General features: G+C 37.3%; 1 long non-coding RNA gene across 1 annotated transcript; it reads right to left on the bottom strand.

Annotated features, from left to right (window-relative positions):
* Positions 1-12,594: 12,594 nt before the first annotated feature.
* LOC150059283 (uncharacterized) lies at positions 12,595-41,262 on the bottom strand. The gene is made up of 3 exons (XR_016536636.1): positions 40,878-41,262; positions 14,590-14,695; positions 12,595-12,755 (listed from the first exon to the last, which is right to left on the bottom strand). It is a non-coding gene; the product is annotated as an uncharacterized LOC150059283 (long non-coding RNA).
* Positions 41,263-72,089: the final 30,827 nt, after the last annotated feature.

Here is a 72,089-nt window from a genome sequence, read left to right as displayed (position 1 = left end):
CTATACTGTGATTTATGGAACAGTTTCCTGCCATTACCATAGGACTGCATCTGCATAAAAAGGCAGCTTGGTCAGAATTTAATTTTCTTAACATTTCTTCCCTTAACCATTAGGTTGGATTTTCTTTTCCATCTGAAAAGTGTGTCATTGAAAAAAAAAGGCTGTTATCATCTGACAACTTAGAAGTATGGAAATTTACAGAACATAATTTTTGGCTTCTATTTATTTACTCTGTGTGTGTGTGTGTGTGTGTGTGTGTGTGTGTAAGAATAGTTTGTTTCTTTTAACATATTACATAAATGTTTCTGAGTAGGCGTCTCCTACCCAAATTATAATACCTGACTGCTAGTTCTGCTACTAGAAACCATTTATTTGCAAGCTAGAGACTATCAACTAAGACTAATAGAGCTTCTGCAAAGGGTACTGGGTTGTTGATGACTGACCTCTTCAGAGTCTGGACTGGATATGTGTAGCACAAAGCACATGAGGCTATCACACTGAAGCAATTAGTATTTTGAATGTTCTCTTACTTACAATCATGGTAAAGAGTTATCTGATGTAATGGATTTGTAAAGTGGTCTGAAGCCTTGCTTTCAGGTAATTTCTTCATTTAATGATCATAACGAGATTAATACTATATTTTCTCTGAAATCCATTGTTTCTCTATTTGAACCTTCCCAGATTCCCCAAGAGGACTGACCTACTTACTTACCCTTTATCCACCCACCATAACACATCCATCTAGTGTTTCTAGGTCTCTCCTCATCTTTTTCTGTTTATTGAGACTACACATTACAGAATCAGATTTTGTTAACTGTTTTTGTATAAAGAAAGCCTGGTTGAATGAGTGAATTTATAACCAAAACAAGTGTAACATTTGGATTCTGAGTTAGATGTATTTCTTTTTCCTTTCATGGAAGAATTCCATTTTTCTTGGTTACAAAAGTAAAAGGTTCTATGGTAAATTCTGAAAGAAACATGTACCCTGAACATAAGAAAAAAGTTACATTAAAAATGTGAAGGAAGAAGGCATAAGTAGTTTGCTGTTGTTTTATTATGTTCCAAAGACAAACTCAACAAATCATGATAAACTATTAAAGAAAAACTTTAACAAATTAAAGAACAACCGAGTATTTTTTTCTTATTTTAAAATTGTTCCCTATCTCGGATGTAATTCCCCCTGTTTACTAGCTGTAGCTCTTAGTTAATTGTACCTGCTTTAAACCCAATCTCTATTTACTAAATACCTGTGGAGTATTCAGCACTATTATTTGTTCATGTATAAAAATTCACAGGGTACAACAATAGCTAGGTAATTAATATGTTTCAGAAAAACACACAATTTCTCTTTTTTTCCGATATCCACTAAGCTACTTATTGATTCAATGCAATTTATAGGCAACAATCCTTACTTTCTAAATCTCAACCATTCAATGAAGTTTAAGATCATTAAAATTCCTTATTGCATTGTAAATAGAAATTTCTTAAAGTGTTTCTAAGCTAATGATTTTATTTAAGTAAAGAGAAAATGTAAAGATTTCTTTAAAAATTGTCTAAATATGGGTAATTTCTAAATTTTAATTAAACTTACATAGGATAAAAATCAAAGCTCTTACATTAAGGAATAGATATTTAACCCTATTTATATATTACACAATTCATTATCAGTCAAAAAATTTAATTAAAATATCAAAGGTCTGTGAACTTTTATTGCTATTTTTTGGACACATTACTTGTGGAAGCTCAGATACCTCTGAATGTATTAGTATCTTGATTTGTGATGACTGATTGGATTTGCATTACATATATTTCTTTATATAAAGGAAATGAATATAGACACTTGATAGCTCAAGGTAGATAGAGAGGAAGGAGGGAAAAGAAATTTATTAGAAGTGTTTCCACAGTGTCGGTCAGCATACATTCTCATGTCTCCACCCCAAGAAGTCACAATTTATCAATCACAGAAAACCCACAGTACTGTTTTCCAGTATAATATTGGCTCTTAGAACTGGCCACCAAGATTGCCACTAGCTGTTTTTATTTCAACAACCATTTTCTAAGATTGTATTTCCTGTAAGAATTCTGCCCTCCCTTTATTTAACAAATATTTTGCGCAACATTTAAATTCTCAATTGTAAGGCACCATGGCAAATTTTTATAGAAAAGACACCAAAAATGACCAACATCGATTGGACTCTATCATGTTTTATAGGACTGAAACTGAATAAATCATAGAAACCATTGGCTCAGCTAGAAATCTAATTCTTGAGGATACTGTTGATGACAAAAACCAAGTGGTTGATAGGAATGCCAAATGAAAGATACTACAGAGGTGGTTTGCTAATAGACTACCTTGGTTTTATCCTAAGGTCCAGAAATGTTGAGTGATTGGCTCCTAGCCAGAGTTGAGAGCCTTTCATCCCTGCTGCACTTGTGTGATAGGAATCCCTAGCCCCCGTGGAACCACTGGCAATCTTTTTTTTTCAGTATCCTCTCTATCTTGGGATTGCCATCTTTTAATCTCTATAACCATGAGCCCTTCTCATTTCCCTTCAACAACCACTTTCTGGAGAAAGTTGTTCCTTGATTTTAAAACTATTAAAATGGAAATGGAATTTTCAATCACAAGTTTTCTAAAGGAGATGTTCTGCATTCATATATTCACCCCACCCTTACTTCCCAACTCCCACCTAGAAAGCACCAATTCCCTAATATTCCATTTTGGAAGGTTAAGTTCTTCTCCCCTGCAAATATATTTCAGTGAACACGTTTGTATATACTTGCATGCAGCCTAATACGTGTTTACCTGTGCACGTGTAAATTAGTTCTAGCTTCCAGACGTGAGTGACAACACGTTTCTCTGTCCCTCTATGCCTGACTTAATTCACTTTGACATAGTTCTTTTTTTCCAAGTCCATCCATTTTTTTCTTGCAAATTATGTAATATAATTCTTCCTACAAGATGAATGGAATGCCATTGAGTTCTAAACAGCACATTTCCTCAATCCATTTGTCCATTGACAGGCATCTGGGCTGTTTCCATATCTTGGCTGCTCTGAATGGAGTAGCAAAGAGCATAGGTGTGCATGTGGCCTTCTTGTATCCTAATTTATAACCTTTTGGATAAATTCCCAAGAGTGGTATTGCTGGATAATACAGTAGATGAATGAAGACAAATAGGGAGAAGAAGAAGGTAGGAAATGCAGCCATGATTTTCCCTACATGCCATATGGAATTAGAAATCGAGGAGAAAGTCTACGTTGTGAGGGAAGGAGAATGTTGAAAGGGGTGAGATCAAACAAGATGCATTGCAGTTTTAAACTGATTTGTTAATTGGCAAGTCCTTTGTACAAATGCTTAAAAGAATCTATTATGGCGACCTTTGCCATCCGGGAGCCTGGACTTCAGATTTAAGGGACATGTGGCAGGGAAGAAAACAGGGGTCAGTTGCTAATGGAATCTGATATATGGGTAAGGAAAGAAGTGAGGCCCGATCATGACAGCCATATGCCACTGGGTTCAACATCACTTACAGAAAATTCCCTCACACATTGCTTCGTATGCCTCCAGACAAGTTTTAGGCTCAAATGCATGTCAGGCACCCCGCCAAGCCAGGACTTTCTCTTCTAGAAGATTACAAAATGGAGATTTATAAAATCAGAATCTTCAGGGTCTTTATTCGGAAGCTTTAAATTCATAAAGGAAATCTACATGTCTAGTGAAAAAGACCACTGGAGAAGTGGTTTTTTATTGAGAAGTAGAACAGGAAGACATTTAATACTCATGCCCAGAGTAAAAGACATTGGTAGGTTAGGGGAGGAAGAGAAATTTAAACCAACAACAAAGCACCAGACGAAGAAGCTGGTGATAGTGGCTCAGGATGCCGCTTGGTCACATAAAACCATCCTGCATCAATATACAAGAAAGACATTTTCTGTCACTTCCTGTTTTTTCCCTCAAAACTAGTAAGGATTCTGTGCCTGGCATGAGCTGTGATAAGGTTTGCACAGATAGATCTTATTTAATGAAAAGACGTCCATTCGCACTTTCATAACACTGGTGGCATCTTTATGCTATTCAATTGAATCCCAGCAAGATTACTCCTGCCCCAAATTGCTTTAGCTACAGTTATATTTATTGTATATTATCATATTCTAAATTACTTTTCCTGTTTCATCTTTCTTTGTCCTTAATCTTCAGGCACCTCGACTTAGCCAGTAGCAATTTCAGGAAGGATTTTCCATTTTGCATATGAGTATTAAATTGATATTCTTTTAGGGTATACTCTTCAGGAGATGCATTGATTCATTTACTTTTTCATCAGTCTCTCAACACCCGTCTCTTGTGAGCCTGAGCTGGGCAAGGCTATGTGCAGAGCCGAGGAATGAAGCAAAGGCAGACATGCATTCCTTGATAAATGAAAAGCCCTATGAAGTCTGTGATTTGACCTATCCTTTCAAGCAGTCAGAAAGGTGAAGGAAATTTCCAAATCATCAACAGTTTAATATGATACTACATCTTCATAACTGAAGATTTGTCTATTTGCTACCTATTTCAGGAAAGGACTATACATAGGTACTAGTGCATAGAACATTAAAAGAACATTCATCATTGTAGGGTTCCATCAATGTGGATCACCTCTTGGCTGAAAATTATTTACTAGGATTTACCACATTTACTGGGACAAATTTCTGATTACTTGCTTTCTGCGAAAATCCTGTGATTTCACCCTAACTTCTTCCCGAGACAGCTCCTCACTTGTTTCTGAGTTTAACATTTTCCTCACTATCCAATAAACTAATATGTCACTGGGCTTTTCTAATATTGTTGTACTTACTTAGATTCTAATATACACTCCTTGCCAGTACAATAATCTAGCATCCTGTAGATCTTTCTCCACCGAAATTGCTCTCAAGATTCTCTGACTTGTCTCAGAAGGACCAGATCTGTTTTAGTAGACTATTTACTTCGATGAGATTGCTGAACCCAATTTACATGCTATAACTTGTCAATGATATTTTTATTATTTATGATGTTCATCACTACATAATTAGATTGCAAGCTAATTAGTCATTGACTATTCTCTGCAACATTTTAGTATTTCTGTTATATACAAATATGTATAAGGGCAAATAAGAGGGTTTTTTTTTGGTTATATGCACTGCTTGGAAGTGAGGCAGGACAGCAGGCTGGTGGAGTTGATGGAGTCAGCCACACTGAGGTCAGCCTTTATTGACCAACCATGAAGATATACACAGGGAGAAGACTGCAGAAAGAATTTAACGGAGTATCCTGCCTCGACTATGTAGCTTTCAAGGGTTGAAATTTGATCATGCCATACTACCTGAATTCCAGGCAGTCTAGTTGTATGTCTAGATGAATATTTTATAAAAATTTAAACTGTCATTCTCTCTTACAGGATAGATTCAAATCCTAAACTATTCTTTTGTATTTTATAATCTAAATGTAGTGTGCTAGATCATACTGTTCTTAAAAAGAGATTGTCCAGAAACCTGTTATTTACTGAACTCATGGGTCAGAGTTTTATAAGACAGAGATGTGGATCTCATATTTGAATACTGTGAACAATACTTATGATCTCTGCTTGTTGCCTGTGTGCAACAAACACAACCAGCTCAATAGCAGAAATCCACATACAAGCACAGAGATAGGAGGAAAATATGTGGAGCCATCATCAAAGAAAGAAGACAAGAAAGAAGGAAAATAAACCCATAGACGACGCCAAATTATATCAAAAACGTTTTCCCTTTGTTTAAGACTAGGAATTTTCTGATTCCAGATTTCGCCTTTAAATATTTGATATATTTTAAGTAAATGTTGAAACATGGTATAATCTGTGTGTGTGTGTGTGTGTGTGTGTGTGTGTGTGTGTGTGTGTGTGTGTGTTTGTGTATGTCTTGGGACTTGAACTTGGCCTGGGCACTATCCCTGAGCTCTGCAGCTCAAGGCTACCGCCCTACCCTTGGGCCAACCCCACTTCCTGTTTTCTAGAAGTTAATTGGAGATAAGAGTCTCAGGTCCTTTTGTGCTCCATCTTCAGATGTCAGCCTCCTGAGTAGCTAGGATTGCAGGTGTGAGCCACTGTGCCAGCTCCAAATTCATTCTTTTTTTAAAAATATTTTTTATTGTAATTAATAAAAGGGTTATATGACATTTGCCAGATAGAAGGTGCATTAATTCACATACATTGATACCCTTTCACATGTCTTGGTCCCCATTACCTTCCCCCCACCCCCCATCTTGGTTTTCCCCCCTTCCCTATCCAATTTCAAATAACCGTGAAGTAAGCCAAACTCAAAGGAACTTAAGCTCAATGGTTTCCCTCATTTGTCATAATCAGTAGAAACCTTGGGCTCGACTAGCAGAGATTTGCAATAGAGCAAAATCTTGATACATAAGCCATATAGCATGAAGCTAATTGAAAGGACCTCCAGGATACTGAAACAAGAGCCATATAATGAATGATTGTTGTCCTTAATGTACTATGTTATCTCTCATCTCTTTCATTCTTTTAAATGTGGATAGTCTGTTTATTCACAGTATTCATGGCAGAGACTTTTGCTTCCTTATTGTGTATACTTGTTACTCTTTTCAATGATTAGTTGCTCATGGATGTGGGGATTTATTTCTGGGTTTATTTTTTCACAACAGTATCTTACTGATTTGATTACTATAGATTTAGATTATGGCTTACAATCAAGCAGTGTGAATTTTTCATATTTGCCTTATGGTACTTCTTGATTTTTACTTGATGGGTTAACTTCATAAAACAGAGTGTAAGGTTTAGTGATGATTTGTTTTCTAAAGTGATAATCTTCCTACTGGATATTCAAAGGGCATTTTATGTAGATAATGCAGTGGAGCTCTGGACAGATAGTTGAATCATCCATTACGTGTCAATTCTATTTCCTCTGTCTGCATCTCCTGTCTTTTCCGGATGCTTCCTTCCCTGAAGTTTTTCTGTTAAATGTTGCCTTATTTCAGTATTTTGTCAAAAGTCTTGTGGCATGAACTCCATAAACTAACATCAAATTTACTTTTAAAGTATATGTCAACATCTACACTTATTTTATCTCATGAATGTGTTTCTAAGTAGAGATGTGGTTCAAGTGTTTGATCGCTAGTCTGGAGTGAAAAAGCTAAGTTTCTCTCTCTAGTTGAAATCTTTCCATGGTAGCTAGCTAGGTTAAGTTTATGCATGGCTTGTGTGCCTATCTCCTGAAATAGTATATATTAGACCTTCAAGTGTTTGCTTAACTGAATAATTAAGAAAATCCTAAGTTCTTCCTTTATTTTTGACCTCAGAATCTTCATTCTGGCTAGGCTCCTGTCTACTCTTGAAAGTCGCTCTCAGTGCACTGCAATGTATAAAACCTTGCTTCTCAGAACAGTGTGAAGAAGTGATTGAAGGATGCATTTTATTGCCCTGTTATCCATGGATTATATTGCCAGCTGTCATTTACTGTCACTGGCTACAGGGCAATTATTTCATCTTTTTAATTCTCACTTTACATATTTATAAAACTGGAATAATTAAACAATATTATGCACAGTTGGCTCTTACATGAATAAATGCCATGGTACAGATAAAGCACTTAGTTGTTCAATAAGGGTTTAATTATGCTACTTTCATGATTTAAATGTTAATGCCTCATAATTCTTAGGAATATTTTGACTGCAAATCTGGGTAGTTGGTTCAAGCATGGTACACCCATAATGTACAATATTAATTTCCACTTGTCTTTCCTACTGCTGTAGAGTAGTTGCCCAGGAATTCTATGCCATTACAAAGAGGTAGAGAACATTTTTTTCCAGAGAAAATATGCAGAATATGTTTTTACTTTTGGGATCATAGATGTCTATGGACTGTAAATAGAAGATGCTCTATCTCATAAATTCTGAGTTTAATAATCATTTCCTCTTGATGTAATAGATGTTATATGGTGCTCATAAGTTTAACTTGGATGTATAAAGTGAATCTCAGCATCTTATTGCTGCTGAAGTTTCAGGCCATAAGCTGGCTATGGGGGGAGAGGGGAAAGAAAAGCAGATGGTATAGATTTTGAGTTTGCATCTTTGGTTTACTTTTTACTGGAAAGTGGTTAACAGTCTTGTAGACCCAACTCTAAGTCATGTATTTCTCTGGGTACTCACTCTGACACTAGGCTAGTGAAATTTCCTCCAAGACTGTGTTTTAATCAAATTGAACTAGTCATTATGACAATTATTCTCCATGGAAGGCACTCTTCAAAATGTTTTGCACACATTTTCCCGTTTAAACCATGCTGAGATGTCTGTAGAAGGGCTTATGTCATCATCTTCAGTTTTTCATACATGATGGTATCGAATTAAAGATGAAGACGCCGAGCTGGATAAGATGGCACAGCTGCAGTCGATGGTGGAAGCAGCACACATACCCAGGCCATCTGTCTCTGGAGTCTGTGTTCTCAGTCACTATGATAAGCTTCTTCCAAAATGGATCGATCTTGAGAGGATACTTTAATCCCTGAGCCTCTGATTAAATGTCTGTTCTATGAACTCAGTTAAGTGTTTTGTGAGGCCACTGTAAGGCCATAAGACGGAAGGCTTAGGTCAATAGAGACCTTCACATACTGGTTTCCTTCCCCTGTCATTGCTCTGAAAGTAAGGTGGTAGTCTTAGAACTAGAGAAAACTATACGAGAAGCATTTGATTCCAGGCAATGTCAAAGCCAGAGTGACATAGTGCTATCGGATACAATCAAAGAAAATCACTTCGGCACTTGTGAGTTATTCACTTACAAAAGAAACCTTCCTTTTAAAGGTCGATCCTGCCATGCTGTTTGGGGTTGGGGAACAGGAAGCTGAATGCTATCCCCGCATGGAGATCAAGGCTGTGTGGCTTCAAAGTCTAGCTTTGTACAACCTGGAAGTCTTGTTTTGAAAAGAAGTCCTCCTTTCCTCTTGCTGCACTGGAGTCCAGATCATCCCATGCTAAGGGCATGTATGACTATAACTGTGATACACAGCATGGTAGTCTGCTGCCAGGATCTTACGCATCGCCTAGCCTTCCACCTGTGTGTCTTCATCCATGGGCTCATCGCTGCTCTCAAGAAGGGAAAAGACTTGGGGCTTGAAGGCCCTCCCTCACTCAGAAGGCACTATGCCTGCCTGCAATGCTGTATGCAGAAATACGAAAACAAAATGCATGTGGATACCTATAACAACTTTCTAAATGAAAAAAGAGAATAAAGATGCTTAATTAAAATAAATGATTTGGAATTCATAGAACCATTGCCGACTATCAGGAGCTTATGTTTGTTCATAACTCAACGCTTTATCAGGCTCAACCTATTGTTGTGTAATGTCTGAATGAAATAATATCTGTTTAAGACATAGTATGGCCTCATTTCCAGTAAAGATATTCTCAAAATCACATGCATACTGAATTTTTGATTACTGCAGTAAGACTTCTGAGACAATACATAACATTGTATATGAAAGATTCTGATTTCTACAATTTTGTCAACTAATCAACACAAACAATTTTCATGTGTAGGGCCAGAAGTTTGGCCTAGTGGTAGAGTGCTTGCTTAGCATGCATGAAGATACAGGCTCGATTCCTTGGTACCACATACAGAGAAAAAAACCAGAAGTGGTAGTGTGGCTTGAGAAAGCACAAGAAGAGTGCTCAGATCCTGAGTTCAAGCCCAGGACTGGCAAAAAATGTATGTATACTTTTGTTTATAGACCTTTAGCATTTCTGGTTAATTCGTTAATATAGAACATAGTCAACAACACTATAGCTCACACAGGAGTGGCCTCATCTGAAACACATACTTAGTCCGTAGGCATAGCTTAGCCCTCTTTCTCTTAGAAATATCAGACAATGTTATAGAGCACTGTGTCTGGGATCTACCTTACAAGTAAACAATTTTTTCTGGTCAGTCTTGGGGCTTGAAATCTGGTCCTGGATGCTGTCCCTGAGCTCTTCAGCTCAAGGCCCATGCTCTACCACTTGAGTACAGTGCCACTTCCAAAAGTTTTTTTTAAATATTAAAAAATTAAAAATATATTAAAAGCAGGAGACTGATTAGAGCATAAATGTCCTGTTTTCTGTTGTAAAAATTGAAACAAGAAGATAGAAATTTGTTCACCTTCAGTGTTGAAACAGACACTTGAATGTCTCAATTGTTTCCTGTCTGGCAAATCCACAATTTTAGTTGTGGATAAATGTGACAGTGTATGCATGTTCACAAACATCGCGTCCACAAAGAAGAACCAAGTTATCTGCATTCAGATTTTCAGACGATTCATAACTACAGCATGGCCTACCTTACCATAACTCTAAATGTCAGCAACACAAAGAAATCAGCTGCAAATCAATGATCACACAAGTATGTGGTCCTAGCACCACGCAGATTCAACTTTGGCCTTTACCTACCCTCCAACTTGCTCACAGAAAAATCAGATTTCAAAGAAGTGCAAATATTTGTCCTACCAGGCACTAGTTTGTCTAAGCAAATATTAACTATTCAAGATGTGAGGTTTCATTGTGATGTTCTGTACATACAATACACTATGAGATATCTCCTATATTACTTGTTTCATACCCATTTGAAAACATTTTTAAAGTTATAATTTTTATGTAGGGCTAATTACTAACTTTTTCTCTGTACATACAATATACATTGATCTTCTGAATGATAGGGATCTATAATTACTCTTAGGGTGTAGACACCCTCCTTTCTCAAGAGCAAGTTCTTTGTAAAACAAAATCAGGTGGCTCTAAATGCTTAGGCTCATTTCTGGATTCTACGTTATGTTCCATTAGTGTGTGTGTGTGTGTGTGTGTGTGTGTGTGTGTGTGTGTGTGTGTGTGTGTGGCTTCTTTTCCCGTGTTGTTTCTCTTCCTATAATTTGACATCAGATATTGTGATAGAGGTAGCATTGTGATTTATGCTCAAAGTATTTATGATTCTTGTGTATGTGCTGTGTGTATGTGTGAGTGTGTGTACATGCGTGCTTTTATACAAATGTGTCTAATTTTCAGTTTCTGGAGAAAACCCTTGACTGGACAGGCATTTCTCTATTCCAGAGATGGCTTTCAATGTTAGAGTCATTTTCATAACATTAGTTCTGACAATCCATGGATATGAGATAGAAGAGTTCTTTCAGTTTCTTCTTGAATGCCTTATCGAACAGGATATAACTCTTTCTGTCTAGATTTAAGTTATCCTGAATGAAATTGTTCTCATTTCTTCCTCTATATGTTTTCTTTATTGGAATAAAGAAATGTCAGTGGTTTTTTATGGTGATTTTGTATTTTGTTACTTTACTGATTTTTTTCCTTTCTTTCTTCCTTTTTTGTTGTTGTTAGTTGTAGGACTTGAACTCTGGGCTTGGGCGTTGTCTCTGAGATTTCCAGCTCAAGGCTAACTGCCCTACCCCTTGAACCACAACACCACTTCTGGTTTTCTAGTAATTAATTAAAGTGGAACTTTAGTACCCAAGCGGGCTTTGAACCTTGATCATCAGATCTCAGCCTCCCTAGTAGCCAGGATTAGAGGCATGAGACAATGCGCCAGGCTACTTTGCTGGAGTTTTAAATCAGATCTAGTTGATTAGTTGACTCTTGGAAGTTTATTTTAAATATGTTATATTATCTGCAACTAAATATAATTTCTTGTATTTCTTTCCCCATGGTTTATTTTTCTTGCTTTATTGCTATAAATAAGAATCCAAGAACTATATAAAAGTGGTGAGAGGGAAATCTCTTGCTGATACCCTCATTTTAGAAGAAAAGACTTCAGTTTTCCCAGTTAGTACAATGTTGGTTATGAGTTTGTCTCTGTCTCTAAATATGTTGATGTATGTCTTCTTACTTATAGTTTCTTTGGGGCTTTAATGAGGAAGAGATATGGATTTTGTCTAAGACTTTTCCTGTATTTATTGAACTGGACAATTATAACATGTAACAATTATAGCATGGCATTGTTACTCACTTTCAGTGAATTAGGGAATCATATATTTGAGATTGTTGTGTCCCAGGTTTGTCTCTGGGAGAGTAAAAGCCTATAGCATTGTATGTAAATGTTTTTATAAGTTCTTCACAAAATAGGCTCTTCAGTATCTTCCAAAGGAAAACTCCACACATATTTATATACCCAGAGACACAGATACCTTTTGAGAAATCATCCCTATCAGACAGATGAAGGATCTGAGAAACAGAAAGACTTGCCTATCTGTGGTCACAAATTACCAGTAAAATGGAGAGCTGCATCTGCAATTTATGAATCTTTGGCCACTGAGAATTTCTGTGACACAGCTACCTCTGTATCATTTTTGATCATCTCTGCATTTACCTTCTAGGTGATAAGACAATGCATTTTGATCAAGAAAATTCTATAAAGCACCATCAGGATATGATATTCTTGGAGGTAAACCTTCAACTGTGGACCAGAGCATGGGAAAGGAAAATCATGTACACATCCTAAGCTTATGCCATATGAAATGTATTTTATTTACTGCTTAATACAAGTTGTTTTAAATAATTTAGAAATCAAGTCTATGGCATACACTTAATTAGTCCCAATTTGCATGTGGGAATACACATTTGGCAACAGTCTAAATGACATCGCTACTTCTCCTTAAAGCAAGCTGTGGAATCTGATTCTCAGCTGAGTCTGTGCAGACAGTCTGCAGGCTGCAAGGCAGAATCAATATGCATTTCAGTTTTCTGGGAGTGGTGGAACCCTGTAGAGAAGAGAAAAGCAGAAGTTTCTTCATAGCTTGCTGATTTTTCTACCTGTTTCCCTTTCCTTCTTGATTTTTTTCCCTTCAACAAACTTCCCTTCTCACGTCTACCCCTTCCCCTGCATTCTGCAGACACATCCACATCTGAAGTAAGATAAAGAAATAACCTGGGAAAGCCTGCCTTGCACTTTAGCTACTGATGTGTGATCTTCATTGCCTTTGATCTACATTCCCACAGGAAGAGGGCATGTGAGCCTTGGGGATCTTCCAGTCTCCACAACATGTCACCAGGCTAAGGCACTAATGTCATATGTTTTGTTTTCTCAAATGCCCCAAAAGCTCTAATGCCAATGTGCAAAGATGATTTTGGGGAGCATGAGGGCCCGTGTGCAAGACTTATTTCAGGATTGGGGGCTTGGGGTTACTGGCAATATTTGCTTTAGCTTTTTGATTTATGGTGTCTTCTTCCCGCTTAGCTTCATTTACTCTACACTTTTTGATGCTACTGAGAATGCTGACATTTGGCCTTCGTTTCATTTTTTGTGACATTCCATCTCTGTGTCCCTCTCTCTCGCTATAAACTTTTGTAGTCCTACCCACATTAGTAGGTCCCTTCAATTTTAGAGTTTCCATGATACTGATGAGAGGTTTCATGCCATTTGAGTAGGTTTGCAATAGGTTCTAGTTTACTGAGGACCAAGGTAGTGCATAGTTCTTGTCCTGGTGGGATTATTGATGGTGACTCACATTTCTTTTTTTTCATATATTTTTATTGTAATTAATAGAAGGCTTACATTATATTTACCACATAGAAGGTGCATTACTTCACAAACATTGATGCCCTTTCTCATGTCTTGGTCTCCATTTCCCTCCCTCCACTCTCACCCCTCATCTTTTTTCCCCCCTTCCCTATCCAATTTCAAATAACCAAATACTCATATATACAATATATTAGGTGAAATACTGTAACAATATGAGATAACCAAGGGACAGCAAAAGAGATGAGAGATAACAGTACATTAAAGACAACAATCACTCATTATATGGCTTTTGTTTCTACACTAGAACAAAACCTAGATACATAAGGCCATATAGTATGATGCTAAATGGAAGGACCTCCATTATATAGAAACAAAAGTGACTCACATTTCTATAAGCAAAAATACAGGGTGTGGACGGTAACCTGTAAAGCTTCCCTACTATTATGTGGCTCTGATTCTGGTCTGTGTCCTTCACTAGATGCTGATTTCCCAGCAGGTCCAGCATGCATTCCACTCTGGCCCAGCTGCTGACATACTGAGTCAGTAAACATCAGAATGAATGGAAACCAACAGAGCCCAAATTCACCTAGGTTTTAAGTCCATGTCTCACGCTCTTTACAAAATGATGACACACTGAATATGAGTAACACATACTGAGCTTGTACTGTCTCTTTAATTCCTTTCAGCAATGAGGGGATTCTGAGATGCTTTTTTTTAACGTAAATAATTTCTCTCTCCTCCACCCCTACTACAGCACCTTGTACACAGCTCATTACCTCCATGCTTTGAATACAGTTAAGTATTCACGACCCCATGTTAACATCCCTTAGTATCTAAACTCGCCTCAGAAGGAAAGGATGCTGCTTTAGTCATCTGTGCATATGAGTTCTTACCAGCAACCGTTTTGACTGGTGGAAGCATGTCCCTCTGTGCTTTTGTGGTGTCAGCCACTCATGTGTATTATCTAATTTTCAGCTTCCTAATAGATAGCAGTATGTATCTGCTATTGTACTATTTATACTATTATTATCTTCTGCCAAAAGGAATAAATAATATTAGAACTAATTTCATACCAAGGAAAACCGAAGTCCGAAATGGTCAATGACTAGGGTTGGGGATGTAGATCAATGGTGTAGCTCTCACTGGTTATTTCAGAGTCTCTGGATTCAATCTTCAGTGCTAAAAATAAAAAGTGAAATACATATCTTTTATGTGGTAGATTGAAAGTTTACTCTCACTCACTCCAGATCACATGGATAAAGCTTTTAAAATGATGCTTTATTTATTGAATCAAAATAGGTGTTCCTATCTTTATATGTCTTTCTACCTACTACTTTGTCTATCACCTGTAATGCATGCACACGTCAATGGATAGATAGATGTAGATGATTTAGATGGATGAATGATAGATTAGACAGACAGACAGACAGGCAGGCAGGCAGGCAGGCAGACAGGCAGACAGGCAGACAGATAGACAGATAAATCTCTTTGAGAAATCCATGCCTTGTTTCAGGTACCTTCTGGGGAAAATGTCAGCATTAATATAGAATGCAGACTTCCCCCCACCCCCTCCCCTGCCTCTTCTACACTAAGCTGAAATAACTGAAAGAGAGGCATCTGGAGAGAATTGGCAGTTATTGAATAGTGTGTGATTTCTTCACTGTTCTCTGTAGAGATGCTCATTATCCCTTGATCCAAACAAAAGGAGAGACTAATACTAAAATTCTACACAGCCTTCAGTCCTGTGGAAGGAATTTAATTCTTGGCTTATTTCGCAAAATCCACTGACACATCTTTCAATACTTTAAGCCAGTAACATTGGTGAAGAAATTGCTCACCATAGGTGTCTGGGCCTCATGGGAAGTAAGGTTCTCTATCCACTTATGAATTGTATTTTATGTCTTGTTCTGCTAATGAAGCTGCCTAACTGCAAAGAACTCTTGCTCACCATGTTGTTCAAACAAGAACTTGTTAATTTTTGGACACACAGAGAACACTTAACCGTTTGTAGTTTTGCTGCACTATTGCCACTGATTGTGATGTAATAGATGGAGTAAAGATTGCTTATATTTTTTCCTAAGAAAAGAAAATCTAATTTAAAGAAACTAAATGAAGCAATGTCAAGCTGATAAATAACCAAAGTGAGTGAGTGTCTATCTGACACTTTCTAATTCTTATTCTGGCTCCCATTCCATTTCTTGAATTGTCTCATGCTCATCTCCACAACTGAGGCCACATGATGTTCAAGGCTAGATGTATTACACTGAAAACCTTAGCCACAGAAGGTGTGGGTTGCACACAACAGTATCAGACACCAGTACACATAGGCAGGCCAGCAGCCAGGCATTTTAAACGGGTAGGAATGAAAAGCCAAAAATGTAATGTTTTTTGTAGACTCAGAACTTTCCCATAGTCAAACCAGAATTTGATAGGAAGTACTTTACCAAAGTAGAATTCAAGAGTCAAATGTAGTTAGTAAATTCAGGTTCTATATTGTGCGCCTGGAAATCCATAATTCAATTATCAGAAGAACCTTATGAACTCATTCAACTTAAAACTCAATTTAAATATGCTTCTTTTTGATACAAAACTTACTGGAAAATAAGCATTTCAGTGTGATTATGGATTCCATATCAATCTATGGTATTGCTTTAGTAAACAATCTGAGATGATTCTCATCAAGGAGTACATTAGTTCCTGAAGGACTCTTAGCCTAAGTGTTTATATTTACCCTTAAGTTATTCCAGTCTTACTTAAGTTCATACAGGTTGTTGTCTTCTCATTGTTACTCCTTTGTAATACGGATGGTGTGCATTGCAGAGTTATGTCACTGTTTACTCAATCATTTGTCCGCTTTATCACTTCTTGCTTATTTCCAATTTTAGATACGTATCAAAGAACAAAGGCTTCCATAAACACTGATGTACATGTTTCACTGCGAATATACATTTTAGTTTCTCAGGTCTGCAAAACCGTAGGTATGTTTGGGTATTTGCACATCGAAGATGCTGCCAGTTTCATGCTTTTTAATTCATGAGTAAAATTTTATTGTGAACAAAAACCACATTTTCTTGATCCATTTGTCCAATCTGGGCTGATTCTATATCCTGGCTATGGTGAGCAGAGATACACTAAATATATTTGTACTGGTGGCTTTACTGTCCCATTTGTAACCTTTTCTGAATAAAATATGCCCCCCAAATGAATTTGCCAGGTAATAGAGTACTTTAATGTTTGATTTTTGGAAAGCCTGCATACTGCTTCTTGCAGAGGTTGAACAAGTTTACATTCTTCTCAACTGTGTATTGGAATTCCAATATGCAAGCATATATGAATGCATTAACTGAAACATGGTAAATTTAACGGAGAACTCAAATAGTGTACTTTTTAAGATATGAACAAAGTTAAACAAAATTAACACCAGGAATCTGATATTTGAAAGGGGTAGGGTGGGGTCAAGGTGAAAAGGTAGATGAATACAGAGAAAAAGGAGAGAATGCAGTCAAGAAGAACTCAAAGTATATCCTACAAAGATATACTTCTAAGAAGAGTGAAGGAAAGAGTCGATGTGAGAGGGATGGGTGTGAATGTTGAAAAGGTGACATTGGTCAGAAGACATTGTATTGATAAACTGCTTTGTTAAATGAAGATCCTGTCAGACTCTGTTTACAACTACTCAAAGATATTTTTTTAAAGGAAAAACTAATTAAGTTAAACAACAGATACTGTCGAAATCTCCATAACAGCTAAACTCTCATGCTTCCAACAGTTATATATGAGGAATCCAGTTTCTCTGAGCTTTCTTCAATATTGGTGATGTGTTTATATTTTCAATTTAGCAACTATGATAGGTGAGTTTTGACATTTGATCTTGGTTCTCATTACTATGTCAAATAATGCTGAATAGTATATTTTTGCTACTCAGCCATTTCGATATCAATTCAGTGAAAAGCTTAGATAGATATATTTTGTCTATTAACTGCTTAGATATTTTACTTTGCTTTTTTAAATTAAACTTCTTTTATTAACACTGAATTTTTACATCGTATTTCAAATGTCACGTTCTACAAATAAATATTCAAGAAAAAAATCTCCATATGTTTTTGTAAAGTTAATTTTTGAAAGACAATGACATTTACTAGCTTATACTTCCTTATGAGACACGTAGCTCTAAAATGTTTTTCTATTCTTCCAAGTGCTGCTTGAATTTTCATCCACTTAGCAGCCATTTCCCTGTAATAAATTCTTACTCATGTACAGAGGGATAATAATTACATCAGTCAGGTAAAGAGTATACTTCTTTGTGAACAACGTCCCTCTTCCTTCCTTATCTCCCAGTTTTCACCTCCCATTCTCACCCACAAGTTGCCTAGTTCATTTTCAACATAGTCTCCAGTGAGTACCACTGCTGCAATTGTCCCTCCATCTGTGTCCCCTCTTTACCCTCCCAAAGACTAATCAACAAGCAAACAAAACAAAAAGGAAAGAAAATGAAAACCGCATTGAAGGGAAAATATCACTTGTTTCCATTTCCTGGAATTTATTTTGATGAATATTATTTTATGAAGCTGGGTGGATGGCCTAGTGGTAGAGAGCTCGCACCTAGCAGGCGGGCCCTGGGTTCAATACCCAGTACCACAGACAGAAAAAGCCTGAAGTGGAGCTGTGGCTTACTTGGCAGAGCATTAGCCTTGAGCAAAAGTGTCCAAGGACAGTGCCCAGGCCCTGAGTTCAAGCCCCAAGACTGGCAAAAATAAATAAATCAATAAATACATAAATAAATAAATAAATAATACATAAATATTATTTTATAAGATTGGATGCACATAGCTATTTTGCCTATATGAACTTTTTCCTAAGAATATCCTCTTTTGGTCTCACTGTGCGTGAATGCCTAAAGACCTATATTTAAAATTGCCCGTAACAATGGTATCTAGATGCAATATTGTATATAATGTCATTAGGGATGGGTGTATCAACCATGACACTGCTTCCCAGGTGTAAATCCCGAATCTGTCACTTACTACCGTGTGACTTTTAGACACGTTCTTCAATTCCAAGGGCTACAAGTATATGAAAATAGGCACCCAGTATGTTTTTATATGCACTAGATTATAACAAATATGCATGTGTTTCTATATATAAATATTCACTTATCTAAAATATAATTTGTGAGCATATTGTAGTGAAAGAGAGATGCTAACTCATGAGAGACCAGGGTTCATTGTCTCCACCGACCGTTGTCAAGCTGTGAATGGAGCATGCTTGTGAAGTATCATGAATATAACATAAGCTGTAGAAGTCCTGGCCGTTTAGTGTTACTACTATTAGACAAAAATAAAATAGTAAAAAGAAATTTATAGGGGAAAACGTCCAAAGTCCTTTTGACCAATCAGAAGATATCCACAAATTTTAAGACAAAGAACAGTTCTAATAAAAGCATATGTGAAATGAATTTGTGTTCATAAACACATTCCATGATGAGAAGCAACCCACTAGCTCTAATTTTAAGAGCCATCCACTCTCCTCTAAAGTAAAATCAAACAAATATAAAAGATAATTGCTCCTCAATGGAGGAATTTCTCAAAGGTTAGTAGGTTGTTTTGGGGTGTGTGATTGTGGAGACTAAAGAAACATGTGTACGCATAATTTAGTTTCCGTTTCCAGGAGTGGCAGAAATGAGATTTTCATGACTAAAATATAAAATAGACAGTATTTAAAGGGAATTGTACAATTTCATTCTTCAATTTGGACAGTTAGTACATGAAATCCTTAGACCAGAAGTAAACCTGTATATGAACAAAGAAGAAATGGATTTTTTTGGGGAAACAAAGGACTTGGCTTACTTATAAAATGTTCTATAATGTTTTTTAGATAAGTAAAGACAAGGATGATTAGAGAAATCATGAGGTAGAATAACGAGTTCTGGATGCAGATGTCAGTTAGGGCTTACCCACCGGCCAGCAGTGGCTTATATGACTTCATCTGCCTCTCTGGACATGACAGCTTCATCTACAAAGTAAAAAGATACTTGACCTCAAGAACCTCCCTAGCTTGTGCTGTTTCAATGTGAGTATTATTTATCTGTGAGGTGCTGCAGTCTTTTCCTAGTTGTTTATTTTTACAAGGGCCCTTTATAGTCTATTGTGACCACTATCTGAGAATTGTCTTAAACCTAATTGGTATGACTTTTCGATCAATTGACTAATCAATACCATTACAGAAGTGAGCGCATAATATACTTTGATAGGAATATGGAATTCTTGTAACCATATGGTCTTAGCTGGGCCAACTATGAATTCCTCTGGGAACTTCACTGATAACTTTCCTACAAACCTAGACAGATCTTGCATATGGAAGTACAGGCTCTGTCTGAGTTAGTTGCTTCCACACCAGGATTGAGGCATGCCTGAAGATAGCTGTGACTGCATTTCAGTTCCATGAATTAATATTCCAGTCATATTTGTTGAATCCAACTCTAATTCTCACAGGTAAAGGCACTGTAATAATTCAGTTAAGTAGAAGTGTATGTCCTTGCATATATGACTGTGAGTCACCAATTCAGCCTTCTGATAACATCACCAATCTGTGAATGTCCTCTAAAGACCTTACCCAAGTATTCAAGGACAGTGAGGTCAGATTTCTATATCTACCAATTGGTCTCAATGTCTCTCTGATATGTTTAAAGAATAATAACTATATTTCATTAGATTTCCATTATTTGAGTTCATAGCATAATCTCCTTTATTGAACTGTTGCTTCAAAAGAGTAAGATTGCTTTTTATTTTCTTGTCACTTTTGATCTCTGCAATGTTAGCGTAATGCTTATCTACTTGCAGACAATGCATATAGAAAGAAATAATGCAATAAAACGAGCCCATAATGTTAGAGTCATGGATTTTTTTATAGGTAGAATTATATGATTAGATAGCGACTTTTAGAATTCAAACAATTTTACTAGTTTCATTTCATTTTCCTGTCCTATTGCTGGATACCATGTTGACAGCTGCTGTCCCCTGAAGCAGAAATTATTTCTGTACCAATCATGTTTTAATGTGCCAATATTCATTATTAGTAAAGAAAGCATCACAAAATAGCTCTCAATATTCCTTCCATCCAGAAAACTTTAAATCATTCAATCCATTAACTTAAAATATCCCTGAAACCTCCCACTGGTGATCAAATGGAACAAACTAGAGTTCTCCCAGCTTCTCAGGGTAAGCCTGAAATGATGGAGAAAGTGCAACCACCTCACACGTTCAGACTGTTTGAGCTTAAAGAAGAGCACTGCAAACTTATCTGCAGAATGATGCTGACATTCGCCAAAAATTTCCTTAAGCCTCTCTGTCCAGGACGTGCCATACGTACCATTCATTCATCAGTGATTTCTGATTGCAAGCTCAAAAAGTCAAAGTGTAAATGTGATAAAGATGAGCATGGCAAGTATCTGGGAAAGTTGGTGAGACTCACCAGTGTGTGGGCAGCGCCTTGGTCAGAAAAAATAAACATGAGAGCCAGACGTGGGTGACTCACACCTATAATCCTCAAAACTCAGCAGGCTGAGATCTGAGGATCACAGTTCCAAGCCAGCCTGGGGAATGAATATCCACGAGGATTTTATCTCCAATTAATCATCAGAGAACCAGAAGTGGTGTGGTGGCTCAAGGTTTAGGGAGGTAGCCTTGAGCTGAAAAGCTCAAGGACAGCACTGGGTGCCAGAGTTCAAGCCCCATGACAGACAAAAAAGAAAAGAAAGAAAAGCAAAGAAGAAAAAAAGAAAAAGAAATATAAACATGAGAAAGTTTTCATATGAATACTGTTCCAGAACATGGTTAGGAGATGGATATCTTGGAAGCAGATAGATCGGGGGGCCACAGAAAGGGGCAGCTAGTTGCTATTGTCTGTCTCTACTGCAGAATAAGTCAAAAGCAAAGTCTGTGTCACCCAAAGTCCATTCAGTTCCTGTCAACTGTTCTTAGAGACTTCTCTTAGAAAAACAAGATTTCATGGTGAGTCACTGAAAGAGAAATGTTGTAGTAGTTGTGTCTGCAGAAAGAGGTGGCTGCCCTGTACTAAAAGAAAGAATTTGGAAGCTTTCTTCAATTTAACCAAAGCTATTACATATGAATATTTTACACACTGTGATGTCTTGTGAGAATGAGCTTGCTACAATGAAAAGGACGATATGGATAGACAGACAGAAAGATGCTTTTTAGGTCAATTCTGTGACCAAAGGGCATGTACCTTCTCCTGACAATGAATTTCTACAGGCACAAGAAAGGCACCAAGAAAGGCACTGTTAAAGGATATTCCCACAGAAAGAGCACAGGAGGCTGTATGCAGCTTGAAGAGAGTTCTTTAATGGACTGATAGAAAGCTGGTAAAACTGGAACTCTGGGGGCCTAGAAGGAAGCATAGAATAAAGTCTGTCAGCCAAATGAGTCTGTGTTTCTTTCCCCAGACAGAGGAGCTGTCTACCTGTCTTCTTGGCTGAATACAGGCCAGCAAAGAATTGTGTTTTCTGTGGTTGCTTCGGAGACCTGAACATTATTGATCTGTGTCTTTTTGGTTCATCTGAGCCTGGTAAACCAAAATGCGTGTGAAAAGTTGCTAAGGAACTCCATGGAGAGTTTTCCTCGGTCTTCATTCTCTTCCGTCACCCTTTTTGAAAGTGAAATGATTGCAGAATATTATTTGAGTGTTCTTTTCAATTTTACTCTTCTGATTTTTTGTCTTTTTCTTTTTCTTTTTTCCATTTGTACCTTGCCTGCTGCTTAGGAAATCAATGATAATTGAATCATCCTTATATGCCATATAAAAACAAAATAGAATAAAATCTGTATAGATAGATAGATAAATAGATAGACAGATGTACAAGCAACACAGATATTTAAATGACTTATTAATTTTTAAATAAAATTATACATAACTATGTAACAATGTGAGCATTTTGAAAAGCTAATGATTTTCTTCAAAAGAATAAATTGTCAAAAATACAAAAATATTCACTTCAGAAAACATATGAGCAAGAAAGCATTCCACTTTCATCCCTCTGGTGCTGATGAAAGAGGCTGGTCAGAGGAAAACTGATGACAAGTCACAAGGCATCATAGCTAACCAGTCATGAACCCAATGTTTTCAATCTCAGGTGCATTATTCTAAATTCTCGATTGCACCACAGGACTTAATCTTCCAAATAAAGAGACATGAGGAAGATAGCAGCACTTCGGTAGGGGGAAGGAGTGTAAAAAGGCAGGCACAGACTGACCCCTGTAATTCTGGCTACTTAGGAGGCTGAAATCTGAGGATGGCAGTTCAAAGCCAACCCTGGCAAAAAAGCCCATGCAACTCTCATCTCCAATAAACTACTCGGAAAAAGCCAGCAGTGGGGCTGTGAATCAATTGGTAGAGTTAGAGTACTGGCCTTGAGCACAAAGAAGCTCAGAAACAGCACTCCAGCCATGAGTAAAAGCCCCAGGACTAAGGAAAATAACTATGATTGGTCGAACAGTCCCACATCCAACAGAGTAAGAGATGGCCAGAGGTGAGCTCGGAGGTCAGATCAGTCCCAAATTAGGAAAGCACCGGAGCTATCACTCACAGACCAGGGCCTGAGCTCCTGAGCTCCCTGGTTTATTAGTTTATTACCAGCAGGCCTTTTAGCAAATCACTACACTTTTTAAATGGAGGTGGGACTGCAAGTCATACTGGACTGTTATAATGACACATTCACTCACTTAGTTCCTCTTTTATATTCCTTGAGATGAAGGAATGAGTTCCATTCTGTGTGCTACATGTCTGCCACAGTTGGAGGTTTTTTTTTTTAAATAGAATTGTGTTCAATTTAGACAAGAATGTGCACACTATTATGAGAGCAAGAGAAAGGTAAGATCTAGAGCTTAAAATAAGTCGGAGCCGTGGGAATCGTTCAAAGAAATGGGTTTTAATCTCATTCAAAATAGAACAAATCTGTAGGCTTCTATCCATTGTGAGGCAGTACTGATAGAAATAACCATCACTTATTAAGAAAATACAATGGCCCTTTTGTTAATGCATCATTTCTGGCCCTCATAATCTGGACACATTATTATGGTTTTTTTTTTCACTGAAAATGAAGTGAAGTACAGAAAGAATAAATAAAACTAACACAATCAAGTAACTTGTACTTAGATCTGTCTGCTTTGTGTTTTCCCCGGGAATGTTGTACAGTCACCTCTGAAGTAATCTCTCAAGGAAGAAATAAGACACAAAGGCAGGAGGTGATGGTGGCTAGTGACAAGCCTTTGTGCAGATTCCTGTTCTGAGTGATGATAAAGTTATTAAATGGCAAAACAGCTTAATGGTCATATTCTCAAGTTTGTGGGGTTGTTTATAAGGCTCTCCCTCCTTTTACCAGGCTCCTGGTTTGCTTCTGAAAAGAAACACCTTGTGAACCTTGTGAAGAGGGAACCTCTCCAGGTCCACTGGGCCGCTCTCCTCTAAGCGTAGTATGAAAGACAGCGTTTCTCCTATGATGGCTTTTATATTCAATTATCTTTCCCCAAATCATGGAGATGAGGAAATAGGTGTTTGCCATGACTCCATGTGATGAGGTACCAAGATCTTTCTTGATTTGCAACCTGGACAGCACTTTACACAAACCAGTCAAGGTGAATCTGCCTTGCACCTTGCTGTTCAACAAAACCTGTCTCCAGCGGGGCTGTGTCCACACACATCCCCCAATGCCGCTGCAAATAGAAACATTGAATGTCATGGCTTCATCATTTCTACATTGAAGATCTTTCTCTTTTATTTAATCAACTAGTATTTATTGTCCAAATTTTTTGCATCCACAGTAGGCCTGTGCTGTTCTAAAGGGGAAAATAAATCGTAGAATAAAATGGTTCACAACTAAGGTGGCAGCTTGTACGGCCTTGGCCAAAAAAGGACCCAGATTAGAGAGGAAAGACATCCTTTTCTCCAAAGTAGTCTTTGAGTTAGACAGGAGTTCTAGGAGACATGGGAAAACCGAAAGAATCTGCAGTGTTCAACTTGTATGCATTCTTCAAGGTGAAAGGGACTACTTGTATTTTCAATGGGACATGTGACTTCAAGAAACTGAAAATGCAAGTTGTTTTGACCACTGTCATGCCTTTTTTTTTAAGCATTCATTCTTTAAACTATGCTGCAGACATTGGGAAAATGGTTAATTCCAGTCTGTTTTCTGAGTTATTTATTCACACACATTAGTTTATAAAGGAGTTTGTGACATTTCTGTACATGCTTAAATGTCGTCCATCGCTCTCACATACTCCATCAATTTTCCACATCATTTCTCATCTTAAGACAGTTGCAACAGGCTTTAACGTTCCGTGTTTATTTACACATATTTAGGTATGTCAACAACTTTCACCCCCGTTGCTCACACCTTCCCCAGTTCAAGCCTATTTGAATGTTCTTATTCTTTTTATTATTTTTTATCTTGCTTTATTTAATCTGATACCAAGCTCCTTAAAAATGTGTCTCAAGCTGGGCACTGCGACTCAAGCCTGTCATCCTAGCTACTCAGAAGGCTGAGATCTGAGGATCAAGATTCAAAGCTAGCTGGCACAAAAAGACCTGAGACTCTTATCGCCAATTAACCTCTAGAAAACAGGAAGTGGGGCTTGGCTTCAGGGCAGTAGCCTTGAGCTGAAGAGCTCAGGGACATTATCCAGGCCCAGAGTTCAATCCCCATGACCCTCAAAAAAATGTGTGTGATTTATTTAGTTTCAGGAACTATGAAATTACTTCATGTAGAAAGGGATGACACAGCTCAAAATATATTGTATTCATACAAGTATTTGTTAAATGGCAACTTCTTAAAGGTAATAATAAAAATAATTTTTAAAAGGCTGGGCTAATGGCTTACACCTGTAATCCTAACTACTCAATGGGCTGAGATCAGAGGATTGTAGTTCAAAGCAAGTTCTGGCAGAAAAGTTCATAAGACTCTTATCTCCAATCCAATTTACCTACTCAGACAAACCCAGAAGGGGTTCTGTGTCTCAAATGATAGAGCCTCAAGCATGAAGAAGCTCGGGGACTGCACCCACGCTCTTAGTTCCAGCCACAGGACCAGCAAAACAATAATAATAAAAAAAAACTGCACTTAAAACACTGAGTCTCATTTAATCTCCAAAAAAACTGTAAATAAGATACTTTCACAGGTGAGCAGGTCAGGCCAAAATGCTCTGTTTTTTTTTTTAATTTTATTTTACATTCTTTGATTTTAACAGGAAGGAAAACTCAGGTCAGATCCAATCTACATCTAGCCTTTACTCTTAGTCTCAATGGGTTATTGTGTTCATTTCCTCCTGTTCCTTTCTGAAGAAATTTTCTGCACTGTTCCATTTCATGATCATGATGATCTCAGGTGGTGGTTTCTGATTGCATTATTTTCAGATTATAGCGGAGGAAATTGATTCAGGGAATGTAAATACATTTTTTAATGTCAGAACACTTGTAACCAGCAGATCCCATTGTTATATCACTTTGCATTCCTTTCTTCTTCCTCGAGGGTAATGTCATTTTCCCTCTAACCTAGAGTCAAACTTGGCACTGGAATTGCTCTGCTGACAAAGTGTGGAGTGACGGCAGAATGTTACTCCTGCAGAGATTCCACCCCATCTCTGTCTCTCATCCCTTGGGCCCAGCATCCTCCCCACTCCCGCAGGCTTGGGTCTCTGAGCAAGGGATTTCTGTGTGGAACAATGATTATCATCATTGAACGACGGTAAATATGTAGGCTAATAAGAAGTTGATTTGGGCAGCTTGCACTGCTGAATTTTTAGGTTATTTGTGCTCTCCGTATAACAATTGGGGTGTCCATGAAATAAAAATCCATGTAATTTGGCACCACAGTGGCACCTGCCATATAAATGTTGTATAGAAAGCCAACATCAAAGTGTTCAGTGCATGGCCCTGTACTAAAGACAGGAAGGATTTGAACTAGAGAAAGTGTTTCTGGATCAACTGTTATTTGAATGAGCCATGACATAGAAAGATGAAGAAATTCTGATTTTATTGTTAAGAGAGGTAAAGAAGGCCCTCAGAAATGTTAGTATTACAGAAACAAAAGCGGAAGGAGCTCAGGAGATTTCTGACAGTAGATATTTAAAGAACCAGAGGGATGTATATGAAGATTGAACATAACTTTACTCCTATTAGACAGACATATAGACGAAGAGGTTGTATACAAGAATAATTACCATAATCACTGATAGAATAAAAAGTAGATCTGGGATCTAACATTGTAACTGAATTTGACATCATTAAGACCAGGGAAAAACAATTTATTTACTCCTGTGTCTATCCATTGTTCACTAAAACACAATCCCTTAAAAACAGAAGTAACATGTTTTGTTTTGTTTCCCTATGAGTCTAGTACGTGCTCTATTGTCTAGGAAATGTTTTGTCCCATATACAAGGAGGACAAAGAAGAATTATGTTTGTTTTCCAGAATTCCAAACTAAATCAGTCTGAATATGTAATTATGTCGAGTAATGTCACGACACAACTAGCTGCTGAAAAAGGGCAAGATGAATGAAAAATATCATCTTTGTAAAGATGTGTTTACCTAGCCTAGCTTTGATGAGTTGGAAAAGGAGTTAGACAACATGAAGCATTTTCCATCCTGGGCCATAATATGTCATAATCCACCTCTCTAGAGTCAAATTTCCCCTTGCAGTCTGTTAAGATGATAAAGGCCTCAGAACTCTGTTCAGCTCAGCAAGGGTAAATTCTTCCTGTCTCCGATGAGACTTTCCTGATCAAAATGAAATATTCATAAAAAGATATATCCTTATACTATGCAAGTAGTTAGTATTGATGACAAATGCATAGAATGGAAAGAAACAAGGAAGGAAGAAGGGACAAGGGTAGAGAGAGAAAGATAAACGATAGGGAAGGAGGGAGGGAGAAACGGAGGGAAGGGGGAAGGAGTGGGGGAGATGGATGGAAGGAAGGAAGGAAGGAAGAAAGGAAGGAAGGAAGGGAGGGAGGAAGGGAATGGGAAGGGAAGGAAGGAGGGAGGGAGGGAGGGAGATGAGAAAGGAGGAAGGGAGCAAGGAATAAATCGTAGAAGAAAGAACTTCCTGAAAGACATGATAGGAAGTTGTAAATAGAGACGAGTGTAGTGACAATACCGTTGACTATGTTGAAAGGTATCATGTTATAGATATGAATTAATATTTAGTTTCTTTTAAAAAGCATTTATTTAGCTCAAAATAATTAACAGATATGAAAAATATACCAAGTCGCATATAGACAAAATAGAGTGTTCAAAAGGTGATATATGAGGGAAGTTAGGGAAATATGGGTTCAGCTTGGTTTGATGGCTTTCAAATCATGAGTCTGCCATCCACAAGCTTCATGAGTTTAGGAAAACCGAAATTTATATCATGCTAAATGTTTACACGCATGGAAAAAATCCTTGAAAGGATGTACCCACATAATGCACTCAAATAATTCTGTAAGCCATAATACACACTTTAGTTACTAACGACAAACCCAGCTTATCCAGAATAGGGAAAGCTTGCACAAGATTTTTCTAAATCATTCATATTTCTTTGCAGCCAGCGTCTGAGACAAAAACAATGAAGCGGTTTATTAAATGTGAAGATATCAATATTCTGTTTCAGAGTCAATGTACAGACATACTTGACTACCTATTAGTTTAAAGAAAAATGTAGGCATTAGCAACTCATTTTGGTTGTAAAATTGGTTATTTAACATCTACCCACATTCTAATTTGCGACATGTTTATCACAATTTAGTGGCTTGTCGACAATTGCCTCCTTTTCAAGAAATTTATTGCTCAGTTTTACTCCAGCTATATAATATTAGCAATAAATCCAGGAGTAATATTATGGCTTTTTCAATTGATTGAACTGAAATCATGGGTGCAAATTAAATGCTAGTGATTACATTTCATTGCTGATCTATAATACATAATTTATATAGAATACATATAAAATGGTCAAAGCGTTCAGAATATTCAGAAAGAAGTAAATCTACAACACATCTCAGAATATTGTGTTCCCATTTACACTTTAGTATCCCCCTGAAATATCACCCAAAGTATTTAAAAAGCATAAGAGGCTAGGCGAGCTCTTTAAGAAGAAGGAATTAACTACACTAATGGTGCCTGGAAAATAGTTTTCAGTAATTGGTAAACAGTGGTCCTTCATTTCCTTTTCTGCTGTAAGAAAGTGCCACTTGCAACTTGGGGCTTTTATAGATATGGAAATGCAGTGCTGTTAGTAGGCTTCACTTGGCTAAAATTAAGGTGTGGGTCAGAAATGTACTCATGTGTGGAGCCTCCAAAAGGAAAGGCTTCTTTGCCACTTCCAGCTTCTACAGGCCACTTGTCTTCCTCGGCCTCTTGGATCTTCAAAATATCAGCATATTATCTTCAGGTTTTAGATTTGTGGGTACATGAGTACACCCCGCCATTGTGAACCTCCAGCCTCTCTCTTAAATGACACTTAGATATCATGATGGCCCCTCTTACAATCTAGGATGACATTTCCAATACAAGATCCTTGATATGATCACACCAGAAAAATACGTTTGTCCTTTCAGAGGGAATGTCTATATGGAACTCATTGATTAGAATCTGAATATCTATTCTCTCTACCACAGTTCTGCAAAATCAAACTATAAATTCATGTTTTTTTACTAATTTGATGAATAATTGTCCTATGGAAATTATAGGGGTGTGAAAATGTCTTATTTTTCTCAAGGAAACAAAAAGCCCAAGATAATACATTGCCATATACTAGGTATACAGAGAACTAAAATTAATCTATTTTTTAATTTACATGGAGGGTGCCAGTGATCATTATGTCAAGGGAAATGAACCAAGGAAAAAACAACAAATATCACATGCTCTCAGTCCTGTAGAGTAAAAGAACATGGCGACCACAGCCAAGTTCAGAGAAGAAGAACTGTAACCTAGGATGGGAGAGAGGGAAGGTGGTGGTGGTGGGGAGCCTGATCCATGGGCACCCATACTTACATTTCCTAATTCTACTTTTATAGAAGCAAGAATTTGTGATGTCCAGTTGCACCATTTTCTGACAACAAGCAAATTCAGAAACACTGAAACTATTCCCTGCATTGTCTTGTAAAATTGGAACTCAACACCAAACAACAACATAGAAAGTCCTGTAACTCATGGAGCTTGAACAACACATTCTTGAGTCACCAGTGGGTCATTGAAAAGATCAGAAGAGAAATTCAATAGTTTATGAGCACACAAAAAGAGCACACACAATATCAGCTTCTTTGGGACACAACAAAAGCAATACTCAGAGATAAATTTATAGCTCTGCTTGCCTATACTAACAAACTGGAGAAATCTCAACACAACAATTTAGTGATGTAACTTAAGCTCCAGGAAAAAAAAGATTAAACCTCAATCCAGAAGAAGGAAACAAATTACTAAAATGAAATCAGAATTAAATGAACTAGCGACCAAAAAAATAACATAGAATCAACAAAACAAATTGGTTCTTTGAAAAAACTAACAAAATTGACAGAGCCTTAGCACATCTTACCAAAGGAAGAAGAAGAAGAAGAAGAAGAAGAAGAAGAAGAAGAAGAAGAAGAAGAAGAAGAAGAAGAAGAAGAAGAAGAAAACACACACTCAAACAAACAAAATCAGGCATGAGATCCCAATGTCATTCTTTAAAGAAATAGAGGAAGCAATCCAAAAATTCAAATGGAAAAATAAAAGATTCCATAAAGGGCCGGGAGTTTGGCCTACTGGTAGAGTGCTGCCTACCATGCACGAAGACCTGAGTTCAATTCCTAGGTACCACATACATAGAAAAAAGCCAGAAGTGGTTCTGTGGCTCAAGTGGTAGAGCTCTAGCCTTGAGGAAAAACCCAAGGACAGTGCTTAGGCACTGAGCCCAAGCCCAGGACTGGCCAAAAAAAAAAAAAAAAAAAAAAAAGGACTCCATAAAGCAAAACCAATCCTTAGCAGAAAGAATATCAATACCAAACGTCAGACTCTATCACAGAGCTATAATAATACTGGCTCAAGGACAGGCCTGAGGATCACTGGAATAGAACTGAAGACCCAGAAATCAACCCATAGATCTATTGCCACGTGATCTTCGATAAGGTAACCAAAAAAAAAACCCAAAACAAAACAACAACAACAAAAAAACACAATAGGATGGAAGAAAGACAGCCTACTCAACACATGATGCTGGCAGAATTGATTAAACACTTGTAGAAAACAAGCTGGATTCTATATGTCACACTGCACTAGAATTAATTCCAAGTGGAGCAAAAACCTTGAAAAGCTTCACAGGAAAGAATAGAGATACATTAGGACTTCCTTGGCACAGGTTGAAACTTTCTTAATAAAGGCCCAGAAACAAAACAAATTAAAGAAAATTTGGACAAACGGGAGTTGTTTCTTCTTATTCTTTTTCTTTTTTTGTGGATAATGGAGCTTGAACTCCACCTGGGCCCTGTCCCTGAGCTCTCCAGCTCAAGGCTACTGGTCTACCCAGGAGCCAAGCCCACTTCCCTTTCCTAGAAGTTAACTGGAGATAAGCGTCTCAGGTGTTTTTGTGCCAGGGCTGGCTTAGAACCTTGATCTTCAGATCTCAGCCTCCTGAGTAGCTAGGATTACTGGCATGAGTGACTGGTGCCAGGCCACAGATCGGAGTTGTTTCTACAAACAAATAGTAACCTGAGAATGGTGGCAATAGACTTTTTTTTTTTGGTTGTGAGGCTTGAACTCAGAGCCTGGGCATTGTCCCAAATCTCTTTGGGCCCAAGGCCAGCACTCTATGACTTGAGCCAAAGCAACACTTCTGAAAATGACTTTTAATTTCAGCACTCAAGAGGTTGAAGGAAGTGTAAGTTTGAAGCTATTCTAGAATACACAGCTAGATTTTGCCTCAAAATAATGAAATGCCTAATAAATAGATAAGCAAATAATATATAATTGAGGATATAGAAGTATTCCGGTTGGTTTAAACTTAACACAATTTATAGATAATCTTTGTTTATATGATTATAATTAATTTAATTGGAACATTAAAAAGTGCAATTAAAATAAAGTTATTTCTCTCTTGGGCTTAACATAACTTGTAAATTGATGATAGATTTGCCACAAAATCTTGTTAATAGGGTTACTTTTTAATGTATTTCTTCATTTAATTGAAATAAGAATAAAAACTTAGGCTGTCTGAAATAAGAGGAAATTGTTTTAACTTGCTTCTTACCTGAAACGGTGCTTTTTTTCAATTTTTTATTCCATACACCGTAATACAAGCTTTCTCCTTTTACAGAAGACCGTGCAATTGAAAGACCATTAAAAAATAGAGCTGGTTACAGTCTGTCTTTGAATGTGGGTTCCCTTTCTCAAAAACTTTTGGTCCTCACATCTACTTATGTATTAGAGAACTAAAATTCCTCAATCCTTAGGTTGTGTTATTTGGTACTTTAAAATACTTCAGAGAAAATGGCCCAACGTAAGATGAGGAATTAAAGGATTATGTGGATTATGTCTTTCTGTAAGCAGTCATCAGCCAGTACTCTGACTATAATATGAACCTATGCATACAGTCTTCCAAATGTTAAGTAATTACCTTGGCCTTTTCAAGAATAAAGTCATGAAATAATAGCTTAGCTCGAGATCTACTTGGATTTTCTTTGCGATTTAACAATTGGGATATCCCAGTAAAATGGAATGGGTTCAGGAAATCCTGGGCTGTTGTGTGAGCAGGCAGAAGTTATGGGAGGGAGAAGTGAGCTTGGAAAGCCACTCTGCTGGTGAATGCTCCACTTCGTATGTGTGTACTTGTACAAGACCAGCAGTTAAGACATATCTAGCTCTCTGTAATTTCTTCAGCTACGTGCTACTTGCTATCCAATAGATTTCCAAAGTTAGAACCAAATGAAATATTAAGCATCTGTTTCCTATCACCACATTACATTACATGAAGTATTACATTATGGCAACATGAAGTGTTATGTTAGCATGAAGAAAATTTGGTTTGTTAGTGTCATTATTTGGGAGTTGACTTAATAAATCTGTTGCTCACAGCCAGGTACCGTGGCTCACGCCTCAATCCCTGCTTCTCAGGAGGCTAAGATCTGAGGACCACAGTTCAGTTCAAAGCCAGCCCAGACACTAAAGACCATGAGACTCTTATCTTCAATTGACCACTAGAAAACGCGAAGTGGCTCTTTCGTTCAAGGTGTAGGGCAGCAGCCTCGAGCTGAAGAGCTCAGGACAACGCCCAGTCCGAGGGGTAGGATGGTAGTTTTGAACTGAAGGGCTCAGGGATATAGCCCAGACACAGAGTTCAAGCCCTGCAACTGACAAAAAAAAATCTGCTGCTCACAATTATACACAAATGTTTCTAATTCATCAAAGTGACTACAGGTCTAGGAACTATGTATATACTACAGATCTCAGTTTCTTTGAGATATATATAAATATTTGCTCTTTATAATCTCTTCCTTTTTAATTAATATTAATGTGATTCATAAAACAATCTCAGCTAGATTTGTAAAGATATCGTTCATTAAAGGTAAATTATATATAAATATGCCACAATTTCTTTATTTTATTTTTATTTTATTGTGGGTCATGGGATTTGAACTCGGCCTTGGCACTGTCCCTGAGCTCAAGGCTACCACCTTATGTTTGAGCCAAGCCCCACTTCCAGGTTTCTAGAGGTTAACTGGAGATAAGAGTCTCAGTTCCTTTTGTGCCTGGGCTGGCTTTGAACCTCGATCCTTAGATCTCAGCCTCCTGACTAGCTAGGATGATAGGCGTGAGCCACTGCATCCAGCCACAAATTCTTAATCTAAGAAGAAAACCAAAGACATAAATTTACAAAGACATCAATAAATCTGTGAAAATTTCTCTAGAAATACACAATGTCCACATGGACACACGTGAGCATACACATGCACACACACACCTAAGCATGTACCATCGGTGTAGAAAATAGAAGATCAACTTCAATTGTCATTTCAAACACCTCATCAGAACTGCACAATTCTGGGAGGGCAGTCCTTGTGAATTAAGCTACATTAAGCTCAACCATCTCAGGTTTCTGTGTTTCATTTTCATCTTCAAAATACCCTCTTCTTCTCCAGACAATGAATGACACTTGTGCCTTATGATCTGTCCTTTATAATAAGCTTCAGCTCTCCTTTGCAATCATAGTTATAGTCCTGATATGATATAATTAAGTTAACAATGCATTGTTAGTAAAGAGAGTCAGGTCAATTATTCAAGGTCCTAGCTAAGCATTTGCCTCTTCATTATCTCTAGTGCCATCGTACAAATGACAGAACATGTCACAGGGATTTACTGAACACGTCCTTCTCTCTGCAGATTTCTGTGAGCACCCAGCATCCATCTCGATGTTACAGTTAATACCATTAAAATCCTGTCCTGTTTGATTTTCTTGCTAGTGTTCTTTTTATTCTTTTTTTTATTTATTTTGTGTCAGTCATAGCGCTTGTTCTCTGAGGCTGGTACTGTCCTTAAACTCATCAGCCCAAGTTTACTGTCCTACGCCTTGAGCCACAGAGGCATTTCTGGTTTTCTGATGGTTAATTGGAGATAAGGGTCACCCTGTCTTTAGTGCCCCAGCTGGCTGTGAATCATGATCCTCACATCTCCTGAGTAGCTAGGATGGCAGGCTTGAGCCACCATGCCTGGCTTGCTATTTTTATTCTGAGGCAGGTTTTGTTCCTAGAAATGTACGTCCAGCTGCAAATGAGACCCTATTGAAAGCCAACAAATGGAGAATGCTTTTGTTAAGAGCAAGAATTCGAATATTTACTCTGAAGAGCTCACAAATCAACCCCTAATAACAGTCATGACCACATTTTAATGAGTTTTTACTATGTGTCAGGCAGGCTTCCAACACTTAATAACACAATTTCATTTACCCTTCTGAAAGGGAAGATGAAGTCATGATTGTAATTATTCCCATTCCATAAATAAGGAAAGCATTATAGAGAGGTATTAAAATAGTAGATCATGACCAAGAAATACACTCACACATTATAAGAGTTCATTTCTGACTCACACAGCAAATGAGCTCTGGAAAACTTTCATTTAACCCTTCTAAACTTCCTTGATGGGCCAATAACTCTCAGAAACAATGAAGGAAGTTCTTTTACTCGAAAGACTCTCTCCACCGAAGAGTGCCTGCTTGAACGATTGCACTAGTTGGTCAGGGGAAGAAGATAACTAGACACAGAGAAACGTCTACACAGTGTGTGCTCTGATTAGTTGCTCAGTCACTGGGGGGTCCCCATCTCAAAAGAAATGCTAAGGACCTACATAGGCTAAAACTAACAATAGATGAATTTCAGAGTAATATTAGGAAGTCTTGTTTTCCAAAAGCAGAGTAATTGCAAATTACTTTCCCAGAAGTAGATGAAAGGAGTCTTGAGATTCATAAACTCCACCAGCAGCTCAACTACGGTATAATCTAAAATTCTTTGCAGCTATTCTTAGTCTTCTTACTTTTATATTGTAATTGATATGGGTGGTGTTAGATTGTATCTATTACACATTTAATAATTGCTTATATACTCAGTGGTTCTCTAAAGAAAATAACTTGTATTTTAGACAACTAGGGCTTCAGTTTCAATTCTTTTTTTTTATTGTAATTAGTAAGAGGGTTACATGATATTTGCCAGATAGAAGGTGCATTAATTCACATACATTGATACCCTTTCACATGTCTTGGTACCCGTATCCCTCCCCCCCACCCCCCACCCGTATTGGTTTTCCCCCCTTCCCTATCAAATTTCAAATATCCAAATACAAATAAATTCAATATATCAGATAACAAAGTGAGATACTATACCAATATGAGATAACCAAGGGACAGCAAAGGAGATGAGAGACAACATAGTACATTAAGGACAACAATCATTCATTATATGGCTTTTGTTTCAATATCCTGGAGGTCCTTTCAATTAGCTTCACATTATATGGCCTTATGTATCAAGATTTGGCTCTATTGCAGATCTCTGCTAGTAGAGCCCAAGGTTTCTACTGATTATGGTGAATGAGGGAAACCATTGAGCCTAAGTTCCTTTGAGTCTGGCTTACTTCACTTAATATGATTTTTTCTAAGTCTTTCCATTTCCTAACAAATGGGGCGATGTCATTCTTTCTGACAGCAGCATAGAATTCCATTGTGTACAAATACCACAACTTGTTGATCCACTCATCAACTGAGGGACATCTAGGTTGGTTCCATATCTTTGCTATGGTGAATAGTGCTGCAATGAACATTGTTGTGCTAGTGGGTTTAGTATGTCCTTGTTTCTGGGTGGTTGGGTAAATGCCAAGTAGTGGAATTGCTGGGTCATAGGGGAGTTCTGTTTAGCCTTTTGAGGCACTGCCACACTGCTTTCCATAGTGGTTGAAGGAGTTTGCACTCCCACCAACAGTGTAGTAGTGATCCCTCCTGGCCACATCCCCTCCAGCATCTGTTGTCATTTGTTTTCCTGATCCTGGCCATTCTAGCTGGAGTGAGATGGAATCTTAGAGTTGTTTTGATTTGCATTTCTTTTATGACCAGAGATGTTGAGCATTTCTTCATGTGTCTATAGGCCATTTTTGTTTCTTCTTCAGAGAAGACTGTCTTTAAGTCTTTGGCCCATTTTTTAATGGGATGGTTGTTACTTTGGAGGTTAGTTTTGGAGTGATTCAATTTTTTGAGTTGTTGATATATTTTAGATATGAGGCCTTTGTCCATTGTTTGGTTGGTGAAGATCTTCTCCCACTCTGTAGGCTTCCTGTTCAGTTTCAATTCTTGACACATTATTGAAGTTCTTTTCTAATTTCCAGGTTCATGTATATGTTCTCAGGATGGCAATCATTAATATGGAGAAAGTGAGATAGTGACATAAAACTTAAAATGTTATTCAATTTGAGTATGAATTGTATAAATATTATATTTAGTTTTCAGTAATGGTAAATAGTTACTTTACTATAAATCTTGTTGACATGCAAGCTCCAATAATAAGTCATATAGAAGTACATGCTTGGGTTTTGTGAAACAGAGCAATATAAATAAGTCATTATTATTGGACTAGAATAGTCAATTGCAATAGTACTAAATATAAAGCCTTTTTAGTGATAGAGTAGCTCAGACTAACATAGTAGTCACAGATAAGCATGGCCTATAGAAATGAAGAAATGCTTGACATCTCTGGCCATAAAAGAAATGCAAATCAAAATAACTCTAAGATTCCATCTCACTCCAGTTAGAATGGCCAGGATCAAGAAAACTAATAACAACAGATGCTGGAGGGGATGTGGCCAGGAGGGATCACTACTACACTGTTGGTGGGAGTGTAAACTTGTTCAACCACTATGGAAAGCAGTATGGCAGTGCCTTAAAAGACTAAACATAGAGCTCCCCTATGACCCAGCAATTCCACTACTTGGCATTTACCCAACCATCCAGAATCTAGGGCATACTAAATCCACTAGCACAATGATGTTCATTGCAGCACTATTTACCATAGCAAAGATATGGAACCAACCCAGATGTCCCCCAGTTGATGAGTGGATCAACAAGATGTGGTATTTATACACAATGGAATTCTATGCTGCTGTCAGAAAGAACTACATTGCCCCATTTGTAAGGAAATGGAAAGACTTAGGAAAAAATAATATTAAGGGAAGCAAGCCAGACCCAAAGGAACATAGGCTCAATGGTTTCCCTCATTTGTCACAATCAGTAGAAACCTTGGGCTCTCCTAGCAGAGATTTACAATAGAACAAAATCTAGATACATAAGGCCATATAGGATGATGCTAAACGAAAGGACCTCCAAGATATAGAAACAAAAGCCATATAATGAGTGACTGTTGTCCTTAATGTACTATGTTACCTCTCATCTCTTTTGCTGTCCCTTGGTTATCTCATATTGTTACACTATTTCACCTGATTATCTGATATATTGTATATATGCTTATTTGTTTATTTGAAATCAGATAGGAAAAGGGGGAAGCAAGATGAGGGATAGGGATGGGGAGAGGAAAATGGGGACCAAGACATGAGAAAGGGTATCAACATTTGTGAAGTAAAGCACTTTCTATCTGGTGAATAAGATGTATCCCTTCTATTAATTGCAATAAAAAATGTATGGAAGAAAAAATATATTCCAAAAACCCAATATGTCAAGAAAAGTAAACATTTTACCCAATGCATAATGCAAAAGTGAACAAATCAATCAGTTGTAATTCACCAAAGCTATATTTTAGTATTCTTATTGTTACTAATATTATTATTTACTTTATTTTTATTATAAAGGTGATGTACTGAAGGATTATATTTTCATGAGCCAGGTAATGAATACATTTCTTCTTCAGTGTCTTCCCTAAAGATAATATTTCAAAAATAGACAACTACAACACTGACTATGAGAAAATATTTATAAAATTTAAATATATGTTAAAAGAATCATATTTGAAAGCACAAAAATCTTTTTAGACCCAATAAGTATGAAAAAGCTGCTCAAACAAGGTATGTCTTTATGATGGAGTAGATGGTAAGTCAACCTGTATGTCCATGTGATAAAGTTAATTCAATAAGGGAACACATATATACCCACATACACACAGAAAAGCCCACATATAAACACCTGCAGAAGGAAACATTAAATGGAAAATTTGAGCCATAACTATTGATTTGATCCATGTAAACATCTTGGTTTTGAGCTTTCAAGAGATTTTGTTAGATGCTAATGTTAGCGTAAGCTGCATGAAGATTACAGACTTCATATATGTGCAAATCTGCATGTTGGGCGAAAAAGCTGTATATTGTTTCTTCCCTAAGTGGAAACCCCTCACATTAAACCACTGTTCTTTTTAGTCATAGCATTTCCATGAAACAAATCACAGTAAAAAGCTGTTTGTTCCAGATATTCAAAATTCAGTGCATTTTCAGTAATTCACATTTTCCAAGTGTGCTGGGCATTTAATGGTTTCTAATCATTTTCTCTCTTTTATGAAATTAATTTTCTAATACACATATGCTATAAATTAGGAGGTGAGAATGAAGTGGCCCTCACTCCTTGTCAGAAGGTCAAAGGATTCTTAAAAATGCATGATTATAAAGAAGTTGAAAACTGTCACTTGCAACCATAAATAGAATGTCAGTATTTATCTTAAGTGGGAAATAATTACATTTTATTGCTGCACTAGATATTGGATCTTCTAAGTTTGATTAAAAACAGCGGTTCTGCTGTTCAAATTCATAATGTAAACATCACCATAATTCATTAATAATGAATAACTGCTCATTTATGACCAGTGATTTTGCAGGTTATTGTCATCATTACTGTCATTTGTTATGCAGTGGAAAACAATAGAAAGTTCTTAGGGTTAGAATGTTGAGGGACATCAGTCAGGATAAAAATTGGTTGCTAGCAGAGCTAGCAAAACATTCCAGAAGGCATTTTCCCTTCAGAAGCATCTACAGGTAGGATTTTGTTTCTGGTACCCCTTCTATTTGTTTTCCCATGATTTCCCTTCTAGAATACATCTTGATTGAATGACCATTGCCATCTTTCTTGGCTGATAACTCATGCTAGCTGATCCTTTTCTAAGAGAATATGAGAAATAATTCTCTGCTTCCATAGCATGGATATTGAGAAGAGTTTTCTCAGTTTAGTGCTCAAGGACAGTAGAAATCACAAATACCCAGAGAATTACAGAATCAAATGTAAGAAATGGTAGAAACAGTCGTCTTAGAGTAGTAAAACATTTTTGTGTGGTGAAATAGTTGCAATTATGTCCCTGTAATGAGGATTAACAGATAAATTCACTAGAAATGGCAGAATGATACCTTGCCTTAAATGACAGTTGAGTGGATACTTTGCTGTAATAAGTATTCACTGAGTTAAGAGGAACAAATTACATTTTTCCCTTTCAGCATAAGGCAGTCTTGTTTCTAAATTTCTTTACTTTTCTCTAGGATTCTTACTGGATAATTTGAACAAATTATTCTCACTGGCATTTATGATTTAACTGTAATGACTTTATCATTGGCACACCTGAGAGGATACTTGGAGTGTCAATTTAGGAGCCAATTAATATCCCAGAGGCACAAGCTGAAGTGTTCAGATTTTAGACAGGCATGCCAATTTCAATAAAATTCCTTAAAATGAGCACATTTGAGTGTGTTGAGATAGCTAATGCCCCATATTAGGACTGCATTCTTCTGTCTTATTGTGCATCTCCTGTGCACCAGCCTCTGGACTCTCCTGTCTAAGGTAGGACTATGTTTCTAGCAGGGAAGATCATCTTGGGGCCTGAGCATCAGACATATATGATGAGTCCATCCCTGAGCATCCATCAGGCCTGTTTCAGAATGGTCACCCTGCTGAGACGACTCGCTTCAAACACGTCATGTTCAGTGAACCCATCCCTCCTACCACGCTCCCTTCAGCCCTACTTTAATCTCACTCTCTCCTAACTAATCTTTAAATCTTAGATTGAATGTAATTTTTTTTGCAGACCTTAAATTTGTGTGTGGCTTAAATTTCCAAGGACTCCCAACATTAATATTCTCAACCCATACAATCATTTCAGCCTCTATTTCAAATTTATTCTCGTCTTTTACAGTGTGAACTTTGTAACTGATGGAACCATTGATGAGTTTGTTTTCCTCTGAATTCTCAGTTTTAGCAAAATAGGTGCTGCTTAGTATGTCTTGGGCGATTATTCCTTTCAGTGATAAAAATAAGAGTGAGTGAGCCTAGGCAAATTACATTTATTATTTTAGACAGAAAAAAATCACATAATCAAATGATTATTCTCAAATAATAGCTAGCTATATAGTAGTTATTTATCATAACAAAAGAAAAGCATAAATATAAATAACTTACCTCAAGTGTAAAAACATTATATGGTAGGTAAGTGCCAAAAATGCAAGAAACATAGCTAAACTAAATATTTTAAAGATGTAACCACAACGAACAGTAGTGAACAGTAACTTTTTAAAGCCCTGATTATTATGAAAAACAAGAGGATGGTCCTGTCATCATTATTATTGAACATCATCTAGGAGAATCTAATTGAGATAAGAAAACAAAACTAGCAAACATATATTGTAAGAGAGAAGAAGACATTTTCCTTATAGTTGACAAGAGTATACATGTTGAAAACTCAGGAGTCATAACAAAAATAATTTATATCAAAGACGAATTTGATGAGATAAACAGGAAAATCAAGTTCTTAAAAACCCACGCACACACACAAACACACACACACACACACACACACACACACACACAGAAATCTCAGTGTTACCTACTTATTTGTTAAAGTTGCATTGTGTTCTAGCACAATTGAAGAGTTGCTTGATGTGAAGACATTTCTAGGAGTAGATTTGGAGCATCAGGAGATGAGGTTGAATAATACAACACTGTAACTGTCACTTTGGGTGCTGTTCAGGCATCATGTGTGTTATTAATTGCTTTATAACTATCAGCTTGTTCAAACAATGTAATACTTTAATAGAAATCAATTCCCTTTCAGTAAAGATAACAAATCCTCCCTATTTAACTCTTTCACATTCACAAAAACCTATAAAGAGAAGAGTTGGTATATGGCCTGTCTTCGTCAGTCTAAAAATGTCCTGTCTTTAATGAAGTGTGATCATGCAGACAGAAAGCAATTGAGAGTGAGAAATGTTGGTGTTTGGATGTTGCCAGGTTGAAGGTTCTATTCTCGGTGTGGATACAGGAAAATTCCAGCACACGTGAGAAAACTGTCACACTGGAGCATGTGAATAAAACCAATGTTCTGTCAAGGACTTGTTTTCCTAAGTAGACCAGCCACAACAGGATCTCCTCTCCTGCCACTGATAAAGGCAGATACATAAAGGCAGCAGTCAGTGTTCCATTATTTGAGGGGCGTGTGAGAATGTCTTCTTCGCATAGCTTCTTCAGGACATGGAGGGTCCCCAGCCTCATCCATGCTGTTAGCTGTTCTCCTGATGTACTAGAGCTGGAGCTGGGAAGAGCTGAAGCCCCTTTCAGCTCTGAGATGGTACAGCACTAGCACATTAGGAGAAGCTACAGTGTTTTAAAGAAGATAGAAGGATATGTGCATACCAACTTTGAAACCAAGTTTTTGTTTTGCAAATTAGAGTTAAGACCTCTCAATATCCTATTTGTGTGAAAAATTAACACACTTTGAACCCAAGGAAAATGAGAGCCAGTGAATTCAAAACTACATGCTGGACAAGACTCATGACATAATGGACTGCCTTTCTCCTTTCTTTCCTATATGTAAAAAGTAGTCATCTGTCGGGGTTTTTAGTCCTCGGTCCCTCCCAACCCACAGGAGAGATAGGGAGAACAGGCCCCAACCAGGACAGCCAGAGAAAGGAGACAGCCGACTGACCACCCACACCCAGCCCTCCCTCACCAGAGGACAATCAGGAGACCCGTCAAAGCAGAAACTCATTTACTGAGGAAGTCCATTCAGCTAATATAGGGTGCAGGAGCCTATCAGCACAAAGGTGGGCAGGGCGGGGGAAGTCCACGTGTTTACTCTCACTGTATGTCTCAGCAGAGAGTGATAAAGCAACAACACATTCTTACCCCATGGTAATCAAGTCTCAGCAGAACGTGATTCACAGTATCGGCGATATAGCTTAAAGTTAGACATGGCGTTCATACATGACAGCTCATTTCTTTGTGTCGTTTATATATGACAGATTATTTCTCTGTGTGGTTATCTTACTCAGTGATGCAGATTCATGGGCCAGCCTGACTCTGCCCTCGGCTCCCAACATCAACCTAGTAATCTGAATAAATTTTATATACTCCCAAAACTGACCCATTTTCACAAAAGCAAAAAAAAAAAAATCCCAGGAACTTAGCAAGAGCTAAACAAAGGAAATGAAAAGGAGAAAGAAAAGAAAAATAAAGAGAGGAATAAAGAAATGAAAATGAAAGGAAGGAAAGCATTCTTGTCTTTTCATAAATTCTGCACTCTTACACTCGTGTCTGGCTTTGGCACTCAAAAAAATTCTTTCCAAAGGAAAGCTGAGAGGCTAATGAAAGTAAAAAGATCCTTCAACTCCTTTACTGGTAGTTACGTAGTTAATGTTATCTCTAGTGTGCTAACTTCACCAATGGATTAGTCCACTAGGGAATCTCTCTCCCTCTCCCTCTCCCTCTCCCTCTCCCTCTCTCCCTCTCTCTCTCTCCTCTGTCTGTTTCATGTTCTCTCTCTGTCTCTCTGTCTTTGCCCCTCTCTCTCTCTCTCTCTCTCTCTCTCTCTCTCTCTCTCTCTCTCTCTCTCTCTCTCTCTCTCTCTCTCTCTCTCTCTCTCTCTCTCTCTCTCTCTCTCCATCCTCTGTCATATTCTGCCTCATTAAATGTCCACAGCAATAGAGGCCATTAATCAGGGGCTACATCCTTGGAAACTCTGAGCACAAATACATCTTTCCAGAAGTGGGTTTCCTTTGCTACTTTTTCAATGTGGTGAAAAGTGACTAACACACAGACCCTGTAACTATCTCCTGATAGTCTATTTTCTTCTATTTGATCAATCTAGTTGATAACTAGAGCCAGCTCTTTCAGTGGACTTTGTGATTTTACTTCTTTTGCTTTCTCTATCTTTTCTCCATTCTTGCTCTGGTGTCAAATTTTCTTACTTTCCTACTTTCTCTTTTCTGGGCCCTACTCTCTCATTTATTTTATTCCCCCTGCTCTCTCTGCAGGCATTCTTTTCCTCCTCCCATTCCCTTCTGATCCGTTGCCTTCTTCATCACAATAACACATCGTGTTTCTGCTTGAAGCCACTTCCTGGAGCCCAGAGCTTTTTATATACATCACCTTTTAATCTCACCGTCATTTCTGTAAGGCCCATCTGTAAACTTCTTGTTTACAACTGGGAATAGGAGATAGGGAAGATTAATTGAGCTACTCAAGGATACGCAATGAATCAGTGCCAGGGCCATAAACAAAATTTAGCCTCACTGACAGACCCCATATCAACGCTGTCAAGTCTTTCCTTTCCTTTGCAAATTTCTCCTCATTATGTAGAATTAGCTCATCCCAGAAGCACTTTGAAACCACCTGCCACAAACAAGTGTATCCTGAGCTATTGGATAAGGATGGTACTTTTGTGTTTGATGCTGCTTATGTGAACTGGGTCTTGTCTCTGAACGATTTGGGGTTTTAGGACTCAAAAGAGTTAATCATCCATCCACAAGGTATAGCACAGCTTCTGCGACTGCTGCAAACTTTCCTCTGAAACCAGGATATCAGATACAAAAAAGAGGGTTCATCATTTTGGAGACCATCAAGGAAGATGCTGGTAAGGACCGAACAGATTGAACTGAGACCAGTGAGGATTGGAATTGAAAACTTAGAAAAACAGTGGAAGCAGTGAACCAGCAGAACAGTTTCCGTGGTCATGCTTATAACCACAACATCAAAGATAGAAGAGTGGTTCTGATCTTCAGAGCTGTGAGGACAGTATTTCATGGCAACCTGGAAGCACACAAATGCAAAAGAGAGTGAAAGAAAATAAGACAGTACCCATTATATTCATATTTCATAAATATGGACAGATGGATGGCTGAAAGGCATTGTTAAAAAGAAGGGATCTATTGTCCAAGACACAATGTAGTCTGACCTGACAGTCTCACCTCATATCTACCAAATAAAGAAATTATTGGAATCCCACAGGGAAAAACCTACAAAAGAATGAAAAAGGGAAAACATTGGAAAGATCATCCCAGTTTACTTGTTAAGGAATCTGAAGCCATTTTCTCAGAAAACATTCTACTAGAGAATGGGAGATGTCAAGCACTTTAAAAGCAGTACTCTAACAGCAGCCTGAATGGCTACAACTGTCACTGTTGGAATTGCCTCTGATAGGGATCAACAAATTGAAGAAGCTCTATCTAACCCTGTGGAAATAAGATCTAACTTCTAAATATATATATATATGTAAACATATTCAGGTTGATATGCATATATGCACAAACATATTAACAAAAGTATGGTATAACTTCTTTAAACACCTAACTTACAGTCTAAGAAAATGAATACTAGAAAGTTGGAAAAAAGCACTGAGGGTGAAATAATGAGGAGAAGAGAGATTAATGGAGAGAGGAAGGATAGACAAACGCAATCACAATATCTAATGCACATATGTGACAATGGAACTAGGTAAATTGAGGGATTGAGTAGGGTTGAAACGGATGGAGAAGAATTATAGAAGTCTCATCATTGATCGACTCATTGTACTCACAAACTGACATTTTGAATGGAAAACTCAATGTGCAGCTACTGAAGAATAATAACTTTAAAAAATCTAACAACAAAAAGAACCCAGTGTGCCAGTGGGGGTTTTCCTGGGCCCACAGAATCATCCTGAAGTCAATTCTCCTGTCATCAATTTCATCAATAAGACTGACACTGAAAGACATACTTACATCTTTTATCCTAAAATTGTAAACCACCAGAGTGCAGCCTTATTTAAAATAGCAGAAGTGAAAACGACACAAGTATTAAGCAGGTGATAAACAGATAATTACAGTATATGATCTCTACGTAATGGAATATTATGCAGATAAAAGAAACAAGGCCATATCTACGCATAAACCAGTAGAGAAGCTGTGGCTCAAAGTAGTAGAGCTCTAGCCTTCAGCAAAAGAGCTCAGGGACAGTGCTCATGCTGTGAGCTCAAGTACCACAACTTAAAAAAAAGGAATTATTAGTACATGAAATACTAATATGATGCACAAAACAAAAATATTAGAAACGTATTACTAAGCTAATGAAGGCAGTAACAAATGACTGCATGCATGATTTCATTTATATGAAATGTCTGGAAAGCAGCAGGAATATATACAGACAATAAAATGAGGTAGTTGTAGCCAAAAGCTAAAATAGGAGAAATAATAAGTGGCCGTTGAAGGGATCACATATTTTGGTATAAATAAATTATCTTAAAATTAATGAAAGTTACAGTATTTGAATGAATTTAAAAGACATTTAAATGTGTCATGAAATTCTGATTTTCAGTAACAATCTGTACATAAGACCATATAAATCATTTTATCCTGGAAAATGCTGCAATCTTTTTAATAAAAATATTTTACTCAAAATAGATTTTTAAATTAAATTAAGACCACTTAAATGGTCCTTAAGAAAGATCATTTATCTCTGATCTTTAGATTATATCAAAATAATTTCAGCACTTTAAATCCATTCAGTAACAATTTCTTGAAGATAATCAATGACTAACTTCTTGGGCTACCACTTGAAGTTGTCATGGTTTCAACTTAGTACAAAGAAATGGAATATGTCCACTAGCACAATTTTTAGTGGAAATTCTGTATTCCACTTGCCTACTTTTGAATCATAATTAATAAAATATGATTATTTTAAAACTGGGTTATGTTTTTTAATAGAAATATTTTTAGAAACAATTAGAATATTATACAAAGTGCAGAACGGGTGAAAATAGAAGGGTCTCAGGATGGAGATCACCAAGAGAAATTCTTTGAAACAACTCTGCTCACCTAGAAAACAGAAAAGAAAATATTAGAATATATCTATGGGATGTCTGTTCAGATTAGTGATTCCTAAGAATATATAAAGGGTTTAGTGTTGTAGTGTTATTTATTTCAGCTGTAGATCCTAAAAAGTTCCTTTGTCCAACTACCTCCAAATTATCAGAAAAAAAATTCAAATATTTTTCTGCTTCTGCTGTTGCCCTGGGGAATATTTTGTGAGATTGATGAAATCTCTGGTAAATATTATGAGACTTTCACCTGCATCCTTGTGTCTTCTAATAAGAATGAAAGAGGACAACCCACATTCACCAGATGTATTCCCTTCATTGCCTGTGTTGTTCGAAGGCTTTGCCAACGGCTTCTAAACTTAGCTATAATTTTGAACACTTCACAGAACACCAATCCATTGTATCTATGACATCCTGCTTATATGACAAGATGTAGAAGCAAGTGGTTTTCAAACTTGAAAACTTGGCAAGTTATAAATAAACATACAAAAACTCAAGGATCAGTCACTTCAACCAATATCTAAGAGCCTAGTGGTCAGATTGATGCTGGTATGCTGATTGCCAATTCAAAAGCAGAGAAATGGTTGCGTTTTCTCCTTAACCCACAGTTAAGAAGACATAGCTTCAGTAACTTTCCTCAAGCTTGTTGACCACCCTCCCACCCCCCACACACTTTGTGATACCATCCCAGTCACCTTTGCTGGTGACATGCAAAGCTGCCATCATCCAGTGAGTCCTGAAGCAGGAAACTGTCCTCCAGGAGGTTCTTTCTGCCTTACTGCCTTAATATCTGCTGCACTGCATGTATAATTTATGGTATTTTATGGTCTGTGAGTTGCCAGGGATATTGGTAAGCAGAGTAATGATGAAATGTCAAATATATGTCAAGAAACACTGGGAGACCCTAATGCAAGTTTTACTTTAGAAAAAAGAGGGTCTCTCTACATAGGTCAGTACATATTTCTGTGAGGAGATGTTAGGCTGGCTAATTAACTCTAACAGTGTTCAAATGCTGTCTGGTATCCATGACCCACACCTATAATTTTAGCTACTCTGTAGAATGAGGTCTGGAAATTGTGGTTTGATGCCAACCTAGGCAGGAAAATCTGTGAGATTCTTATTTTCAAGTAATTGCTAAAAAGCTAAAAAATAGAACTATGATTTAAGTTTTCCACTAATGTTATGTGAATTATTAAAGGATAGTGCCCAACCTCTGAGTTCAAGTCCCAGTACACACACACACACACACACACACACACACACACACACACACACACAAAGAATTTATGTGCTTAAAATATTTACGAAACAGACATGCATCTGGAAATACAGTTCTGTGGGAACTGATCATTGATGTGGAAGAGCCTCATAATTCAAGGTAATTTAAACATGATTTATCTGGGACTAACACTAAAATTCATGAGTGATTTATGAGAAAGTAGCCCAGAAATCAATGCACTCATCATGGAAGTCAGTATGGAGGTTTAGAGCTTCACTCTGATCAGGTAACACCATTCTTTGGCACTTACACAAAAGAATATAAGTCCTAATCTAATAATGACACCTGCATATCCATATTCATTGCAGCACTATTCCTAAAAGCCCAGTTATAAAAACATCCCCATTCCCTACACTGACTGACTCATGGATCAAGAAAATATGATATTATAGATAATGAAAAAGGAACGAGGAAACTTGACAAGTCTTGTGGAGAAATGACAGAAAGGAGGAAAAGGAGAATATTAGAAGAGTTGATTCTGATGAAGATGAATTGTACATATGTTAAATTGGGTCCTTGTGTACAACTTTTTGAAGACAATAGTAATTTAAAAAATAAACTACTTTGCAAGGAACAGAAAAAAATCACTGTTGATATACACATGGCATAAATTGAGAAGAAGCTATGTCAGACCTATATTTCAACATCATGTTTTTATTAGGTCTCATCGTTTTATCTAGAATCCTAAGAGAGGGCATTTTTTAAAGCTCTCTGAAGAAAAAAGGGAACTATGTCTTAGTATTGAATTGGTTCCATGTGTGGCTCCAGAAGGAAAATGGAGAGTGAATGTGTAATTACCACACTCAGGTGGCTTTTAGAGATACTAGTAAGAAAAAAAATATTCATTGCCAATATAGGTTTTTGTTTGCCCTGGTCCTATGAGACAATAGGATTCAACGGCAAGGCAGACACAAATTCCAATTAGGAATATTTCTGCATCTCATGTCAATATTCTCAATGAAGGTTCACCAACAGGCACTATACTTAAAAACCAAAATAGTTCATATTAATACTCGAACAAACAAGTGTCATGAAATGTCATGAATGGAGTGGATATCACAGCAGAAATGTTTGGTGCAAGAGGAAGGCTTGAGACAAATAGCATGGCTTCTCAAAACACACGTCTGCGCTGGTTCTTACAGGTCCAAATGTCCAAACGACGACAGTCCCTTGAAGGATAACCACGGTTGACGATGGTACTCCACATGCTTCTTCTCTTCTCAGGCGTGTCCTCATTCCATTATCCCAGGGACTGGAGCCATTCACATGTGGGTCAGCGTTTCCTTTCTCAGCCACTGGTAACTAAAAGTACATGAGGATTTACGGCTGTCTTCATCCCGGGTCATCCGATGTGACACAATATAGCATCAGAAGACAGGATGCACTCAAGGTAGGAAAATGGGTATGTGGCCTTGGGATCTTCTGCTCTTACAGAGAAGCACCAAGTCCCACAGAGCTGGAGTGGCCTGATGACCATGTAACTGAAGCACCGGTTCAAAGTCAGCAAAGATGAAGTTTACATAGCAGTGATGACTTCAGTGGGAAAAAAAATCTGAGAAAAAAGAAGGCTGAGCACCATACCACAATTGCTAATGACAGATTTTCACTCCCCTAACTATAGAATCCTCAGGATTAGGGGCTATATTCTGCCTCAAGGAGATATGTTCTAAAGAATATACATCAAAAGTCTCATTAGATGGGCATTGGTGGCACATGCCTGAAATCACTCAGGAGGCTGAGATATAAGGAATATGGTTCAAAATCAACCTGGGAAAGAAGATCCACAAGGAGCTTTTCTCCAATCTACCACTGAAAAGCTGGAACTAGAGCTGTGACTCAAATATGAAAGTGGCAGACTTGAATGGAAAAAGCTAAAGGACAGTCTTAAGATCCCCAAGTTCAAAGCTCAGTACAAATATAGAATACACAAAATAACATCTTTTATCTATAAGCATAAATGCTCCTATGCATCTGGAAAATCTGGAGCCTGATGAAAGGTATTAAAAACAAGAGGCAGAATTGTACTGTATAATGTAAAGAGGGGGGCACGAATTAAAAAGCCGGATAGTACATTTAGACCATCTCTGTGCTCTCCCCTAGGTAAGATTGATGATATGCATCTCAGAGAGTAAAACCGGTTTGGGGAACTCAGATAATTCCAGAATGCAAAATTGCTCTGGTGTGTTTTGCATAGAGAAGCCCGAGAACCAGGAGGTGTAACAGGTAACTGTGACAGTAATGCAGGGCAGATGTTGAAGGAGTGGCCCCTAATGTGGTTATTATAACCCACTGATCTTATTTGTTTAACTTTCATCTAAGGAAAGCAGGTCCACCATAACCATAGGAAATAAGTATAGGAGATTTGCATCGTCTGCTTGGGTATTCGTCTGTTATATTTATTTTATGAGATTAATCAATTTTCTTTAATGCATTCATTATTTATTAATGCAAATAGTATTTATTGAACATCTATTATTCATTAAACACTCTTCTAACAGACCAGAATACATCAGTGAGGAGTAGAAACCGTTATGACTTGTGCTAGCTTCTGTGTTTAAAGTCAACGATTCCTAGATTTCTTATTAGTTATTGATCATATCCTTCACCTCTTGTCTACAATACTCATTTCAATATTACCCTTTGTTTGGTTCTATATAGCTTTTGTAATGTAGTTGAGATTGTTCACATATAATTAATTTGAAATCATATTTTGGAATCACTTGATTACATGGATTATTCTGAATGATTTCATCTCCTTCTGCATTTATCAATTGTCTGCCTTATTTATTTGCTTCTTGCAAATACATTTGAAATTAATGTGTTCCTTTTCATTTCCATCTCCGGTTCACTGTTCTACACTCATGGATTGTGAATATTTCTCCTCCATTTCTGGTCCCCATTGTATGATTTGATATAATAGTTCCTCTGTAACAACCTATTTGGTCATATGATATGGAACATGTGAGTTTTCTGTGCACCTTCTATTTTGTCTAGTCATAACCAAATCACAGTTATAGATTATCAGCTCTATTCATTTAGTCAAGAAGAGCTTTGACCTTAGTTACTTCTCAGAAGCAAGATGTAACATTTTCTTCCATAAAGATAGTGTCCCAAGGCAAGTCTCCATAGTCTGTTTGTTACCATACAAATATTTTTACATTCTCTGCTCAGTGGATTTATTTTACATGCATAGACCTCTAAGCATATATTTATTCTTATTTCTTTTCAAAATCTACCATTGTCTCCACTCCTCTTTAACATAGTATTAGAATTCCTAGACACTGCAATAAGGCAAGAAGCAAGCATAAAGGGGATCCAAATAGGGAAAGGGGAAATAAAACTATCCCTCTTTGCAGATGACATGATTCTGTATTTAAAGAATCCTATAGACTCTACTCCCAAGCTCCTTGAGCTGATTCAAAACTTTGGAAGGGTAGCAGGCTACAAAATTAACCCTCAAAAATCAACTGCCTTCCTCTACGCCAACAGTGAAAGGAACGAGGCAACAACAACCAGGAAAGCAACTCCTTTCGCAATAGCCTCAAAGAAAATAAAGTACCTAGGAATTACCTTAACTAAGAATGTAAAGGAACTTTTTGATGAAAACTTTAAAACCCTGAAAAGGGAAATTAAAGCAGAACTAAGGAAATGGAAAAACCTCCCATGCTCCTGGATTGGAAGAATCAACATTGTGAAAACGACAATCTTGCCAAGGGCCATCTACAAATTCAATGCAATACCCATCAATATCCCAATGTCATTCTTTAAAGAAATAGAAGAGGCAATCCAAAATTTCATATGGAATAATAAAAGACCCCGTATAGCAAAAACACTTCTTAGCAGAAAGAACAGCGCAGGAGGAATTTCAATTCCAAACTTTAGACTCTATTACAGAGCTGTAATTCTCAAAACAGCTTGGTACTGGCACAAGAACAGGCCTGAAGACCAATGGAATAGAACTGAAGACCCAGATATTAAACCACAGACCTATGGCCACCTAATCTTTGACAAGGGAGCCAAAAAAATAGAATGGAAGAAAGACAGCCTCTTCAACAAGTTGTGCTGGCAGAAGTGGTTAAGCATCTGCAGAAAATAAAGTTGGATCCTTCTTTGTCACCCTGCACTAGAATTAATTCCAAATGGATCAAAGACCTGGAGGTAAAAGCCGACACACTGAAAACTTTAGAAGAAGGAATAGGAGATACACTAGGCCTCCTTGGCACAGGTCGAACTTTCTTAATAAGGACCAAGAATCACAACAAATCAGAGAAAGGCCGGATAAGTGGGACTGCATTAAACTACAGAGCTTTTGTATGGCAAAGGACATAGCTAGTAAATTAAACAGGAAGCCTACAGAGTGGGAGAAGATCTTCACCAACCAAACAACAGACAAAGGCCTCATATCTAAAATATATCAACAGCTCAAAAAATTGAGTCACTCCAAAACTAATCTCCAAAGAAACAACCATCCCATTAAAAGATGGGCCAAAGACTTAAAGACAGTCTTCTCTGAAGAAGAAACAAAAATGGCCTATAGACACATGAAGAAATGCTCAACATCTCTGGTCATAAAAGAAATGCAAATCAAAACAACTCTAAGATTCCACCTCCCTCCAGTTAGAATGGCCAGGATCAGGAAAACTAATAACAACAGATGCTGGAAGGGATGTGGCCAGGAGGGATCACTACTACACTGTTGGTGGGAGTGCAAACTCGTTCAACCACTATGGAAAGCAGTATGGCAGTGCCTCAAAAGGCTAAACATAGAGCTCCCCTATGACCCAGCAATTCCACTACTTGGCATTTACCCAACCATCCAGAAACTAGGGCATACTAAGTCCACTAGCACAACAACGTTCATTGCAGCACTATTCACCATAGCAAAGATATAGAACCAACCTAGATGTCCCTCAGTTGATGAGTGGATCAACAAGTTGTGGTATTTGCACACAATGGAATTCTATGCTGTTGTCAGAAAAAACGACATTGACCCATTTGTTAGGAAATGGAAAGACTTAGAAAAAATCATATTAAGTGAAGTAAGCCAGACTCAAAGGAACTTAGGCTCAATGGTTTTCCTCATTTGACATTATCAGTAGAGACCTTGGGTTCGACTAGCAGAGATTTGCAATAGAGCAAAACCTGGATACATAAGGCCATATAGTATGAAGCTAATTGAAAGGACCTCCAAGATACTGAAACAAAAGCCATATAATGAATGATTGTTGTCCTTAATGTATTATGTTATCTCTCATCTCTTTTGCTGTCCCTTGGTTATCTCATATTGTTACAGTATCTCACTTTGTTATCTGATATATTGGATATATTTTTATTTGGTTATTTGAAATTGGATTGGAAAGGGGGGAAACCAAGAAAAGGGGCTGGGGGGAGGGTAATGGGGATCAAGACCTGTGAAAGGGTATCAATGTATGTGAATTAATGCACCTTCTACCTGGCAAATATCATGTAACCCTTTTATTAATTACAATAAAAATATATAAAAATAAGTTGCCTTTTTCTTTAAGCTTTACTTAAAGCTGTGTCAAAGTGTGATGAAATAGTGATATTTTGGACACAGATTTTCATGATCTTTGATGTCTAATTATGATCATTTAGTTTCTTTATATCTAAAATGATTGATAAAAATTTAGCAATATTTGATGCCAATTGACATATGTGTATGAATATTTGTATGCAGTTTTCTAGGATTTGAATAAGCAAAATCACAAAAATTAGGAATGTCCACTTGGTAACCACAAGAACTTTTGTGTTGCTTATCTTATGGAATTTAAATTAAGGAGATAAAGATTTTTGTGATTATACTCAGTGAATAGCCAAGATGCAGGGGAATTAAATACACACAGCAATATAATGGATCTGGAGGTATAAAACACATACGTTGTATTGTAGAAGAGACAAACTGATAGACACATTGAGATGTCAAGGACCGTGAGGCTGGATATGGGTGGAAAATCATTTAGCATGTCCATCTCCAACATTGGAGTAATTAATAGGCCAGAATCAAAACAGAATTTTTAAACCATAAAATGAAATTTTAAATTTGTGTTTGTGAATGTGGAAGGTAATTCATTAGTTAATGGGTAGGAACAGGCTATCATAATCAATAGATTCAAATTATTTGTTTTGTCTTTTCAATCTTTAAAAAAAAGCCAACACTCAACTGAAGATCATACCATAAAATAGGAGAAAAAACTGATATTAGAAGAGAAAGTACAGGAGAATGACATCTAATGCTAATGCACACTTAAGCTGTCAGACAAGTCTATAAAAATAACTAATTTAATAAATTTAGTAAGTGCAGAGTGTACCATGGAATTACCAGAAATTACTACCACAAGCATAAAATATTGAATTTTTTTGCAAATAAGTGAATATGTAAAGAATGGACTGGTAGGGCTTAACAATTGATAGGGACCAGACAAAGGAAAACTCAGTAAATCAAAACTGGCATTACTATTATAAGTATTCAGAATGAAGCAAATCAATGAAAAAGGTAGGTGATAAAGAGAGGTTATATAAGATTATACTACCAATTTTGAATACACAATTTTGTAAATGTTTTTAAATTTAATTTAAAAATGCAAAGATGAAAAAGTGTCTATTTCCTGAAAGAAAGCAAGGAAGATAATGCCTGGATTTTTCAAGATAGTCCAAGAGTGCTGACAGTAATAACAACAGCATGACATTTTGAGAAGGTTAAATAATGTACATCATATATCACACTACAATACTGTACCCACTGACAATAGTCTGCAAACATGACATTGTTGTATCCAAAAATAGAAAAGATGTGAAGGGAGAGGAAGGGGGAGGAAAATGTAGAGACCAGAGACATAGATGGGTAAAGGCTGGTTGTTCCACTAAACCCATTCCCCAAAGAGGAAGCCATGCAAACTATTTCTTTGGTCTGACATACTTTGCTTAATATACTTTTTCCACATTGTCTTGCAGGTGATACAATATCTTCTTTCTGGTGGATAAATGGAGTCCAATCGTGTGATTATATCAAATAATATGAACTCCAGGAAATGGAAACAAGGGGATTTTATTTTATTTGTTGATATTTTTGTTTCCTTTACCTTTTGTTCTGTTTGTTCATTTATCTATATTTGGGATGATTAGGAGGACACAGAAATGGAGGGACAAAGGAGGACACAATGGAGGGACAGATGCAACCATGGTACTCACTAGACACTATGTTGAAAATGAAGTAAACAGCTTGTGTATGTGGGTAGGAAGGAAAAACTGGGAAATAAAGAGGGAAAGGACTACACTGTTCGAAAAGAAATAAACACATTACCTGACTTAGTAAAAGTAACCCCTGTATGCACCACTTTTACAATAACAATAAATGAGTTATAAAAATAACAAATAAAAGTTATACGATCAAATAAAAAAAAGGAAATTGATCTACCACAATTAAGTTATATCCCTGTACATTGCTATACCAGGATTAGCCTTCAACACCTGACACTTTAGGGGCCACTTCAGGCCAAGTCATTTGGGATGAGAGTTTGGTAGATAGTTCCCTGGAAGATCTAATCTTTGATTCTGCTTTCCTACTCTTTGGCATTTTCTCACTTGAGTTAAAAATGCATCCTCATACAAAAACCTCCCAACAAATATTAGAGCAATTACATGTGGCATTACCCAAACATGAAAGTAGAGAACATGTGCTTCAACTCATAATTGGAAAAATCAAATATGCTACACCCCATGAGGAAATATTATTTAGCACTACAAGGTAAGCAATAGAGGCATGAAAGGTATTGTCAGATACATTATAGATAATAGTCTGAAAAATGATCACAACTAAATCTTCATCTCCAAAATAATCTCCACCACGTTCTAGGATGTCCTTAATTATAGAGATTCACCAATATCCACAAAAGTTGAGTTCCACATCATGTAAGAGTTTCAGAAAACTGGAATATTTGGACTTCATTTCATAAAGCTATGATAATCTGGGTAGCAAAATATGACAAAGATATTACAAAGTGAAACCACAGGGACCATTAATGTATGGATATAAGTTGCATTCTGTTTAACAAATAATTAACAGATTTCCAGGATATTAAACTGTGTATCAAGTATATTTATTTATTCCAATAATTAAAGTTAATTATCACTAGGGAATGAATTAAGGCAATTCATGAACAAATTAAAGGAAAAGATCATTTTGTTTTTCAGCAGAGGATTAAAATTCAACATCAGTTCTTGTTAATACCCTAAAACCACCAGAGTAGTTTAGTGGTGTTTGTTTAGTCACAATCTGTATTTATTGAAGCAAAATGTAGTGGTCATGAGAAACAAGGTGATGAAAACACTTGTGTGTGTCTGTTCATCAACAATGATGTATTTGTGATTTTAGAGGTTAAGGCAGGCTTGCTGGGAAACACAACTATTATTTGTTCTTGTGGCTACAGATGTTTAAGACTCATGGCTTCCTCTTACACTTTATCCAATATTGCGCTGTTTCAGATCCCAGACCTTTTCTGTAAGCTTTTATTCTATGACAATTTAAAAAAGAGTACTTATGGGACTGGGAGTTTGGCCTAGTGGTAGAGTGCTTGCCTAGCACTCGATTCCTTGGTACCACATACATAGAAAAAAGCCAGAAATGGTGCTGAGGCTCAAGTGGTAGAGCTCTAGCCTTCAGAAAGTCCAAGGACAGTGCTCAGGCCCTAAGCTCAAGCCCAGGACTGGCAAAAAAATAAAAAATAAAAGTACTTATTTCTAAATATTCCATTATATTCTTATTTTTCCAATTTTTGAATTTGACATTACACTTCTCATGTTTATCCCATGCATCTATATACTTAATACACCTTAGAAACAATGAAGTTTGAGACACTCTACTGCCTTGCAAGACCAAAAGGAGAAATATGGAGGGTTTGAAAATATAATAAACAATGTAATGTGCATTTGATATGTATTTGGTATTTATATGCATTTGTGTGGCATATGAGTATGTATTTTCTTTATATATATGGAAGCTGTACAGATCAATTTGAACTAACTTTTAAGAGTTAAGTAGGCTCTAAACAATTATGAAGTTATTTCAAATGTGGTCTGTTGTTCAATTTAAAATTTCTTCCTCTCAGACACTGGAAGAATTAGATTTTGAATCAACTCATTTGTAGTTGTGGTAATTCCCTTAGAGATTTTCTAATGAAAACTTCTTGTTTTACAGATGAGAAAACTGACGCAAAATGATGTTATTGAGGAAGATTTATTAAGACCACACCTTGACAAACACTTAGTTTCTCTCTTTGCAAGAGGCTGATATTCTTTTTCTCTAATGAAATTAGTGAGAAAATTATAAACTGAATCTTACCTGCTACATATCAAATGGAATAAATGTGAAATAAAACACATAAGAATATGCCAAGATTTGTCTTATTTTCTTAAGAAAACTTAGAAAATTTATTTTCTAAGAAAATAAGACATATCCCTAAGAAATTACATATGCAAAATTAATGTTTTTAATAACCACATTAAGGATACTCTAGGCATAAAAATCTCTCTGTCAAATTGCAAGGGGCTGATGGCTCACATTCATAATACTAGCACCACAGGAGGCTTAATTTGGAAAATGTATGTTTGAAACTAGCCTGGGCAGAAAATTCTGCCAGATTGCATCTTCAATTACCCAGCATGAAAGTTGGGCTTGAGGCATGTCTCAAGTGGTGGAGCATCAGAAGAAGAAGAAGAAAAAAAAGACCATAAAACCTAAAGTTCAAGCCTGGTACCTGCACAGACACAAACAAAAATAATCCCCAAGGGCCCTGGAGAATGTAAGAAATGTGTATATTCTATGAATGTACACAGTGCATTTTCTTTCTTGACAGATCATATTGGACATATGGTTATTATGTCATAGTACATGGCTATTCCAGAATCCAAATGTTAGCACAAATGGGATGGATAAGAAAGAAATCTCGTTCATGTAAATGGAAACTCGTTCACTCATTCGAAATCAATTTCATGGCAGGAGAAACTGAAAGAGCATGAGCCAAAACACTGGAATGCAAAGTTCAGAAAATGTCAGGAGGGCGGGAGCTCTGCAACATGAACCTGATCCCTTCGAGGACAGCAAATGTGATAAGGTCACAGGCACAGGTAGCTATCTGCGGAGACAGAATCTGTGCCTACAGTGGGATGCTTGCTCACGGAACCCCCATGTCTTCTCTTCCAGATAAGTCATAGGCTTTCATTTCCTGGCTTTATGAGAAGAAAATTTCATGAACACTGTAAACAGAAGAGACATTTGAAATTTTCTGAGCAGAAAACTGGGCTTTTAGTTTGAGAAGGACTATCTTTCACTCGAATAGGGTAACTGGAAACAGTCACAGTGGTAGAAGTTTTGTTATACAAATTTCTGGAGAAATATAAAACCTAAAGGACTTACCTTGATGGAAAAGGTGTATTAGTGAAAAGAAAAGCATTACTGCCATAAAGCTTAGATTTTGGAAGTTGCTACTATACTACCAAGGTGTCAACTCTAATACAGCTATTTAAGAAATTTGGTCAATGTACTGTCTGTGGATGGATGTAGTGATGCCTAGAATATGAAGCTGAATGCATGACCACCTGCCCCTTAGACTACAAGAAGAATTGTCATGGTTATAGACCACATCGGATGACTCCTCCTTGAGAAGGCATATCATACCAGATCACCCTTTTTATATGGGAACTCCTCTTTCCAAGATTTACTCACATCTACTGAATAGCCAGCATGGAAAATAAATACTTGAACATTTCAAGCCCATTCCAAACAACTGTGGTAAGCCTGCTTTACGACAGAATTCTGGGCATTGGTGAAGGCAGTTGTTGGGCTGAAAGGAAAAAAAGCTCCACTACTCTATACTCACTTTCATCTTCTAACGACTATAAACCTTGACTGTCAAAGACACTTCCTAATAAATGTGCTACTTGATTTATTTTTGTCCCTCAAAGTTCAAAGGAGGAGCTGGGAGTTTGGCCTAGAAGTAGAGGGCTTGCCTAGCATGCACAAAGACCCGGGTTCAATTCATTGGTACCACATACATAGAAAAATGGAAATGGGACTATGACTCGAGTGGTGGAGTTTTAGCCTTGAGGAAGCCCAAGGACAGCACTCAGGCCCTGAATTCACAACCCAGGACTGGCAAAAAAAAAAAAGTTCAAAGGAGGAAAAGATAATGTTTGGGTCTGAAAAGTTAGGCAACCACATAGCTATTCCATATTTGGCTTTCAAAGAGCAACTGCATCCTTCATAGTCGATAAGCAAAACATTCAGTCACTGTGCAAAATTATGCTCCAGTGCTTCAAGTTTCATTCTCAGTAAACTGGAATGTTATATGTGTATAAACAAGTGTATGGCAGAATGGACTATTTGAGACATTTGAGAAATCATATCCTAGAAAATACAAGCAAATGGCTGCTGTGAGACTTTGCTTATGATCTAGAAAAAAAGAAGATAAGGAAAGCTCAAAGTCACCTGGGAGGTCCACTTCTGTTTCAGAATTCATATGCCTAACTTGCTACAAGAAAATCCTATATTTCACTGCAAGTTCTGGGAAAGTTGCAGACAAGTAGAAATTAATTCTTGGCTATTTCCAAAGAATGATGTATTTATAATAATGGTTTCTCTAACAGTGGTGTTTAGATAATTAGAGATTCCACAGATATTAGATGAGAGACTTGAGTCAAGAAAATAAGACTTCAGAACGCCAATTCCACCTAACTAATCCAAACCCAAATTTATAAATTGGACGCAGTTGACAAATCAAATTATTTTTAAAGTGCTTCTACAAACTAGAAAGTCACAACACTACTATAAATGTACCCATCTTTTTCAAAAAAAATTTAAAATGGAAAATAAACCAAAACCAATAACTCCCACCTGTAATCCAAGATACTCAAGGCACTAAGATACGAAGAGTCTGAGTTCTAGGCCAGCCTGAGGAGGAAAGCCTGTTTGTGAAACTTTCATCTCCAATCAGCAATCAAAAAGATGGAAGCTGTGAAGAAATAAAAAGACATGCAAAAATTTACTTTCAGTGATGTCAAGTCAGGCTCAGGGAGACAAAGGATGCATGTATTCCTTTAAGTGTAGAAAATGCAATCCGTTTATAAATTTATAAGTAAAGATGTGGAGTGTCACGCAAATGAATACTGTAGATTCAAGGGAGAACTGAAATAGTGTAATTCCTTAGAAAGTGAAATTCAGCCAAACAACACCAGGAAGCAGTTACTTACAAGGAGTAGCGTGGGGTCCTAGATAACTCTATAAAGGGGAAAACAGTGTCGTTTTCAATATTTTAAAATTACTATATTTATGTATGCACATTTTCAGAATCTTGACAAAAATGACATTAGTTGTAAAAGTGAAAAACATTTACAGTCAGACTTTGGTCTTTCTTACTTCTGGATCAGAAATCTAACTTTTCAGAATGGTAAAATTTCATGTTCATTTTCTAGGATGCATGTGTTGACTGATTCTCCAGAAATAGTCACCACCAAGAATGGCTTGCGTGCCTAGCTAATAGACATGAAAACATGTAATCAGTATTGATATTAGACCTGCAGGGAGAGGAAAGGAAGGTAGCTTTGGAAAATACTTCATAACAGGTATGTACTTATGAAGGTAGGGCAAGAAAAAAAGATGTTGACCTTGAGATGTGATGAAAAAATTGGCGGTTGGCTTTCAAAATAAAAGTGAAGGACCAACCAAGTAAAGAAACATTTTATGAGGAGTTTCTGAGCATATGTTTGTTACACTATGACATCAAAGCCTGGGGAGGAAGGAGAGGAGGAAGAAGAGGAGGAAAGAAGGAGGAGGAGGAAGAAGAAAAAGGAGAAAAGGAAGTTGATTAAGTTTTTAAAGGAGATTAACAACAGCAGTCCAATGAATGAGTGACTAAACCACATTCATTTCCTTTCTCACTCTCCATTTTCCTACTAGAAAGCTTCTGTGCTTCTATGTACAAGAAGTTACACTCAGTGTCTGGTTTAGGGGAACCCACACTTCGTGGTCCTAAACCATTGTCCAGCCACATTGAGCTGACATTCTGGGGGTACTTCTTACATTGTTCATGAGCAGAATGTCATGATGCCATGGGCTAAGTTCAAACACCAAGCAGCATGTGACAGTTGTGGTAGAAAGCCTTTTAAGAGGCCTCCCTTATAATGGGCAAAGTGTCATCCAGAAAATTACCCAGTGATCTAAAGAAATAAAACAAGACAAAGTAAGTCCTCACTTAAAGGAGATGATTGTAGGGTCTAGTCAAAGGCATTTCAAGCCTTAATAAGGAGAGCAGGCAGCTAGCACTGTGTGAAACAAATTGCAGGAAACAGAAACATCCACAGACGCCTTGTGGATGAGAACGTTCCTTGTAAGAGTTCTTCAGTTAACACTGACAGTGAGTGGTAAGGAAGTAAAAACCTGAAGCCCAGGAGAACTCAAGAGAGGCCCCTGGTCTTTTTTTTTTTTTTCCAGGAAAAGCACACCGAGGCATAACAAAAAAATATACACCACGTGTGCTGCAGGCCAGGCCCTGAAACTTGTTCATTTGTCCTTCTCATCTCACCACGTATGCTGTAGGCTAGACCCTGAATCTTGTTCATCCTACTAGAGCTCTGGTACAAGCTGATGGATGGCTGGTTCTGAGTCTGTGATTATCTCACATGAACTGAATGCTGATACTGTATTTCTCCCTTTGCCTCTTTAATAAAACCATTTGTGCTATCGTAATGCATAGTCAGAAGTAGCTGTCAGTTTCTCTCTTCCTTGACAAGTATCAGGCCAAACAGTGATTTCCTCAGAGGATTTTGTCCAAATGTGACTAATTCCCCACAAATTGCTCACAAGCAAACATCACTCCTGTTTCCATGATAAATTCCATGATGTATTTGCTGGTAGCGCTACCAAGATAAAAGATAGAGGTGCACGAAAAACCACATAAACTCATGCCTCATTGTGAATTCCTGAGAGGTGGGCAGGGCCTGTAGTCCCATGTCTGATTCTAATTTTTGCTGCCTGTACCGGAGGCCTCAGCTTCCCTGGTTCACCTCTCCACTATCTGTTTCCATACATGATACCACTGGCCTTGAAAAAAAATTAGAATGCGCAGCTAACACCTAGAGCTGTGTTGTTCAAAGGAGCAAGAAAGAGATATGAGTTGTGGAAACAAGCATTGTGTATGTCAGCCATAAGAGGATGGAGGCCGACTTAACTAAAACCTCTCACATTATAGAAAGGCAAGCATCCTTGATTCTGCATGGTACTGAATTACTGCCTCACACCCTTTGTGCTGTGCAATGGAAGTTCACAGGAACCAATGTGTGCAAGCACTGTGGAGGACGGCAGGAAATGAAGCTGGCTGGGAGGAGTCAGTGTGCAGTGGTGAGTTACGGCCAACGCAAAGGTGCATGTTCGTTATGGTGGCACTCATTAAACATTTCGATTACACCCTGGATCACATTTTTCAGAAAGACTGGTTTGCTTTCTTAAATGATTCCATGAACTCTAAAATCACCTTTGGTGGTACAAAGCGATGAATATTAGGGCTAAAATAACAGACAATTAATTGAATTAAGATGGAAACTAGATCCACAAAGGAAAGTAGGGAAGGAAATAAATACTGCAATAAAATCAATATAAATAATAATTCTTAAATCCCCCTTACTGCTCTTAAGTTATTATTATTAGAGGATAAAATGAAAGTAAAAGATAAAACAAGAAGATAAAGTATAGAAATTATGTAAACTAAATAAAAATTTTGTATGTCTATATAGCACCTGCAACAAGTATATATAATATATACAGATTATGTACAACACAGGCAGTATGTTGCATAGGCATTCAGTGACTACAAAATTCTACTATATACATATAAACTACATACATAAAGTATTAATATATTACATTGATGTCATCCTTGATGACAAATTCTAATATACATATGCATATACACATATATAATGTTTATGCAATGAGTGACTTTAAGGTTCTTATTATGCCTTTGCTAAACTCAGTTATATATCTTTTCCCACAAAAATAATCCATATTCTGAAATTTATGTGGATTATTTCCCTGCTTTGCATTCAGCAACTGCCACTTTTCTTTCTTTGGTATTCCTTTTGCTTGTTATTTTCCTGATTTTGGTAGTCCCATAGTTGGTAGTAGAGTTTCTGTGCAATTTTACATTATTCATTTGCTTCCCATTATGTTCCTGATATTTATACGTGATCATTATGTGTTTCTGAATCATATTATTCTTAGAAAACCATTAAAAATCTCCCCCTTTAGTCTCAGAGCTACTAAATTCTTCTGTGTTCCTTCTATTTTAAATGTTTTCATAAATTGCATTAGTAGATATTGCTAAAACGTATTGTGCTTTTTTCAAGTTAATTGCATTTATCTGAGGTTTATCTTTTTCCACATCTCATTTCCACTTGTGTTTACTTCTATTCCTAACGCAGTTATTGCTTCCTACATGGCAATTGCCAGTTACATAATCCGTATGAGAACTGTTGCTATTTTTAGTGCTACCTTTTGAGAGACAGAACACTTAACTGGATGAAGACAAAGTTGTTGGCTGTTGTTTGCTCTGACTTGGAAACCTACTTTGTATTTTGAGTCTACCACTTTCTGAAGTTGGGGTGATATTTTCTCAAGTTTACACTCACACCTGGTAGTTGGTTTAGTAGAAAAATCTCAGAGAACTTCCAAAGACTGTGACCTTCCCCTAACACCAGTGTGATTCCTGTCCCACCCGTAAATATGGCAAACCAAAGCAGCAAAAGCTCCCATCAAACAAAAGCTTATCCACTGGAAGTGGTGAGAGTCATTAAGAGAGTTGTGCAGTGTGGAGAGCGTGAATGAGTTACTTGTCATTTCATATTAATGCCTGAGACCCAGCCTTAGATGAACAAAGAGGAATAAACAGTCCAGCAGATCAGGCTGCTTAGCCGGATGGAACCAATTCCACTGCCTCAGGCACTGGGTATGTTCAGTAAATTATCTTTGCCCATGAACTAAATGGCACCCTGTAAAGAGTTCATTCACCTCACATGGATGAGCAGTTTACATCAGATAACAGATTCTTCACCTCTGTGATCCCGCCGGCTGCTATTATCTCAAAGATTTGTCACTGTCCTTTCACTTACATTTCTGGATCAGGCTGGGGAATTGGATGGCTTTCAAAGCCTGGATGGCTTTCCTTTTCTGATCTTCTGGACATGAATGTGCATATGGGGAGCTGCTCTACAGAGAAAAGACAATGGGTTAGAAGATGCTTTTAGAAATGAGAAGGACATGCCACATTCTTATCTCATGAAGCATATTACCATGGCACACTGCTAAGCTCAAGTTACTTATCACAGTTCGCAGAGCACCTGAAGGAATTTCATCTTAGTCATAATTTTCATATCATGTTCTGCATATACTATTCAGCTTTATGCAGTAGTCTTTCACATGTCAAACACAGAGACTGCAGATGAATAGATAGATGATAGCTAATAGGTGACAGATGATAGATAGATGTTAAATTCTCTAATTTTCAAAAAAGCACAGAGTAGATATAATTAGCCTATTTGTAAATCATATTCAGACTGAGGTTTGATACTTATTGCGTTGGAACTTACATACAACTTATAAAGTGAAAGACAATGGGCATATACTCACAACAACCTAACGTCTAGAGTTTGGGACACTAGACCTTTGTATTGAATAAACTGGGGCCCAAAACATGTTAGAGGTAAAAAGATTCAGACCAAAGAACTTATTTTGGTGCTTGAAAATGTACTGTGGACAATAGAATTTACAAACATCAGAAAAATCTGGTGGAAATTGCTAGACCTCTTTTAACAGGTGGAAAATGGGACTCAACCCACAAATTGAACTACACACAACTTAATTTCAGATAAAACCCAAAGAAATCGCAAAACCCTTTCTGTGCTGGCGTGGCAGCATGCTGCGTTCACAACAGCAACGCAGATTTATGCATTCTTTTGGATTCGGTCCTTACATACTGCCTTGCAGATTCTCAAGTTGGCTTTGATTCAGGCGGGACTAAGTCACAGAAGCCAGGCCTGATGAGAATGGATGCCTGTGTTTTGATTCTCTTGTTTATGAACTTACCATCAGTGGCGGTATACTTCTCCTGGGCCCACATTCTGTCGATCTTTATTTCCCTCTGCTTCAATAGTAGCTCTCACAGGTCCCTGTTTTCCAGTGGCAGTATGCTATGTAACCGTGACTTCACTCCATTGTCACACAAGGCTTTGCATGGGTACCCAGGTACCCTGTCTCAAGGCCACATGTGGGGTCACTAAGGAAACACATGCGTACCTGATTCAAGATGAATTACGTGGATATGCTGAACGTGGTGGTCAAGGTGATGGGGCAGGGTGGACACAGAGCCTCTGAGATTACAGTGATGTACCCTGACTTCCTTCATTTACTCTATAATCACCAAAACCTACAACCAAAACCGAGAGGCTTTAATATGATGGTAGACACATATTAACAAACTGAGACAGAAAGGATCTACGTTAACTTCTCCATGGCATAAAGTCATTATACAATACAGTCAAGTCAGGATTGAAAGCCAGGTTGATACGATGTTAAAATAAGGTGATTCCGTTCTATCCTTTAACTTGCTTTATCTTTTGCCAGTTATTTCCTAGACATTTTGGTTAAAAAAAGTTTCTGTATGTTTTGGTGTTTGACAGGAAGACATCTTCTGTGGAATAAGATGGGAATAACCCACCTTCTGTGGGCAAGGAGGTGCTGCATTTGAATGTCTCCCATCAGCCAGTTTTAAGCTTACTAACACTGCACAGCAACCATGTGTGGCTAAAGGAGAAGTCACAGTTGCGACTAAGAAATTCCCCAAAATGCACCAGGAACAATTCTGCTCCTCTAGGTTAGCTAGACTTTTCTTTTAAATCAATGTCCATAGTTTTAGAAACTCATTTTGGATTTTCATTGAGAAGCAGACTTTTGAAATTATTTTATAATAATTATCTTAATGGTTTTCCTCATTTGTCATAATTAGTAGAATCCTTGAGCTCTCCTAGCAGAGATTTACAATAAAGCAAAATCTAGATACATAAGGCCGTATAGAATGATGCTAAATGAAAGGACCTCCAGGATATAGAAACAAAAGCCATATAAGGAGTGATTGTTGTCCTTAATGTACTATGTTATCTCTCATCTCTTTTCTATCCTTTGGCTATCTCATATTATTACAGTATTTTACCTTGTTATCTGATATATTGTATATATGTGTTTTTGGTTATTTAAAATAGCATAGGGAAGGGGAGAAAATAAGATGAAGGGCAGGGGTAGGGGAGGGAAATAGGGACCAAGACATGAGAAAGGGTATCAATGTTTGTGAAGTAATGCACCTTCTATCTGGTGAATATAATGTAACCCTTCTATTAATGACAATAAAAATATATGAAATATAGAAAAAAAGAAATACAGCAATAAAAATTATCTTTGAATCTTTGCTCACTCTGGAGAAAGTTTGAGTCTCTTTTGGACTAGAGATTTAAATGTGAATGCCAACTGGGAGGTGCTTTGTGGCAGGCTATAGAAGGGCCAGCAGAAGAGTAGGCCCAGGCACTGTGGGTGGCTAAAATGGCTTGATGCATCTGCTTTGAGAGGGAGCTGTCCATGTTTACGTGAGATCAACCCTGTACCAAATTAGATTACCTATCACTTTTCAAATGGTGAAGAAATCTGCGTGTTGATAGCTTGAGTGTCTTTGCCAATCACACACCAGTGACTCCAAGATGGTGAGTGATGCCCAGTGGGCTTTATATGCTTTCCAAGTAATTTTAGGGTTCTTTGTGTGAATGTCTTTGTAGTTTATCTTATACTTAAGATAATAACATCCACAGACATGAGGCGTATCCCCTGTGTTGCAGTTAGGGAGGTCAAGCTGTGATCTTTCACAACGTTGGCATTGGCTTGAGAATATAGCACAGAATCACTCAGAGCTGGGGTGGTGTGGGTCAGCGGTAGAGATTCATTGGCTGGTGAAAGTCGTGGCTTTGCTGTCAGTCACCACACTGCGACAGGAAAACAGGAAATGTGAATACTTGCAAGTAATCACTATATCTGTTTATACTTTCAAACTTTATTATTTAATTCTAATTCACAATGAAGTGGGCATTTTCCTCTCTCCAAAACAATCTGCTGAAGCTTAGAGAGATGACAAAACAAGCTTACGATCAGTTGTTTTGCTAAACACAGAGCTGTGATCAGAAATTGCTTGGTCTAACATCAAAATTTTACTTCCCTTTTATGATAGAACACTACGTCATTGTGATAATTCTGTGTGGCTTGAGGCAAATCATTTAACCATGCTGTAACTCACAAAGCATATTAGAGAAGATAAAACAAAATGATTGTCCATTACAATTCTTTATAGGCTTGCAACTCAATGTGGAGATGAGGTAGATTCAGCTAATTGTGAAAAATATTTCCTCTTTGAATAATACATGTAAATACTTATATCAAAGCTGCTTAATCATTATTTGTGTTCTGTGGTGATGTGTTTTATTCTTGGAGACTGGGGGAGGATGTGGAAACATAGTAAGACTTAAACCAAACCTCAACATTGAGGTTAATCTGAACTTACTCCTTATAGAGGTGGTCATTGCAAGTCATGGTAGTTTGAAGCCAGCTATGTTTTTCCCAACAGCATCCTCAAAAATCAGACAATCCTGGATGTGTTTTGGGAATGCCTGATGCACTCTTGAGCTGAACTGAATGACCATAATTGAAGAGAGAATAGTAAAGGGGTGGGACTTTCTCATAGTATTCCTCACAATGAATCATGAGCGCACTTTCTCTTACCCCTGAGTTGTCTGCTCTGATTGATAGAGAAAGCTTTATGAATAAGAAAAGATAGCAAAGGATAAATTCCACAGCAGTGGTAATGATGCAGGAGAGAGTGAAAGACCAACAAACACTATTGCCATTCAAGAATCTTTCATCTGAGTCAGCTCCTATAAATGAAGGTCACACCATGGTCAAGGCAAAACAATAGCAGTCTCTGAATAAAACTGTCCCTCAGATTTAATAGTGAAGGAGGAAAGAAAAATGTAGGGCAAGCTAACATCCTTCACAATCCAAATCCTTCTCCTTGAGGACAACATTAATTCTTTTCTGCAGCCATAGTGATGTAGGGAATAAAACAGAACGTTTGAAAGAAGTGTTGTGGGCATCATTTCATGGTGTGTGGTGTTTGTGGGGTTGTTTCTGGAGCCTGAACTTTGAGTTTAATTGTTAAATCCCCATCTGGCACCATCTGGACACCGTCTCCTGAACTCATGAATTCACAACACACACACACACACACACACACACACACACACACACACACAAACACACACACAGATTCAGATGAGAGACTCAGAGGAGTGTTTCTATTTTGTGTCTCTCTGCACATATTTGAAAGTATTTTTGTTCTTCACTGGCCTAAAAGATCCCATTCTGATCGTCTGTCTCTTTGTCTTTCTGATTTCTCCTTAAGATCTTCATTTTTTACCCATCATGGCTTGACTAATATTATCACTAGCACAATTATATCTTTAGATACTATCCGTATTACTACTTCTAGCTGTATTATTATTACTAATTCTTCTAGTACTACTACTCATGCTATTTTTATGTTTTGTGATTTATACTTCATACATTTAATGAGGTATTCATCATTCTCATGCTAAAATTAAAAAGGTTCCTGAGTAACTGAACACCACGTGCACAAGAAATGACCAAATTTTATAATGCGTCCCCATACTTTATCTCACGGCAATTTATACTTCTGCTTTAAAACAAAACAAAACAAAATCAAAAACAAACAAAAAACATGACAAACACAAGTTCTAAACTTAGCTCAGGCACAGATCTCTGACCTGACACCTCAGCCATCTGTGCTCCTGCCATTGCTGTGGCACAGAATTATTCGAATGAAATAGGCTGGGGATTCAGAACACCCGTCTGGTGTGATTGCTGGCCACTAGCTGTTTCATATGATATAAATAATCATAAGATGTCACAGCCTATACTCAAAATTCCATAGAAATTGCTCACATTTTCTTTGCCAGGTTTCCCATAATAACTTCACAAATAATGAGCATGTAATCTTCAGGTATAAATAACACTGTAATTAGGCTGTAATCGGTAATTATAATATTCTTACAAGCAAGCTATAGCATGTGTCAGTATATGAGTAAATCTAAGCAGACTGAAATTATGCGGCTCTTTTAGTAAATAAAGAAAGGGGATTATGTGGATTTCCTGTGTTAAAATATTTTCAGTACTATTAAATAGTGGGTAAAATTGGATAAGACTTGTTCACTGAACTTCGATGTTTTAATGGCAATAACTGTACTGGTAGAGTGGTAATAACTTGTTACTTAATACCCTTGATGATGAGAAAGGATTTTGTAAACACCAGATATACAAAAGAACATGGAAATGGTCTATGGTGCTACATTATTAGCACTCAATGTGGAAAACACTTACAACATCATTGCATAGCGCATAATCTCAATCTCAGTGTAAAATTTTTATAGAGATGGAGAATGGTGTTTGAAGTAAAACAACTTAAAATCATAGAAAGAATAGGGTTTTATTTGAAGTAAAATTCTTCAGAATAAAATTATGTACATACATATCTATATATACTTATGTCACTATTCTAAAATAATAATAAAGTTATTTGGAAAAAAATAGGAGATATTGACCTAAGAAACTGGGAAGTTCTACTCGTGTCTCTGACCATGTGTACAAAAGGGGAAAGAACTAGACAGATAAGTATCAAGAGCTAGGAGGAATGAGGAATTGCAAATGAACACAGAATTATTTTCTCTTGCAGATGTTTACCAGAAACAGTAATAAAGGAGATAAAGAAAATAAATTTCCTCATTTTATATAAAAAAGCCATTCGTCTGTCAATTAACAAAACTGAGACATGAAAGCCTATAGATAAAAAGGTCTAAGAAGGAATTACATGTGCCTGTAAAGCTAAGCTTCACTACAAGAACCAGACAGGTCCATCAAGAAAGGATCATGTGATTAAGACTCAGACAACATTAGGTTAATTCTAGCCTCTGATTGGCTCCCAATAGGATTTGCTCAGAAAAGACATTTTTAACCAAGATCCAGATTCGGCTCAACTCAAACCACATTTCTGAGAGAGCATGCATTTCAGACTTTCCCTTGTTTGCTTTGGAAATGCTGAAGCATAAGACTGGAAAGCATCATTTGTTTGTTTGAAATTTTCTGGTTGTCATGATTGCTTGAGCCCTTATAATATGAATCTTATTTACTAGAAGTTTAGATTACAGCAGGAGCTTCGGCTGTGCAAGGAGTGGATATATGGAGTGAACAATACATTTAGTGGTTTTCACGAAAGCGACACTTAGCTTCAAGACACCTGGTGCTCCTCCTGTTGGATCACCATGAATGCATGAATGTGACAAATAAAAGGAAGAGATGGATGTTTTCTCTTTGGAGACTGTTTGAAATAAGCCAGAACATGGGCACAATTTATCAGTGTAATCGTTATTGAGTATGCATTTTTTCGTATCTTCTACATGCTTGGGAGTTGGAGTTGTGAGTGCCAGTACCAACCAACCACAGATTCTACACTCCATCATAGGGTGTGGCCCAAGCCCAAGGACAAGCTCCGGTCAGGGAAGAGGGGCCAGTAATACGTAGAAAAAAATGGCTTCAATAAACCGTGCCATGGCAGCAGTTGCCTTCGTTGGGCAGTTTTCAAGTAGAAATCACAGATGCATGGGAAGGTATTGAGGAATCAGCAGAGGTCCAAGGTCATCTGGGAATGGTAAACTGGAACACACACTGATCTATACCAGACCACCTGCGGAGACAGCAAATTACAGACCCCAGCTGACTCACAGGTCCCAAGTCTCCACACCACAATCAAGAAATGCAAAAGGCATGTCATTTCCTCTATCCTACACTCCTCGGGGCCTCTCGTCTCAGGAAATCTTTCACAGGGTGAGTTTTCGCAGTGTAAGGAGAAAGCCACTTTGTCAAGACTTCTGGTAATTTTCTGGTCAAGTCTTACTAGGATCAATAACTTGTTGTGTCTAAAGGCAATAGCAGGGCAGATTGCCCAAACATAGAGGTCTCAAGCATGGGATTCCTAGAAGCAAACTCATCGTAATTGTCAGAGGAGGAAGGGAACATTTGCTGAGCAGGCAAACTTCCCCACTGTGTACAGGCATGGTCGAGGAGCTCCTGTCTCTCCACTCACACAACTCCACTTAATAATTACAACTTCTCTACATGTGGTTAGAAAACACAGTAAGACTCCAAAAGACAAAACTGGTAAAAGTTCAGCACAAGCAAAAGAATGTAAAACTAAGTGCTTGCATAAAGAAAATAAAATGTAGTCAGAGAACGAAACATTACAACGTAATCTAGCACATTTTTTTCCGTGCAATGAATGTCTTTTTTTAGTGTAAATTATTCCCAGATTTGTTGAAACAGTTTATTCTTCAAGTTGAATCAGTTCACTTAAAACATATATTTGTATATATTGATCTAATAGAATTGATTTTTAAAAATAACCTAAGGTAACAATTCAAAATAAGGAAAGAATCAATTTAGAAGAGATTATTCCATTGTAAAATATAATAGGAAAAATTAAGAGCATATGAAAATTCATACCAAATTTATTTTATATCAAATTATCTTGAGTAATTTTTAAATATTTTTCAGCCTTCTTTTTTTCTTTTTTTTTGAGTTTAAAAACACCAGCAGGGCAGGTGTTTTTTTGGCCTAGTGGTAGAGTGCTTGCCTAGCATGCACGAAGACCTGGATTTGATTTCTCGGCACCACATATATAGAAGAAAGCTGGAAGTGGTGCTGTGGCTCAAGTGTAGAGCTCTAGCCTTGAGAAAGTCCAAGGACAGTGCTCAGGCCCTGAGTTCAAGCCCCACAGCTAGCAAAAAAAAACAAAAAACAAAATCATAATTGAGGCTTATATTACTAATAAGGAATTCCATTACTTAAATGAAAATAAATCCATAGAATAAATGCACATGAATAGAACATTTTGAGATTTTCATTATCATCATTGTTGTATTAGAGTCACTGACCTGATAAGCTTTATTTTCCTCTGTTTTGAAATTTTCCTGGGCACTTATATTTCATGAGTACTAAGTCTTAGGGTTATCAATGTGTGAAGTCAGTTTCCAAGTTAGTGGCATCCCACCATAGTAAAGAAATGCCGGTTATAATTAATTCAATGAAGCAAGGGAGACAGAGATTACCAGCCTGGATCACAATGACCTCAAATGTGTAAAACACACATTTGACATGTGAAATTAATATTTCAAGCACTGGAATATTTTCCTCTAGTGCCAGATGGCAACGGTGTGGGCTGGCCTCCAGCTGAGGGATGCTTTCTTTGTCAAAGCAAGTTTGCTCACGCCATTGCAGACAACTTAGGACCCTACAGCCATAGACGTAGAGATGGATCAGATAATCCATAATCATGGAAATGGTCAGAAAGTTCTTCCTGAGAAGACAGAGTCTGGCACCTGTATTCAAATAACTACAGTTCTGACTGGAACTAGGGATGTCTGGAAGTGAGGCATCAAGGGAACCCTTTACCTCTGCATTTTACTGTC

Source organism: Megascapheus bottae, chromosome 9 (assembly GCF_031878675.1).
Source record: "Megascapheus bottae isolate mThoBot1 chromosome 9, mThoBot2.hap1, whole genome shotgun sequence".
Taxonomy (NCBI): Eukaryota; Metazoa; Chordata; class Mammalia; order Rodentia; family Geomyidae; genus Megascapheus; species Megascapheus bottae.
Note: the sequence above shows the minus strand (reverse complement) of the source record. Positions and strands in the feature narration are given on the sequence as shown.